Here is a 70,885-nt window from a genome sequence, read left to right on the forward strand (position 1 = left end):
ATAAATTTCTTTTTAAATTGCACATGGAAACCCTATGTTTTGTTTATGAAGATATTATACATGAAATATAAGTATAAAAATAGGACGGAAACACTTTAAATTTATAATTTCACCTGAGAAAAGTTAAGAGGAATGGGAATGGAGAGATGAATAAAATGGACGCCAATGTTTTTATGTATATATATATTTTTTAGATAGTGAGTAAACGAAAAACAATATTTATTTTGTGTGCTATATATTGGTTTGTATTTATCTACATTGTTTAATTCTTTAAAAAATATTTATTTATTTGGTTGCACCAGGTCTTAGTTGTAGTAGGCGGACTCCTTAGTTGTGGTTCCAGTGCTCCTTAGTTACAGCTCCAGGGCTCCTTAGTTTCAGCAAGCTGGCTCCTTAGTTGTGGCATGCAAACTCTTAGTTGCGGAATGCACATGGGATCTAGTTCCCTGACCAGGGATCGAACCCAGGCCGCCTGCATTGGGAGAGCAAAGTCCTAGCCACTGCGCCACCAGGGAAGTAACTACATTGTTTAATTTTTGAAAGGTAATTCATCACGTTAAAAATGAAATTAGCCCATGAGAGAGGGCAAGGGAAGGACTTTATAAAATCCATCAAGTTACTTCCCTGCAGTCCAGTGGTTAAGACTCTGTGTTTCCAATGCAGGGGGTAAGTGTTTGATCAGGGAACTAAGATCCCACATGCTGTGTGGTGCGGTCAAAATAAGTAAATAAATAAAATAAAATCCATCAAGAAGTGTGAAGAGGGACTTCCCTCGTGGTGCAGTGGTTAAGAATCCGGCTGCCAATGCAGGGACATGGGTTCGAGCCCTGGTCCGGGAAGATCCCACATACTGCAGAGCAACTAAGCCAGTGTGCCACAACTACTGAGCCTGGGCTCTATAGCCTGTGAGCCACAACTACTGAAGCCCACTCACCTAGAGCCCTTTCTCCACAACAAGAGAAGCCACTGAAATGAGAAGCCGGCACACTGCAACGAAGAGTAGCCCCCGATCACTGCAACTAAAAAAAAAAAGTGTGAAGAGCTCCAGAAGAATTCCCCTCCTCATGAGCGTAAGCTTCCCCCTTCCTGTGAGGCTGTTTGGCCTTGTTTTTGCCACCCCATATGTGGGTTTTCCTCTGTAGGCTTGCCTCATACGTGGACGTCACGTTTTCTGCTTCTATTAGCCCTGTCTAGATAGTATGGTATCTTCCGAAAAAACCAAAAAAGCCAAACAGAAAAACACAAACGGAAAAGAAAGATAAGAATAATAAAAGAGAGAAAAAGGAAAAAAAAAAAGGAAAAACACAAACCGTTATAAATTAAAAAGGTGACTTAAAGAATATTCACAGTATTGAATTTATCAATGAAACAGTTTTCGATTGTATACTTTTTTACCCCAATGGAACTAGTTAAAGTATCCATCTAAGGCAGTAAGTAAAGCAGTAAGAGGGGCATAATATTTTACTGGCTCCACATCCTCTAGTCAATATAAATTTTTTTAAAAGTACAGTGTCGGGCTTCCCTGGTGGCGCAGCGGCTGAGAGTCCGCCTGCCGATGCAGGGGACACGGGTTCGTGCCCTGGTCCGGGAGGATCCCACATGCCGCGGAGCGGCTGGGCCCGTGAGCCATGGCCGCTGAGCCTGCGCGTCCGGAGCCTGTGCTCCGCAACGGGAGAGGCCACAGCAGTGAGAGGCCCGCATACAGCAAAAAAAAAAAAAAAAAAAAGTACAGTGTCCTCTGACCTGATACTCAAATTCTATTTCCACACCCTGTGAGTAAGAGATATGTACTGAATTGTCTACTTAGCTCATTTTCCCCGGGAACTTTGGCATCTCTAAGCCAGAGCTAATCCTCCTGGCACCAGGCTTGGCCCCAGGATGCCATTATAAACATGGACCCTGAAGCTCCTCAGGGCTTCCTGTGTCTTTTGAGTCTCATATCTTTGTAGCACTCCCATATGTACATATGTAACTAAAATTGTTTTTTTCCTGTTGATCTATCTTTTTATTACAGGGGGTATCTCAGCCAAAAACCTAGAAGGGTTTATGAAAAATTATTTTTCCTCCCCTACACATAGGACCTAAATTCTTAATCCCAGTCCTTCCATCTCTAAATCAGATACCTGTTCCAAAGCCCCAATGTTTCTGTGATATTTCACTATCTGAGTAGGGCAAGAATGTTTTTAGTGTCCCAGTGCTTTTTTTTTTACCCCCCTTGATCTATGCTTTCTCTTTGTCCATTCCAATAGACAACAGGAGAATTGACTCTAAGGCTACAGTGGATTATTATCCCTACTACTATTTATATTTAAAACATTATCTGATTAATTATAGAGGCGAATAGTTAAGATCTAGGATGCCTCAGTTACCAGCGTTAGAATCTATGAAAATACCATCAACATTGAGTATCAGTGCCACCTCCAAACAACCATAGACAATGGTTTCAAGGGAAATATGTAAAGCCATGAGCAGAGTTTGAAGGGATGGAGAACTTTCTTGCTCCAAAGTCCCAGAGACACAGGGGTGAGGGAGTGGCAGAGGCCCCAGGTTGCCAAATAACTTCAAAGGTTGCCTAGGGCCAAAATCGTTCTCCTTGGAATGCTGGTAAATGCAGGCCTAGATAGCTCCAGGCTGGCAATGATGTGAAAGGGAACACGCTTCCAAACACACTTATACACACACTCATTAGAATGCAGCAGAACATGGTTTTATTTCTGTGAACACAATACAACAAAAGTTGGCCGAAGTTCTAAGGCTGAAAATATGGAGACCCGGACCCTTCTTTGCCCTCTTCCCTACTATCTTCCTTCAAAACCTAGAGCTCCAAAGCAGAAAAGAATCCTACATATTTTTTGTCCCAACTCTGGTCTATCCTCATCACCCTAATTTTTCCAATACCCTCCTTTTTCCTTCTATGGGAACCAGGAAAATCAACAAAAGAAAAGAAAAATCAGAAGAGATCGTAAGAGAATTTGTGCCAAGTGAGAGGGAAAATGATGGAAACTTTAAACAATCTTGTCTAAGTGTACAGGAACCAAATGATAAGGAGGGTCGCTCTTCTGAGGGGGGTCACAGGCAACAATGAAGAGCTTGTATTGGGTGCCATCTCGGTAGCGGCAGTCAGGGTACTTCCCCGCAGTGAGACTGCACTGAGTCAGGTTAACAGGCTTTGGACTCTGGTGGCAGTTGTGCCGCCCATTCTTACAGACGATGTGGGGCAAATCACAGACAGCAGCCACGTCCTGGAAGGAGTTGTGCAGAAAGGTGTTTTGAGGCTTACAGTGCTGAGTATAATTATTGACACTGCTCATTGCCTTGTTGCACTGGAGAAGCCTTGGCTGTATATGCTGAATTTCAAACCAGCGAGCCTTGGTGAGATGCTTAGGCAAAGCACAAAGTGGACACACTGACCACCATAGTCCCAGCAGCAATAGGAGAGGAAAGCATCCCAGAAGACCTGGCCCCATCTTTTCTGTGTAAGGAGAGAGAAAATAATGGTAGTAGCAAAAACAATAAGAGCAAAATTATCACTCATAACCATTTAGATTTTTATTCTGCCTTTTAAGATTTCATAGCTCTTTTTTGTTTGTTTGTTTTTAACCATCTTCTTTCTCACTCGAGTCTCACAATTCTAAAGAAACTAAAGCCCAGTGAGGAGGAATTTGAGGTAAGACGATCTTTTCTCTGACTGGTAGATCTCGTTCTTCTCTTTGTCCTGCGCTCATGCGTTTGATGGTCCTCATGTCAGAAACCTTGTCTCTTCCCTCCTGAAATATTTACCCTCCATCTATCTGACCTGGATCTCCCAGCCATCTTCACTGGCCACTCTCCCCAGCCCTGGGGGCTTCTGCTCTTACCAGGTCTCCGCGCTGGGGCTCCCGCTGAGAACAGCAGCAGTAGTTAGTCCCAGGCTCAGAGCTTTCGTCTGTTGTTCTTCTCCCAGGTGTGCAAGGCTGCCTGCGTGTGGCAGGGGAAGGGTCCTGAGCCCTAGGAAAGAGAAGACTGGGGCTTGGAAGATGAACTTGTTGACAGTGTGGATGAGACTCTTAGACTTTCAAACTTGCTGTTTAATGAGTGTCAATAACACTGTAAATGCAGGGAGAGAAAGCTTACTTAAAGAAACAGTGAGACTCAAAACACAGTTTTGAGGAACTGATCACTTCCTGATATGAGTTGGTGCTTCCTCCCTGACTTGAAGCTTCAGTTTTTTGAAGTTTTATGGTTTCATTTCCTTAGGAGAAAATGCACATGAAAATCTGATATAATAACTGCCATGTACTTGGTATGTGAGCTTCAAACATAGACTTGAATGAATTATTCCTTTATGTGTATGTTTATTGGGCCAGATACTGGGCTACTCTGATTCGGGAGCTTGTGATCTAATGAAAGAGACAGTCAGGTAAATGGACCAATGCACAATATATTAACAAATATAAATAGCACTTACAGCTGTGATCAAGGAAACTACAGGTAACTGTGTGGATACAGTAGAGAGGAGGTATTTTTGGAGGGCACAACACCGGCACTGAGTTTTGAAGATTAATTAGAAATTAGGTGAAGAAGATGGTAAGGGCAGCCCAAAGAGGAAACTGTGTGAAGAGACCCATACATATGAAGAAGGGCACATTTAGGGTATTTGCCTCTTAAATCTGTTCTTGCCTTTCCATTGGTGCTGCAATATCCTTATTCAGAACCTTATTGTCTCATAGAGGACTCACATAAAAGTTTCCTACATGGACTCCCTGCCTCTAGTCTCTTTTCCTTCCAATCCATTCTACATATTAATACTTCCAGATTAGTATTTCTTGAGCATAAATATAACAGTGAAACACTCTTGCCCAGTACTTTTAATGGCTCCAATAATCTTTAGGATAAAAAGTATTTCTTTTTATAGCAAAGTTGCAAGATACAAGGTTAATATACGAAAATTGCTTTCTTATATACCAGCAATGAACAACTGGAATTTGAAATAAAAAAAAAAAAAGAAACTAACATTTATATTAGCACCAAATAAAAATGAAATACTTAGGTATAAATCTCATAAAATATGTACAAGATCAATATGAGGAAAACTATAAAACTCTGATGAAATAAATCAAAAGAAGATCTAAATAAATGGAGAGATATTCCATGTTCATGCTGAAGGAAATCAGAATATGTAACCCCCCAAAAATGGCTATTTGACATAAAAATTATTTTGCACTGAAGGCAATTAAGAATCATGAAGTGCAGAAAAAGCTCCCCGCTTTTTGTCCAAAGCCAGAAAATAAATTCTCTTTTTACTGGAGATAGACCCTCAACCTCCCAGAGAGGGCACCAGAGGAATCTGCGAAAGAATCTTGAAACTAACCCTTATCTTTCTAGTTACTTCTTCACCATTTACTAACCATACACCAAACCCCTTTGTCTTGTCTTGTCTCCAATTCTTTACAAATATCTTGTTTCTTGGGCTAAAAGGTACAAAAGCTTCCTGCTCTTTTCACGTATTTGGATTTTTCATTCTCTTGTGAATGCTCCCATGTACATGTAAATATTTAATAAAATTTGTATGCTTTTCTCCTATTGATCTGTCTTTGTCAGTTGAATTTTCAGACCCAGCCAGAGACCCTAAGAGTGTTGAGGAAAACGTTCTTCCCATACAATGACATTATGCACTTGTCAAAACGTGTACAACATGAAGAACGAATCCTAGTGTAAATTGTGGACTTTATTAATACTGGTTCATCAAATATAACAAAAGTACCACAGTAAAATAAGATATTAATAATAAGAAAATTGTGAACAGTGTGGTTAGGAGAGGAGGGAGGGAAGAGAGGCATATGGGAGCTCTTTGTACTTTCAATTTTTCTGTAAATCTAAAATTGCTCTGAACAAAGAAGTCCATCACTTAAAGAAAAAAAAAATTTTAAGATGTCTGTTCACAACATTGTAAAGCAACAATACTCCAATAAAAATTAATAAAAAAGGAGTAAAAAAATAAGTCTTTTTGCCTAGTGCTCATATATCTTATTCTACATCCTATGTATTAGAACAGTCCTCCTTCTCTCTGCAGTTCCACAACTTGATTGTACACCAAACCCACTACAGAGGAAAACAATACCGAGTTACCCACGTCCTTAAGTAGGGGTCTCCTAACCCTGGCCTCACATCAGAATTGCCTATGAAAAGTTTTAAAATGCCAAGATCCTAGGCCTACTGAATCAGGATCTTGGGGATGGACGTCTTTGCATATCTATATTTGATTAACTCCACAGTGATTCTGTTACCCATTCTTTGTAGAGAACCATTTTTCTTGACTGACATTGATTTTCACCCAATGTCCAAGTTCTTAAGACTGGTCTTAGGCTTGATTCTGAGATAAAGTCCTCCTGAGTGCTACTTCCTCCTCAAGGGATATACATAACAACGTATCTTTGAATTCTTGTACAGGAACTAAGGCTCCCACCCAGGTGGAGGATGGTAGCTTCAAGCTGAGCACAAGTTCTGGAGCACCACCCTGTTGCCTCACCACCAACCAATCAGAAGAAAGTCCCACACCCTGCAGCCCTCACCCCAAATTTTGCCTTTAAAAATTCCTCCCTGAAAACCATCAGAGATTTCAGGTCTTTTGAGCATGAGCCACCCCTTTCTCCTTGCTTGGCCCTGCAATAAACCTTTCTCTGCTCCAAACTTTGATGTTTCAGGTTGTTTGACATCACAGTGTATCAGGCACAACAACTTGGGTTTGACAACACGCTGGGCTAAAGAAAGTGAGTATTTCCTGTAGGATAAGCACTAGTATGCATGGCAGAAGGCATGATGAGGATCACAAAGGTTGCAGATAGAGTTTATCCTTTAGGTTTATTTTGTTTGCAAGCAACACAAATTTGAGCTAATTTGAGAGGGAAATTTTTAAGTGATAGTGAAACTGCACAACCCAGGTTGGGACTTGAACCCACTGCCTTTTTTTTAAAAAAAAAATTTATTTATTTATTTTGGCTGCCCTGGGTCTTAGTTGTGGCATGTAGGATCTTTGTCATGGCATGCAGACTCTTAGTTGCAGCATGCATGGAGGATCTAGGTCCTCGACCAGGGATTGAACCCAGGCCCCCTGCATTGGGAACACAGATGAAGTCTTCCCCACTGGACCACGAGGGAAGTCCCATGAACCCACTGTCTTTTAGTTGAGATCACACACTTGGTCTCAGGACTTAATGAAGCTCAGGTTCTTTATGACTCAAGGCAGAAAGAATTCAGTGAGAAAAAAAAGAGATGGGTAAGAAGTGGATTTATTTAGAGAGATACACATTCCAGAGACACAACGTGGTCTGTCTCAAAAGGCGAGAACAGCCTTGGGAGAAACACACTCCACAGACAGAGTGTGGGCCATCTCAGAAGAGGGCAAGAGGCCCCCAGATATGGGGTGGTTAGTTTTTATGGGCTGGGAAATTTCACAGGCTAATGAGTGGGAGGATTATGCCAACCATTTTGGGGAAGAGGTGGAGATTTCTAGGAACTGGGCCACCACCCACTTTTTGACATTTTATGGTTAGCCTTGGAACTGTCATGGCACCTGTAGGTGTGTCATTTAGATGCTAATGTATTACAGTGAGTGTATAATGAGGCTCAAGGTCCACTGGAAGTCAAATCTTCCACTCTCTTGGATCTAGTTGGTTCTAACCAGTTTATGTCATATCCTCAAGGGCTATGTCATTCTTTTAGAGGTTGTGCCCTGTCTGCTTCCCTCCTGTTTCAGTAGTAGTGGGAATAGGGTGGGGATTTATTGGAAAAATCTGGGAGAGATTACAATATGAAAAAATATAGCAGAAGGATCAGTCTTTGGAAATAGCTGGAACCCAAGAAGCTCGGGTGAGCTGCAGAGCTGTGCCAAATGGGCATGAATCCACTTCAAATTTTTTAAAAATCCTTGCATCACTACTTGAGATTTAGACTCTGAGGACAGCGTAGAGAATGAAAAAAAAATCATCTTTTCCTTTTTTCCTTCTCAGTTCTCAGCTAGGGCCTCTATAACAAAAGACAGATTAACAAGAGAAAAACAAACAGAAGTTTATTAGCATGAATATACCACACATACATGGGAGAAGCTCAGGGATGAGTAACTCAAGGAGGTGGCTAGAACTTGGGTTTACTTTCCATCTTCAGCTAAAACAAAGAAGGAAGAGTGTGGAGGAGGCAAATTATGGGAAGGTGACCAGGAAAAGTACAGTAAACAAGGATAGGGTTTGTTATGCAGATTTAAGTCTGTGGCTTCTCCATTGATGAGTTTCTTGTGATTTAGAGTCATCTTTTTCTTCCTGTACAGAGAGGGAAACATGCTTACAAATAGAGATTTCCTTGGTAATTGTAAATTTCCCTTACATAAGGGTAATTTATACTCTGTTTTCAAAGTTTCTCCTTTATCTACTGTTTCTCAAAATAATCCTATGTCGAAGAGGTACATTCTGGTCTCCTATAAGAGACAGTTCAGTTAGCCTACCTTGGGTCTCATTACTATTGTTTGGCTCAGTAGAGGAGATTGGGAAACTTAAAGGACAGCCCCACCAATGTGCACACAAAAAGGGGAAAGATAGTTCCTTAAGGGAAATGAATATGCCTCTTTCCAAACAGGGGAAGTGGATGTGAGAAAGTCTAAGCAACAACACAAGGCTATTATCCTATGTAGACCTGAAACAAATAGACTGCCAGCTATTTCTCCAGCAAAGACAGGTTTATTCAGGATCAGCAGAGAATTGTAATTTGGGGTCTGCAACCATGGCAAGCCATGTGCAAGTCCCTGCACAGCAAGGGAAAGAGACTGCTTTAACAGAGAGGAGAAGAAAATTGGGAGGGCTATAGTAAACAAAGAGTGCATAGCTTTTCATTGGCTGAGTCCTTGCCAGGAAAGAAGACAACTCTTTCTTCTTCCAGTTTGCTTCAGCTATGGTCACAGGGTGTGAGAGCTCCTCCTTCTGGTCTTCCAACTCTAGTTAATTAAGGTTTCTGTTTATTAATTTTTTATAACGAATTGTGCTTAAATTCATTTTCCTCCTATACTGTTTTGAACCATCATCTTATAACCTTTTAATAAAAGCAATTTTTTAAATTTAAATTTATTTATGTTTGGTTGCATTGGGTCTTCGTTGCTGCGTGCAGCTTTCTCTAGTTGCAGCAAGCGGGGCTACTCTTTGTTGTGGTGCACGGGCTTCTCATTGCGGTGGCTTCTCTTGTTGCGGAGCACGGGCTCTAGGTGCGCGGGCTTCAGTAGTTGCGGCACGTGGGCTCAGTAGTTGTGGCTCGCGGGCTCTAGAGGGCAGGCTCAGTAGTTGTGGCATATGGACTTAGTTGCTCCGCGGCGTGTGGGATCTTCCCGGAGCAGGGCTTGAACCTGTGTCCCCTGAATTGGCAGGCAGATTCTTAACCACTGCGCCACCAGGGAAGTCCCTAAAAGCAAATTTTAAAGAGTTTTTTAAAATGAGGTATTTGTGAAAACTTATTGTAGGACAGCGGAAGAGACAACCCTAAAATATGACTCTAGGAGACCAGAATATGCCAGTACATTTTGAAGCAGCATTTATCAAGTGAGAAAAACAACCAGTATTTCCCCACATGTCAAATGATCGTTGATGAAGAACTATTACCCAAAAACTGAGTTTGTCTCTTGGTGGATGTCGAGCCAAAAGATACAACCAAGCCAAAGAGCAGGAGAAGGAAGGATTTATGATTACTTGCAGCAGGTAAGGAGAACACTGGGAATCTTTCCCAAAACAGTCTCCCTGGAACAGCAAAACTGGGGAAGTTTTAAGCTAAGGGTATATGCATATTCATGAAGGGGCTTGAGCAGAGGAGAATTCAGCATAGAACTGGGGAAAGGTTGACAGAGTCCAAGCTTTAGCTGACTGAAGTCAGGAACGTCAACAGCATCATTCTGTCCTCCACCTGGGTGGGGGCCTTAGTTCCTAGAGAACGCAAAGACTTTATCAGATTGTAATGTATGTCCCTTGAGGAGGAACTGAGATTCTGTTTTATTGCTGAACTATTGTTTCTTGACTGCTTTTCCTTTTTTCCTGCATTCCCTTACTTCCCTTAAGATCCTGTGGCCAGGCTTAGACCGCAAAATGGCTTAGGCTAAAATGGCTTCTCTTATGTCAAGAAAACCCTTCCTGGTTCTCTTTCTCCAGGGACCCCCTACCCTATCTGCTTACAGAACTGCTGTTTAACACTAATCTCTTGTGAATTTGGTGGGTAGAGGTCATCATCTCCCAGGTATCTGCTCATTCCCAAGTACACTGAAAAAATGGCAAAGCTGAGGAGCTATGCTTGGAGCACGATGACCAATCTAGATTCACTGGCTACTCGTTGAGGCCCGAGTTCCAGGAAGGTGTTGTTGGGGAGGATTTTTTTTCCTTTTTTCCCTTCTAGGATATTTGGCTCATCTCATAATTCAATGATATAAGACAAACTGACAGGAGAAAACAAACAAAAGTTTAATAACACGTGTAATACATGGCGGAGACCCAGGTAAACTGAGTAACTTGCCAAAATGGCTGGGGCCATCACCTTAAATATCACCTTCGGCTAAAGACAAAAGGAGATGTTGGGGAGGGAAATCTATGGGAGATGACCAGGAAAACACAGGAAACAAGGATAATGTTGTTGTGGTACGCGGGCCTCTCCCGTTGTGCAGCACAGGCTCCAGACGCCCAGGCCCAGCGACCATGGCTCACGGGCTCAGCTGCTTCGCGGCATGTGGGACCGGGGCACGAACCCACGTCCCCTGCATCAGCAGGCGGACTCTCAACCACTGCGCCACCAGGGAAGCCCAAAGATAATGTTGTTTTGCAGACTTATCATTGTCTTGTCCACCACTAAGAGTTTCTAGAGAATGAGTCCCGTCCCCCACCCCCCCACCGCTTCCTGGTACAGCAGGAAGACACCCTTACAAATGGAGATTTCTCTTTTACCTGTAAATGTCTCTTACAAAAGAGTGACTTCTATTTGGTTTTCAGAGCTCCTCTCATATCTGCTGATTCTTAAAAAATAACCAGGCTAAAATAATCCTTATACCAAAGAGACATATTTTAGGGTGGAAAATTCTGTTCCCTTATAGTGTGCAGCTTAATTTAAAGTGTCATCTAATCTAAAATGTTTATACCCTGGTCTTTGTTCTAATTGTTTCAAGGCTTGAGTCATTCAGTGATGCAGGAGGCTGAAGAACACAGGGTCCTTTAATGTTCAGTATCTCTCCTTCGCATACCTGCCCAGGCAAAATTATACGAAGCGAACATTTCTCTTACTCTGTATCTCTATCTCTCATTTAGCAAACAGAATTTCTGTGGACCTTACTTACTTGTGTTTCAACATTTCCTTCTCCAATCTACTTCCTCTTTCCTCCAACAAAATGCAAGTCTTAAGCCCCACTCTTTTTTTTTTTTATTTTAATTTTTGGCTGCGTTGGGTCTTCGTTGCTGTGCGCAGGCTTTCTCTAGTTGTGGTGGCGAGCGGAGGCTACCTTTCACTGCGCTGCGCGGGCTTCTCATTGCGGTCGCTTCTCTTGTTGCAGAGCACGGGCTCTAGGCGCGTGGGCTTCAGTAGTTGCAGCTCGCGGGCTCAGTAGTTGTGGCATGCAGGCCCTAGAGGGCACGGGCTTCAGTAGTTGTGGCTCATGGGCTTAGTGGCTCCGCAGCATGTGGGATCTTCCCGGACCAGGAATCGAACCCGTGTGTCCTGCATTGGCAGGCAGATTCTTAACCACTGTGCCCAGGGAAGTCCCTAAGCCCCACTCTTGATGAGAGTTTCATTTTAAAGTCCTCTAGCCCTACCCTATATCTCTGCCAAGTGAAAACGGTTTTTATCAGATAAACTCATTTGTGTTCATATCTTCTACTTAATGTATTATTCATCAGGAAACATACATACTACCGTAACTCATCTAAAATGCAATAGCCTCCTTACAGACATTCTTAAAGAAATCCAGGGAGAGGAGACAATTGATGGGCACTCGTCATGTTTGTTTTGTCAAAGTCAAAATTAAAATACCAAGTCAAAGGATAGAAAGGAAGAAAATCAGTGTTGACTGAGCACCTGCTACGTGCCAGGAACATGCTACATATTTTGTACCTAATCATCTCTGGCCACACCCATCAATCTGGGTGGGTATGGGAACTCAGCATATCCCCACAATCAATGCCTAGGTCACAACTTTTCCCCAGCTTAGCACATAAACAGTTATACTTTCATCATACACACAAGTCTATTACACATATTAGACACACACATATAATACACTTTAAACCTACATACAGCACAAATCACATTCAAGCGTAAGCTATATAACTCACAGTTATAACACCCGTGCTAATCACACGACACATAAATAAATTTCACACATTGGAATGATAAAATTTATTTAGGGATGGGAAGATCATTCCACTTGCAAAGTTATAAGGAGAGTCAATATCAGGAAAATTCCTGGGTTAGTCAAAAAGAGATGCCATATGAGCTGAATCTTTTCAAAAATGTAGAAGTAAATCAGGTAAATAAGGACAGAAGGGTGTTCCAGGCAGAGAAACAACATAGGCAAAGTTACGATAGTAAGAAACCACGTGAAACATAACTCTCAGTAGTTGCAAAACATTGGCAAATAAATGCAAGGGCTCTTGGTGCAGGGAGGGACCACCACTTGGGAAGCACTGAACGCTAAAACCTGTGGGTGTGGGTCAACTTTCTAGTTGCTGATATCCTCTAACAACTGCATGTCCTCTATGTCATCAACAAACCCATTCATGCCACAATGGAATTCAATGTAGCTGTAGCTCTTGTAATCTTTGTAGTTGTTTTTGCTATTCTTCCGGTAGCACTTGAGTGTTTTGAAGGGATATGGGGCCCATATATATACATTTCTGTAGTGATCTCTCCAGTTCCTGATGCATATATGCTCAATCTTGTGCCATACGGTATAGACGAAGATGTGATAGTTCTCGTCTTTTGAAACACCTCTTTCCCTCATCAGATCACTGCACTTGTACTTGCTGAATTCCCAGTTTGTGCTAGGGTGGTGCTGTTTCACGAATTCCCTCCAGGAAACGTTCTGGCTGTGTACAAGGAGCCCACATAGAGGGAACAGCAGGGCCAAGAGAGGGCCTAGGACCTTTAGAGAGGATGCCATCTCAGTCACCAGGGCCACCTGTCGGGGTACAGGGAAGAGAGAGGAAGCACTGCTGAGCTCTACCTTAAAATTCCTCTCTGCCAACGTAGGCCCTTCAACCAAATTTTATCATTTGGTTCCCAGGCTAGAAGGTGATAACTCTCATTAGATAATTAAGTTTATAAGAACTGAAAATATGTTACAGCCTGAGTGAGATAAGCACAAAGTTGTAAAAAACTGATGAAGTTCATTTTGAGAATTCCAAGTACCTCCTGTCTGCCATCTCTTCCACCTGAACTGAGGAACCAATCACCCTCTAGCTAGCTGTTTTGCAGTCCAGATCGATTCTTTTTTTTTTTTTCAATATTTATTTATTTATTTTGGCTGCACCGGGTCTTAGTTGCTGCATGCGGGATCTTTTAGTTGCAGCATGCAGACTTCTTAGTTGCAGCATGCGGACTTCTTAGTTGCAGCATGCATGTGGGTTATAGTTCCCCGACCAGGAGTCAAACCTGAGCCCCCTGCATTGGGAGCTCGGAGTCCTACCCACTGGACCACAAGGGAGTCCCCAGATCAATTCTCAAAAGAGCATGTGTCCTAAAGAAAATGGTATTTTAAGTCCTATGTCTGTGAGGTGGAAAGTGTTGTTGCCTCTTAAGGGGATACAGAAGATGAATAGAGACTTGGGAGATATTTTTGAAGCAGGAAGGCTTTGGTTCCTTGAAATCTGAGGCTGCAACTACACTGACTCTGCAAGATGGTGCTTACCAGGATCTTGACTTCTTTAAGACACTTCCCCAAAGCCTGTGTGAAACATGTTATCACTTGTGACTACCCACATCCCTTCTCAGAGGCCACTTCCCTAATTATCATCATTATAAACGATCTTGATCTATTGTTAAGAAGGTCATCATAAAGGAACTCCAGTTTTGAAATATTGTTCTAATCAATCAAGTACCAAAATTGAAACTGCCCTCACAACAGCTACTCTGGTCAAAATTAGAGCAGAGAGTTGCTTGAAAAAGTCTTCCCTTTAAACTAGCTCTCTGTCGTCATTTACCATGAGGAGTATACCCGGCCCTGTGGAATTTCTAACCTGATTCTCAACTCTCTGAGTGTGATGTCCTCAGATGGGCTTAATAATAACTCCCTCACAAACCTGTAAGAGGCTAATAAGATACGTGTACTGAGAGCGTATCTGAGAATGTCAAGTACTCCATCAAACAGAGCGCAAGGGGTAGGCACGTTCTCATTTGTGGCACCCTACCCCTGGCTCAAAAGGCCTAAATAGGATGAAGAGAAGACCAGGATTCAAGCTGCTTCAATGTACAGTTGGCCCTCTGTATCTATTTGTTCTGTACCCAGGAATTCAACCAACCACACCATGGATTAAAAATAGTCCCCCCTCAAAAAAAAAATCCAGAAAGTTCTAAAAAGTAAAACTTGAATTTGCTGTGTGCTGCCAACTATTTACATAGCATTTACATTGTATTTACAGTTATTTACATTGTATTAGGTATTATAAGTAATGTAGAGATGATCAAAGCATATAGGAGCATGCGCGTATGTTAGATGCAAATACTACGTACACCATTTTATATAAGGGACTTGAGCAAGCTTGGATTTTGGTATCCTGGGCATGGGGGGGTCCTGGACCAATGCCCCCCATGGATACTAAGGGACAATGGTATTATGCTCAGGAAGATTGGAGAAGAAGTGGGGAGGGATGGAAGAGTGGAGAGAGGCTCCAAGAACTGTTTCAGTGAGATTAACGCTGAGTTGAGTCCAGGTCTTTGGTTCTTACAAGTTGAGTCACTGTCTATTCTTTTTTGTGTGTGTGTGGTACGCGGGCCTCTCCCGTTGCGGAGCACAGGCTCCGGATGCGCAGGCTCAGTGGCCATGGCTCACGTGCCCAGCCGCTTCGCGGCATGTGGGATCTTCCCGGACCAGGGCACAAACCCGTGTCCCCTGCATCGGCAGGCGGACTCTCAACCACTGCGCCACCAGGGAAGCCCGGGTCACTGTCTATTCTTAATTCCACCATCTAGAAGTCCAATCAAGCCCCTTACAGTGTTCCTGGGCCTTTCTCTCTAAGCATCCTCGGCACCAACCCTTCTAAACATAACTCACCCTATTCAGATCCAACACTCCTGCCACTGGCTGTACTAGGGATCAGTTTATGGATCTAAAGAGCAGAGAGTCTGTGTCTTTCCCCTTTTCTTAGAGCCAAGAAGCCTGCAGCAGTGAAGGAAGGAAGGAATAGCAGTGGGAGGTACAGTGTTCCAACTGATTGGCAGTGGGGTGGGGGCGAGGGACAGCCTCACTAAGAGAACCAGTTCCTATAGCTTCTCATCTAGACTCCTTGGGTTCACTGTGAGAATAGCCTGGAGCAAAGGTGTCAAACGCCGAAGACTGACTTGTGGGCATAAAGGAATTGCAAGGCCTTGGGTAACACCAGAGAGGGGTTATCTAGAGTTATCAGGAGACAACCAGAGATCTGGCTCCTAAACTCATTTCCCAACCAACTTCTAGGGGAAATTCCCTGGATGGCTATGTTCCATGGGAACTTCAGTGAGGAAAACCACATCTGTAGTTGTAAACGGTGGGACTTCCATTGAGAGGTGAAAAGTATCTAGTCAAAGGCACAGTTTGCGGATAAAGTGAGATCCTTGAATGTGTTTCCTATGAACGTATTTCTTCAAGGGCTGTTCCTAGCTAAGCCTCCTTGGTTGAATTTCTCACTGGGCCACCTTGTTATCAGAATGCCATAAAGGGTAGCGGAATATGCCACCCCAAAATATGCCTCTGAGGGGAGCAACATTTGCCTCCCCAAAATGTGTCACTTCGGCATGTGGATTATTTTGAGCTGAAAAGAATCACGGCATACAAGACTCAGGAAGAACCATTGACCTCCCGTCTAACTACCTAAAAGAATTATGAACAAAGAATACCATCTGCCATTTCAGTAAACAAAGGATATTGAAACCATCAAGCCAGCAACCACTGCAGCCACCCGCAACGGTGCCCCCTGAGGGGAATTCAGGATGGAGATAAACAGGATACTGGCCCTAGATAGTCAAGGTGCATCTCAAAGGAAAGATTTCAATGAGCCCAGACTCTTGCATCTTCCTATACATAGAAAAGTGCTAAATTCATTAAACTTAAGATGCCTGGTTTTTCTTTAATTAACAGTAACCTTTTGATGTTCCAACTACCTCTTGGGTTTTTTTTTTTGAAAAACTCCTATATATCCTGGCTCCTCCCTAACCTCTTCAAAACAGCCCCTCAAGGCTATCTGAGAGGCTGTCTCCCAAGCTTAGGTCCTCAGTAAGTCCACCAAATAAAACATAATTCTCATCTTTTAGGTTGTGCATTTTTTTCAGTCGACAGAATGTAGGTAGGGGACTTGTTCCAGGAAGACAGTTACACCATGGATAATTATAGTATAATATGAACTAGGTGTGTAGACAGGGAGGAACCTAGCAAAGTCTGTTTGTTAAAATTTCTCTCTGTCCCACTGTCTCTACAAGGCTCAACAAATATTTGTTTACCACCATTTGCTCCTTTCAACTTTGGTGAATTTCCTTCCTTCCGGTAATACTATCCCCAACATCCTCTTTTGTCTTTAGCTGAAAATGGTATTTGAGGTATCAGCTTGGGCCACTGGGGGAGTTTTAGTCAGCTTTCTTGGGTATCTCCCAAGCATACAGGAAATATACATTTTGTTAAGCTTCTGTTTGTTTTTTGTAAAAATAATAATAATAATAAATAGAAATCTCAATTAAATAGAGTCAGGAGACCAGAAGGGGGAGCTCTCATGCTCTATGAGGATAGCAGAGCCAACAGGAAGAAGAGAGATTTCCTCTTCTTTCCTGGCTCAGAAATTAAGAGACTGTCACAACTCAGCCAACAAAAAGCCATGCTCTGTTTACTATAGCCCTCCCAACTTCCTTTTCTCCTCTATAAAATTCTCTCCATTTTTGCTGGAGACTTGCATGTGGCTCACCATGGTTGTAGACCTCAAATTGCAATTCTTTGCTGATCCCAAATAAACCTATTTTTTGCTGGAGAAATAACTGGCAGTCTGTTTGTTTTAGGTCAACATTTTCTCTTGTTAATCTATCTCTTATTACAGGGGGATCTCATCCAGGTCTCAGAACCTAGAAGGATAGAGGGAAAATTCTTTTTCCTGTCCTATAGTCAGAATGCTTAGTTTATATCCAGAACTTGTCTTCAAAGCATGTTCGTAGCAATGCCATCCTGTTTCTTCTCTTGGAATGGGAAATATGTCATCAGGATTAGATGCGGACGTGTTGGTATTTACAGAAACTCTGGTGCACTGTAAACCCTAGCTCATGTCAAGTATTCCTTGAATAACGGGGAATCATGTGCTGATAGTCTAGACGGGGATCGTCTCAGAGGACGCTGTAAATCCAACTACTCTAGTTCTTTGGGTGAAGAGCGGGGGTAAAAAGGCAAGAATTCTGGGCACCTGGGTATGGAGGATTTGAGAGGTGACTCTAAGAAAAGATAAGATGGCCATCATGTGCCCATACATCTTGAGCCCTTCCCAGCAACTTAGTGTTATCTACTGAAGACCTAAATCAAGTAGTGACTCAAGGAATATAGAGGCAGGAGGGAGACACTCCTAGGACTCATGTGTGAAGTGGCAAGCTAAGAAAGCGATCCATTTTATGTCTGCTAATAACTCTTTTTCTGGGAAAAATCCCCAGTTTAAATTCTTCTAGGAACTTAAGTGAGGGGCAGTAGTTTCTCTTGAGTTAACAGGGTCTCCACTGCCATTAGCTCAAAATAATCCACATGCCAAAGTAGCACATCTTGGGGAGGCCTCTTTTGAACCCCTAGGTTTTTTAACAGGTGGCAATACAGTACTGCGTACTTAAAATGTGCTAACAGGGTAAATCCTACGGATTCTCATCATACACACACACGTAAGGGTCACCATGTGAAATGATAGATGTGTTTGGTAGCTTGATTATAGTGATTATCTCAAAATGTATATGTATACCAAATGAAGTTGTACATTTTAAATATAAATAATATATGTCTGCTACAATTCAAATGCTTTCAGCTCAGTCCTTTCTCACATACACACACACGCACACACACACACACACACACACACACACACACTTTCCTTCTTTAGCAGTTAATGTCTTTATACATCTCTGTCCCCCAATTTGCTCCTAAATATTTAAAGGGAGAAGGAAGGGGTATGAGAATTGTCTTGAGAGGAATCATTCTCTCTGGAGCAAATGAGACAAAGTTTTTTGTGTCATGGTCATTGATCTGATGAGCTTTAGTCTTGAGCCAGAGTTTATGAGGATATTAAAGTGCGTGCATGTTTATAAACTAGAGGAGAATTAAAAGAGGATAGGAGGGAAAAAAAATCTCACACACAAGACCATAGTCTTCTCAAATACTTGGAATTGAAGGTACCTTATTTCCTTTATTATAAGCAAGACTTGAAAAATCTTTCAGTCAGGAAGAGTCTTAATGATCAAGTACATTTTAATACTCTGACTTACTAGGGCGACTCAAAAGTTTGGGAAGAGGAAAAGAAAATCCCTTGTATAATTTCTTGATCTTATTAGATCCAAACACAGTAAGGTTGCCGCATTATACAGATAGAGCTCTCATGTTGCCAGTGTCTATTTCCAAATTTTTAATGCTTCCCCCAACAGCTGACATTTGGGAAGAACAGAAACCAGATATTTTCAAAACATTCTTTGTGATGAAGTGGAAAAAGCCCTGGATTAGTAACCGTGTAAACTAGACTTTTGTCTCAGCTTTTCTACTAACCTTTTGGTCTTAGCAAATCTCTTAACTTTGCACTTTTGTATATTGCAACACTAGCATCCCAAGGGTGCTATGGTATTAGAATGAGATAACTTAGATGAAAGCACCTTGAAATTCTTGAAGTGCTAAGTAATGACTAAATTCCAGAGGATGAGATTAGAGACAGCAAAGCTGACCAGTATTATAGAAGGAAGCTTATTACAGAAAAGCTCAGATTCATTATAAGTTTATGTCTCATCTTTCATGCAATGTATTTAACAGAATTGGTTATATAATGAACCAAAAAAAAAAAAAAAGGAAAGAAAGAAGCAGTGGAGACGGAGCCTGGGACAGCTCAAATGCATTACTCATTGTTATTTAAGGAGTAAATTAAAGGCCAGCAGCTGGGCCATAACCCCTGCTGGGTGGCATCTATTTATCAAAGTGCACAGGCACCTCTGGGTTACCTTCACAGGCAATGACAACACGTCTGGTGCTGGCCTTGGCCCGGTATCTGCAGTTGGGAGCCCTGGAACTTCCTGTCTCCCTGCAATCTGTGACCCTCACTACACCCTCATGGCAGTTCATCCGGCCATTCTTGCACTGAATATTGGCGGTTCTGCAGATACTATGAATGTTCCCAAGGTCTTCATGAATGAAAGTGTTGAAGCGCTTGCACTGATGTGAAGTCATCTTCCGTCTTTGCATCATCAAGTTGCAGTAGCCAGCATCGCCTCCTGTCACATCAGGGTCCACGTGTTGCCGCAGGAATCGTTGGTACATGCGATCCTGGCCATAGGAGGGCTGTACCAGCCCCAGCCCCAGCAGGGTCAGCAGCAAGAGCAGGAGTAATGCATGGGTCGTCTGGAGAGCCATCACTACCTTGGAGATGCCTAGAGAGAAACCAAGGGGCAGGCAAAATCATCCCTGATTCAACAGGAAGTGAGCAACCCAAAGCAGAAAGGACAATTTTTGGAGCGTCAGACAGATCCATTTTCTACACATGCAGTCCAAGGGTTAGCCCCAGCTGAACTCCTAGTTTGATATATATGGTTACTACTGTCCTTTGTTTCAAAGAGGCTGCTTCATGATGGTGGATCACCCCGTGTGAGTGATTGAACGGCTGACGAGGGACCTGCACTTTATTCCACCTACAGCCTATCCTTAACGATAATGATTAGGATCAAACATAACTATCATTCTTTTAAACGCCAGCTTCTAAGTTCACAACCACCTTTTGCCTGTGCACAGAAAGATACGAAGCTCTATGTCATATTCCTGTGTCTGATGCCGCATATATGCGATATGGAGTTGGGAAGTGAGGGAAGTGAAGGAGTTGTGGGAAGCAGGATGGCGGGAAGAAATGATGTTCGATTTACCCCTCAACCCCAGGACCACTGGATACAACTTCTGAAGATACACTTGGCACTTGGGTAAGAGCTTCATCACAACAATGTACTTTGGGTTGCTTTTCCCAAATCCAATTTTGCGCAGTTCTGTCTACTTTCTCTCATCCTGCTTCTTTGTGACCAACAACATGGTTTAGCAAGATGACTAGCTACAGAGTAGATTAAACTATTCATCCAAGAGCAAACCCATGACCTCAGCCACAGTAACCAACTGAGTTAACAAGACATGGAAAAACATTATGAACAGAAGTCCCATGTAGACATCAATGGGTGCATCTCAAGATTCTACCTACAACAGAAAATGAAATGATCCCTAAATCCTCCCAACACGTACTTTTGTTTAGAGCTTGCCCCAAAGGCTTTCTCCACTGCACACGTCAAATCTCAGTAAGAACTTCTTTTGATACTGTGATCCCAAAGACCTAGTTCTGCCACACTAACTGTGTGACCTTGGGGAAATGACTTAACCTCTCTCAGTATATTTCCTCACAAGTAGAATAAGCATAATAATAATACCTACTTCTTAGGAATGTTGTGAAGAATAAATGATAAAATCAATGTAAAGTGCTTATCACAATGCCTAGCCTACCGTTAAGTGTTCAGTATATGTCAGCAGTGGCCATTTTTACAATTTCCATTTTTCTTGGTTTCCTTTGTTCCCTCAATCTGATATACTAACAACTAAACTGAATTGCACATATTATTGACACCCTCCCTCTTATTTTGTAGAGAATCTGTATTCCCAAGAGATGAAGGCTCTTTTTAAGCCAAAATATCTCAGCTACTAGAATTTATGCTATGTCCCTGGACAAATGTTTCCTCTCCAAAGTGCATGGAATTTTCTTTCTTTCATGTCACCATTCTTCAAAGGACTTGACATTTGGGGGTGCTTCTTCTCTTTTCCTTGCAAAGTCAACAAAACATAGTGGATTAGGATTTCAATTCTTCAAATGATTGACCTGAGATAAAATGACTTGCCTGTGACTCAACATTTCATTCTAAACAAACTTTGGTTGTGAGAGAACAAGAGATCAAGAGCAAAAACTACTAGGGTTGGCTACTCAGCTGCTAGCTCCATCAGCAGGTCAGGAAGAACCCTATCCCAATGCCACATGATTTCCTGGGAAAGTGTCATTTGTCCTAACACCAGGGCAGGGTATGCAATAATAATGCTCTAAGTAGATGTTTGGAGATGTGAGTTTTCACAACTGTGATGTGATCTATGTAATAATGGTCCATGCCTTTGACTTTCCCCATCAAGACCGTGAGTTGGCAAGAGTCTGTTTGGAAGCCCCTTTGCCTAATATTAGGGAGACAGTCCTGGTTGGAGAACCAGAAAAAAAAAAATCCAAATAGTCTACCAAACTCTGGAAATTTCTCGCTTCCTAAGAGTTTTTTGATTTTATAGTAAGATAAAGTTTCTTTCTTTCTTTTTTTTTTAACACTATACATTTCCAGAACTTTTTTTTTTTTCTGTGTTGAGTCTTTGTTGCTGCACGCGGGCTTTCTCTAGTTGTGGGGAGTGGGGGGCTACTCTTCGTTGCGGTGTGTGGGCTTCTCATTGCGGTGGCTTCTGTTACAGAGCACGGGCTCTAGGTGGTGCACAGGCTTCAGTAGTTGCAGCACGCAGGCTCAGTAGTTGCACCTCGTGGGCTCTAGAGCTCAGGCTCAGTAGTTGTGGCACACGGGCTTCGTTGTTCCGAGGAATGCGGGATCTTCCCAGACCAGGGATTGAATCCGTGTTCCCTGAATTGGCAGGCGCAGTCTTAACCACTGCGCCACCAGGGAAGTCCCAAGACAAATTTTCTAATAAAGGAGGTTTGGAAAACCCTTCTCCCTACTTCAGAAAGAAATGACAATGTTTTCAATTTTGAAATAGATGAATTCAAGGCAGATATATTCATGTGTTGAGTATGTATCCATAACCTTTCATCCTTTCCTCCATAAATTGAGTACTTTTTCATCCTTTCCTCCATAAATTGAGTACTTTTTCATCCTTTTCTCCATAAATTGAGTACTTTCAGTGAGGGTGGGCTCTCTGTGGCACCAGGACACTGGCCTATAACCCAGGTATTGAGGAGCCAGGGCTTTTGGTCCATTTGAGGGCATGTAGGCAGCAGGGGAGGCCACCATGGGGAATACTGTGACCACTATAGTCATTCATAAGATGGCAAAACTAGTGATGCATAACTGTAATTTATTAACTACTTTCTAAATAAAATATCCAGGTATCTGTTGATGAGATTAGGTAACAGGAAGTTAACCACTGAACCAATGGATTAATTAGCATATTTTACAGAGATTGTTAACCTAAGTTTGTATTTACTTAAAAACATCAAGTTGAAGAAGAATAAAGGATAAGCTTGGAATCTTTCTATGACCTCCCCAAGACCTCAGAGTTGCCAGACGTCAGTTGATAAAGTAAAAGATTAAAGAGAAAATAATTATAGTAATCAATTTTTTGATCTTTATATAAAATAACCATGAGAATATCCTGTCAGTGTTCCATTCAAAGCAATATCAAATTACTTCCTGCTTAAGGTAAGAGTGGCTACCCTGAATGGATTTTGGTATTCATGCAGGATTACAAATGTGTGTGTGTGTGTGTGTGTGTGTGTGTGTGTGTGAAAGAGAGAGAGAGTGTAATTAATCTGTTGGTATTTAGTCCTAAACTCTTCTTCCTAGGGCTTAACATTTGTAAAAGTAATACTGGCTTATTAACGGTGGCAGCAAAACAATCTGCTTCTCCTAAAAATTCTGCTTAGTGGCCTTGAGCCCTGGAATTTTCCCAGCAGTCTCGGTAAGATGAATTTAACATCCTTACCTTCACGGAAAGGTAAAGTCCACCTCCTTCATGCCTGATAAAGAACTGACTGATAAGGAAAAAGGCATTTCTATCCCATCCAACCCTCTCAGGGGACAGCTGAATAGAGAAAATGGGGAAAGATCAATAGACCAAGAATCAGTGAGAAGACTTTGATTTTTACTGATTTCAGAGACGTTTTTATTTATTAAGCATATTGTAAAACAGAAAACAAAAAGATCAGCAGCTCATTTTCTGGATTCCTAGCAATGAATGTTGCTACAGTAAGAGGGGGAAATGCAAGGAAAAAAGAGCAGAGCCAGCTCTAGGCTACTGCGCTGGAGTGATAAAGGACTCATCAAAGTGGGTGGGCCAGTCATTTTCACAGCCAATAACAATGACTCTGTACCCGCTTGTGGCTCTGTACTTGCATGGAGGCCGGAGGGACCCTCCTTTATGCTTGCAAGTGGTGATCTGGAAGGAAGACTTGCTTATTCTGAGATTGCCTTGGCCAGGTTTTCCATTCGTATCATTACAGATGCCCTTGATGTCATTCTTGCTGCCATGAATAAAGGTGTTGACCTCTTTGCAGGGATTGGTCAGGTCTCGCCTCCTCATCATGTTTTCACAGTATCTGTCATCCCGGCCCTTTGGTTGGGGATCATAGTGCTGGGTCAGGAAGCGTCTGTATCTGTAGTCTTCCTGAGCCAGGGTCAGTGGGGTCAGACCCAGACCCAGCATGAAGACGAAAAACAGGGGGCTCAGGAACATCACCATCTCTTTCAGCAAAAGCTCCTACCAAGAGAAAAAGGAGATGCCGTAGGGGCACAGAATGGCATTGCCAAATTAGGCTAAAAGGACAGGGAACTTTCCCTCTGACCGGGCGTCATAAATCAGGTATCGTCCGTCACCTAAGCATATCTTTTTCTTTTCCTTTTCCTTTCCTCATTAGTCTCATATGTCTTGTCTATCGATTCCTTTGGAAAGTCTATTTAAAAGTTTCCTGAACACACCTTCCAGCCCCAACCCCTCTTTCCTATCCCTGAAAATTTACATTTCTACCAGTTGTAGCATTACAAAATCCATTCACACTCTTTCATTCATATTAACTAATTTAATAACAAACACTACATAAGCCCCTACTGGGTACCAGTCACCGTGCTAGGTCCTGGAACACAAAGACCATTAAGACACACCAAGTCTTGGACTCCCCAGGTGGCACAGTGGTTAAGAATCCACCTGCCAACACAGGGAACATGGGTTAGATCCCACATGCCACGGAGCAACTAAGCCCGTGCGCCACAACTACTGAAGCCCACGTGCCCACAGCCCGTGCTCCACAACAAGAGAAGCCACCGCCATGAGAAGCCCGTGTACCACAACGAAGAGTAGCCTCCACTCACCTCAACTAGAGAAAAGCCTGTGCGCAGCAACAAAGACCCAACACAGCCAAAAATAAATAAATAAATTTACTTATTTAAAAAATAATAAATGGTATAGTGTCATGGATATTAAATTAATTATTAATTTTTATATTGTGCTTTTCTTGTGTGTAAGTCAATAAACATATTTTTGTAGCCCTTAAAGAGGCCACAGGTTGTAGCACTGAGCCTGTAGTGATGCTAAGCAGCCCTGGGAGTACAGCTGTGGCTCTAGAAAGACAAGAGGATTCGGGGTTCTGCTGGTTACATGTGAAGGCATGTGACAGGGTGAGCGAAATGACCTCTCTTTCTTCCTTTTTTTTTTTTTTAGTGAAGCAAGTAAAGTGTTTATTAGGAGGAAAAAGAGTACAGTACATGTGGATAGACACACAGAAGGGCTCAGAGAGAGAGACAGTCATGCCCTCGTGGTAGTTTGAATCACTTTGATGGGGCATTTCACTACCTTGTCTGTTTTATCATAACTGTAGACAAATTGGGTATACTGCCAAAGAATTACCAAATTATACACTAAGAAATGACCAAATTATACACTAAGTCATTCCTCAATTATGAAATAAAGAAATAGTCACTGAAAAGGTTTCCATGAAGCACATAAGAGTATGATCTGTAATAGCAGCAGCAAAAGTGTGTTCTTGGGAGGTTAGCAAGAAAGTGGTACGTGATTGGAAGAGTCCCACCTAAAAGAATAACAAGTAGTCCTACATGGCGGCTGCTCCACTACAGCTGCTGGGCTGCCATGCTCCCCACGCGCCAAGCTCTTTACATTAACATTGCGCTTTTCAGTCTCCTGGGTGTGTTTTCTCTTTCTAGTTTTTTGGAAGACAAAGCTTTCTTGAATTGTCATCAGTTGAGTCTCTTGCTCTGCTATGGACAAATATTGCCTTCTAATGTCACAGGCAATCGTAGAATGGCAGGCTGTCAAGGTTGGAAGGGTCCTTAAAGGTCCCACAGGGAGCAGAAGCCAGAATCCCAGAGTCCAAAAATCTGGAAGTAGAACCTGAGCTGGTAGTACCCAAAAGAGTCATTAGGTGGCAGTGGTGGATAGGAATGCTGTCTCCCACGCTGTAGAGAAAACAGTGGGTCCTTGTAGGAGGTGCCAGTATTGTACAGGGGATATTGCTGTTCACCGAAGGGGGTGTGAGCTGGCAGGCCTGTCTACAGTTTCTGTCCAAACACTCTATGCTTCAGATATTAAGCCCAAGGACAGGTCACCAGTGTCAAAGCAAAAGTCACAACGCTCAGTATATGCCCACAAGGATATCACAAAATAAAGATTTACCTCTTGTCAGGTTTCATGGGTGCCATTCCAAAACCATTATTCATGGGATCTGAGCGAACAATTACCTGTTTACTTCTCAGTGTTTCCTACCGGTGCATAATCTACAGGAGGGCAGGGCTCATATCATTCACCTTGTATTATACTACCTGCCTCACAGTAGACCCTCAATAATAATTTTTTTAATGACTGACTTCATTTTCTTCTCCAGGCCTAAATTTGTTCATCTATAAAATGAGAGTTGCTACCTCTAAAAGTTTGAAATTCCCTGGTTCTCATAAAGCATAGAGAGCCTTTCTAGTTTCACTAGCAAAAGTCCAGTGACCATGGAATTGTAAAGATAAGTTTGTATAAGTTTAGTTGGTAGCACAAGGCACCAGCTGGAAGAAAGAGATGATAGGATGGTCTGCAGCCCAATCTCACTGGTATGCAACATCCCTGAAGGCTCGGTGTGTAAGTCCAGCCCATACCACTTCTAGTTAAGGCGCTGGACTGACCCTACCTCAGGGCTTGTCACCCTAAAAAGCCACTTGTTTGTTGGGAGGTTGAAGGTCCTCATGTGCCAATCTGCGGAGGTAAAGGAATATCTTTGTTTCTGACTTACAAAATTTGCACATTCGTTCTATAACAACTCAGCTAAAGTTTGCTCAGGCTTATTGTAATCTTGACTCCCTGAGACATCCAGAAACCAAATCCCAGCAAATACACACCACTGGTGAGAGTGGTCACCACTATCTAACATCTGCTCCCCCCACTCATACCTTCCACAAGCATATATGCAATTCTCAATTTCCCAAAAAGAGAGGTAAAAGGGAATTGGAAGAAAACAAATAAGAGATTATTTGTGGTCCAGAAGTGAATCTGCCTAGGCCAAGGGCACAGAGCCTCACACTTGGTCAAGGGTGGTCAGACCCATTTACACATATCCTTCTAGACCCAAGCACATAAGTGTCAGTGGAATTTGTTCCAAATGTTCTTTAGACTAACTTTATCCTCTGTCTCAAACCAATCCCTTGGTCTTTATAAAAATTAACATTCTCTTCCTCTCCCCCCAGGCAATATTTTGTATTCAAGGGATCCACCAAACTTTATGCACCAGGGAATTACCTTGACCTTTAATGATGAGTAACTATGGTCAGTGTACCTTCTTTTGATCTTGGGATGTGTCCCACTTTGCTTTCAAAGAGCACCCAAAACTTTCTTTCTTTTTTTTGGCCGCACTGCACGGCCTGTGGGATCTTAGCTCCCTGACTAGGGATTGAACCCACGCCCTCTGCAGTGAAAGCGCAGAGTCCTAACCACTGGACCACTAGGGAATTCCCCCAAAACTTTCTTAAGGAAAGAAATTATCAGCGAAGGTTATAAGAAAACAGAGCTGGGACTTCACTGGTGGTCCAGTGGCTGACTCTGCGCTCCCAGAGCAGGGGACCTAGGTTCCATCCCTGGTCAGGGAACTAGATTAGATCCCACTTGCCAACTAAGTTTGAAGGCCGCAACTGAAAGATCCTACATGCTGCAACGAAGATCTCAGATCTCATGTGCTGTAGCAGCCAAGACCCGGCGCAGCCAAGACCCGGCGCAGCCAAATAAATAAATATCGAAAAAGAAAAGAAAACAGAGCTAAAAATATATTTTCTGTTTTCTTTTCTTGTTAAGCCACATACAATGCCTATATGGCGGGGGGGGGGGGGGGGGGGGTTCCGGATGCCCTTCAGCAAACAGCTTTCCCAAATCTTTGGGGATTTTATCACAATTTAGGAGTCTCTCCTAAACCTCCACTTGCTCCTAATCGCACTAATTTCCCTTTATCTACATATAGGACAGTGGTCCCCAACCTTTTTGGCACCAGGGACCGGTTTTGAGGAAGACAATTTTTCCACGGACGTGGGTGGGGCGATGGTTCAGGTGGTAAGGCGAGCGGTGGGGAGTGGCGGATGGAGCTTTGCGCGCCCCGTCGCTCACCTGCTGCTCTGCGGCCCAGTTCCTAACAGGCCGCGGACTGCTACCCGTCCACAGCCCAGGGGTTGCGGACCCCTGATATAGAATATTCCCCAAAGAAATCTGTTTTCATTTTAAACTTTGGAATCTAATTCATTTTCTTCTTAATTCATGAGCTTGGGCCCAGAGGCTTTAAAAGGGGGGAAATAGTTTCACTGAAATGGATGGACAGCTAAAAATAGTATATAAACAAACAAGTAAATAAATAAAACAACGGATTACCCAGGTGGAAGAATCTTACAAAAACCTGGAAGTTTCCCTCCAACTGAAGAGAGGTTCCAGCTGTTTGTTCCTGGAGATGGGTTCCAGCTGTGTGAACCTGGAGGCCTGTCTTGGTTCTCATTATATAGTGATCAGATGAACAGGGTGGGGAGACTAGATCTAAAAATCCCCAATTCTGCAGAGACAGGCAAACCAAGGACACTGCTCTTGGACAAACAATGAGAGTCATTCACCTCTTCCCTGGGCATGACCCGGCCAGCTATCAATCCACCTGAATCGATTAGAGATTTGTTCCAGAGGCAAAGTTTGATAAACATGGCCTCTTGTCCCAAAGTTGCTTTTCCTGACATCGTGGTTCTTACTTTTGCCCAGGACAGGACCGAGGTTTCATTGCTGCCATGCAATGATCTGGATCCAGAAGATGTCGTTTCTTGGGCCAGCTCTAAGAACTGCCTCAGAAGAAGCCTGCAGAGTGAGCTGGGGTCTCTCGGCAGGATGCTGCTCCGCTGTGCTTTCTGTTTACCCACATAATTTGGTTTCATGAAAGGGTGCGAAGTAGGTTTCACAGAACCAGGAAAGCACTTCCAGAGAAGGTTATGTGACAGCTGTTAGCACCCTGCCTTTGACCTCAACCTCCCAGCTACTAACCCTTACTAACCCTCGGAAATATCCTTACCATATGTCCTGGGCTTCTCTTTCCTTTCTTCTTTACCCGTCCACAAATGACTAACTGCGCACTCAATCTTCTGTTCCTTGTAACACAGTTGTAAACTTGATTATCTCCACCATCAGTGCAACACTGACATTGCATCCACTCACAAAGTGGATTCGTTGCCTGCATAGAAAGTGGACTGAAGGTCACCAGGATCGCTTATAGATCCTATGGTTTCAAATATCAGGTAGCAGCAGGAGGCCAACTATTTCACAAACCCTCAGCACCCACCTTCACTGATGTTGGATCTAGGACACTGTTATCTTCTTAAAAATCCTCAGCCTTCTATTGTCATCCACCCACCTCCAAGTTTTCAGTCTCCCTGTATTTTAGGTGTCAACTGAAGACAGGCTGCCTACCAGTAAAACAAATGCACTTGAAATCATCATAATAATTATAATAATCAGTGTTACCTTTCACTCTATGAAGCGCTCATATACATGACTACATTTAACCATCACCGAGACTGTGTGAGGTGGGTATTATGTAAGCCAGTTTTTCTCATGAGGAAACTCTGAAATCAAACAGCAGGGGCCCTTGACTGAAACAACCCTTTCTTTTTCTTTTGCTAATAACTTTCTTGCCTCATCCAGCTTCTGACTATAAAAGCCTTCCATGGAAGAGCTCCTCGGAGCACCTCTTATCTACTAGATGAGATGCTGCCCCATTCGTGAATCGTTCAACAAAGTCAATGAGGTCTTCAAATTTACTCCGTTGAATTTTGGGTTTTAACAGAGCAAAGAGCAGCAGCGGGATGTGGGGCTCTACTGCCTCTAACGACGTGCCCAAACACTCACTTGCCTTTTATGGGCAAACACACCGTTTGAGAGGGGCACCTACCGTAAATTAATCACACATCACTTTTTAAACACAAACTGAAGAATTGAGTTTTAAAAAGTTATCAGCCATTACAAACCACACAGCTGGGTTTTGCTTTGTGATTCAATTGATGATCTTTTTCTTTTAGTAGTGAGTTCAGATTTATTAATACAAGTAACATGATTAAAAAAAAAGTTATCAGGACTTCCCTGGCAGTCCAGTGGTTAAGACTCCTCTTTCCAATGCAGGGGGCAAGGGTTCCATCCCTGGTTGGGAAATAAGATCTTACGTGATGCTTCATGCGGCCAAAAAAAAAAAAAAAGACTTATCAAACCAGTCACTTGTTGCGGAGAAGGCTGCCAGACCCATTGCTGACACCCTGATTGCCTCAGCAGTCCTGGACCAGGAAGCAGCAGCCAACTCCCACAGTCTGTGGGGATCAAGATGACTTGATCAACACAACCCCACCCTAGTCTGATAAATCGCCTGAAAGCAGAGATTAGATACTCCACTCCAAAATCGAGCACATACAGTCCCATGGCCTGAAACACCAGTGCAAGCACCAACTCACACAAACAGATCAGCCTCTGATTCTAGAGTTATGCAGTAGTGCTGGGGGGCAGCCTTCAGCCTCTGAACACAGCCGAGTCCTTTCTCTTCCTCTGGGGTTTCACTCGACAACCTTTTCACAACCTGTCCATAGAGCTGACAATGCCAAAAGTCAGCTGGTGAATGGGGAATGATTGCTTTCATTCTAATTGTTTTTCTTTTCACCTTGGCCCAATGAGGTTATGATGAAACAGAATATAAGATTTTGGAAAAAATTAAAAAAGAAAGTTTTACTATTTCATTAAAATGCATCTAAGTGTTTACTCAAAATACTTATAATGAGGAACTACAGTCAACGCTCCACATCCACAGGTTCCCCATCCTCGGATTCAACCAACTATGGATCGAAAATATTTGAAAATAAATTCTAGAAACTTCCAAAAAGCAAAATTTTTAAGTTGCTGTGCCCCAGCAACTAGTTACATAGCACTTACATTGTATTAGGTATTATAAGTAATCTAAAGCATGAAACTTATTTAGTAACAGAAGTAATGGTTAAAAGAGGATGAAGTCCACATGGAAATAAGGGTCACACCTCTACCTCCAGGAATTAGGGGACACTATTGATTGAGGGAGGATGGGGACAAAGTCCAGCTGACCCACCTCTATTTCCAAACAAAGACAAACATTAAACATTCCATTTTCAACAAACCCTTGTTCTGTGCCCATTCGCTCTTTCCCAGGTATTTCAATGTGTTTGGAGAATAGCTGTTTACAGAGATTGTTCTTTGCGCAAAAAAAGATTAAATAAAAACTAAAGAGAGATTTCACTGGCCTGCTGTGGTCCACTTTCTTGGCCAACTACTTTAATTTATGAATCACACTGGCAAATGCTTACAACAGTAACTCGGCAAACCCCTTAGTTTTGACTGCTTATAAGCTCACATCTGCTCTTTCAACAAAGCCAGAGCCATTCCTCTTTTCCTAGAATGATTTTCCCCAGCCTCTCTGCCAAACTATAGTTTTTCTCCATATTACTGGAGTACCTTCTTTCCTATAAGAGTCATGTTACCAACATCCTACAGTCGGAATTAGAAGAGGGACCTCAGAGACTATCTATCAACCCCTCATTTTACAGATGAGGAACCAGGAACGAAAAAAGAACATGTATCGCCCAGTGAATATTTGCAGTTCCAGGGACTAGAAGCTTCCCACTGCACCACACAGCATTCACAGTCCACACTAGTAATTTCTAGGAAATCAAAGATCATTTTAAAGGTGCCAATGAAAAGTTGCTGTTTAAGAGAAAACTACTTTGGATATTTCCATATATTCCCCAAATATTTTAACACCCCCATTATCTGTTAAAAAGTTACTTGAAATATAAAATGTCTTATCCTTCTGCACTAACTAGTTAGTAGCTGTGTAGTTCAGTGGCTCTTTGAATACCTCTGGCTGCTTCTGGGAAGTTAGCCATGTGCTATTCAGATAATTATGTCACTTGGGTTTCTAGTGATTACATTTATGACTTGATTGTGAGGTTCCCAATGACACAGGAAAGGTCTTGGCTCTGTTGGGGAAGAGGACATTTTCTTCCACCCCTCCAGGTTCTTCTGGCTGGTTTAAGAATCAAATTGACATGAGACAGATTGACAGGAGAAAATCAAACAGATGTTTAAAATCATGGACACATTAGAGAGACCCAGGAAAACTGAGTAACTCGCCAAAATGGCAGAAGCCTCTCTTTAAATACCATCCTCCCCTCAAGGCAAAAAAGGATGTTGAGGGTGGGGAGAGTCAGTTATGTTAGGGTACCAGGAAAAGCGCAGTACAAAGTAGGGTTGTGATGCAAACTTAAGTCTTTGTCTTCTCCAGCAGGCAAGAGTTTGTAGATATTTGGTCATCCTCTTCCAGGTACAGCGAAGGAGACACTCTTACAAATGGAGATTTCCCTTATAAATGTAAATGTTTCTTACTACAAAAAGTTAACTCCTACTAGGCTTTCTGGATTTTCCCCTTGTCTGCTGTTTCTTAGGAAATAACCAGGTTAAAATAATATGCTACAGAGATAGTTTGGGGTGGCAAATTCTGCTCCCCTACAGCTCACTTGAGATTTCCCCAGGCCCCAGAATGCTGCTGAAACTGTTTTTACCATCCTGCCTAAATAAGCCCTGTGCTGTTACCATTTGATGTGCTGTCACAGAGTAAGAAAGCTGAGGATCCCAAGGTTCCACTAAGAAAGCTTAGAGAAGAGGTTGGTGGCAATGTCTCAAAGAACGTCTCAACACTGGCTGAAGGTGGGTTAAGGGTGAGGAGATAGAGGAGTAAACAGAAAACGAAAACACGAGCTCCCACGTGTCAGTTGCGGTCGCAAAAACGGGACAAGACCTGTTTCATAAATCTGGCGATCATCCTGGGTACCAAGAAAAAGAATCCTTAGTTTTGAGGAAGTGTAGGCCTCCCCGGATTTCCTTCGGTTCACCAATTCTGGGGTCCCACTTAGAGCCTACGTTCGAGGCAACAGGCATTTCACGCTGGCATCTCCACTCAGCTGCGGAAAATAAGCATCGGAGTCGGAATGGGGAATCTCTGACTCTACAAGAACTGGACTTTTACCTTCCTTCCTATTCCTCAGTGTGGGACTCGAGGGACATTGTTCCAGCTAATGATTAAGAACTCTCCAGACAATAGGGGCTGCTTAGACAATGGGTGAATTTCCAGGATGTCCGGCCCCCTTCCGAGAAGGAGGGAGATAACAAAATGTAAAAAAGGTGTCTGTCAAAGACCAATCAGGCAGCTGGGGAGAAGGAGGGAGATAACAAAATGTAAAAAAGGTGTCTGTCAAAGACCAATCAGGCAGCTGGGGACAAGTTCCCTCTCTGGTCCGAGCCTAAGCCGGGACCGATCAGCAGGAGAACACAACCAAATCTATAATTTACATACGGGGAAGTGGGAACCTATAAAACTGACATATTCGCGCCCAAAAGGGTTCCTTCTTCGACCTCCTGCGTGAGGACCAAGGAACCCCGGTGCACCGGCCTTCAATAAACCTCTTGCGTTTTGCATCGACTTCCGACTCTTGTTGTTTCCTGGGCGAGTCGAAACTCCTAGGAGACCGCGCAGGTCTAACATCAGCTCCTCCAGTCCGGTGCCGCAAACGCCTCCCCACCGAGCCCCACACTGCCTCTGCTAAGAGGCGACTCCCCCGACTCAAACGCCCCTGATGAAACTACTAAAAAGGAGGCGGGGGGGGGAGATGGAGGAAAAGGAGCTGGAGGAGGAGAAGTGTGAACCCACCTCGGCCTCAGAACAAGTCTGCAGAAACAGGCAAAACGGTGGAAAGAGACGTGTTTGCTTCTCACCCGCTTCTTCCTCCCTGTGAGGACGATGGGGAGCCGGTAGCAAAGAGGAGAGGAGCGTCGGCGTGCGAGCCTTTTTGTAGTTGAGGCCCCGCCCGGTTTCTCCGAGAAGGCGCCTTCCTCCAGGACCCGCCTCCGCCGCAGGCATCAGAGCAGCCCCCGCCCCAGGCGGAGGGGGTGGGTCCCCACCTGGGCTGGGAGCGAGCCTGGAGATCCGAGGCCGACGCTCAGGGGCCGTGAGGACACGGCCTGTGGGGTCTGCAGATGGCGGGACCCTGGCCCCTGCTCCCTGCTCGCGGGAGCGAGGTTACCCCTCCCAGGCGTCCGCTGGCGAGAGTCCAGGAAGCCAGGCAGTTTGGCCCCGCACAGATAATCTTTTTGTAGAACAGTTCTCTTTTGTAGAACAGTTCAGAACGCTGGAAAGTTTGTATAGAACTGAGATTTTTTCAGCGGTTGGAAGGGGGAAGGAAAAGTTTCAATCACTAGGGCTCGTCCGGGATTTGAACCCGGGACCTCTCGCACCCAAAGCGAGAATCATACCCCTAGACCAACGAGCCACGCTGACGAGGGTTTCTGTACTTTTCCTCTGAACCTTACTTCTCCGTCAGCAATTGGCTGCCAGGCTGCTCTGGAGTTTTACCTTATGTTGTGACATTTACCTTTCGCTTTGCTTAGCTCTTCCGTCTTGAAGAAGTCTCACGTCTGACTCCAGCCTCGCTAATTCTCCTCGATCCTTGTCCTGGACGCCTCCAGACGCCGGATGGGGTGAGAAGAGGCAGCTTTTCAGACGTCAGGCCACCTGTCGGTGCTCCCGCAAGCCCCGCCGGGAGGAGTCTAGCCTTGAGCTCCAGCGTGGGGGGAGCCTGGAGGGAGCCTGGAGAGAACCGAGTTGGAGCCTGAGGGCCCGAGCTGGGGTCGATTGCAACATTGTAGGGTCCTGAGCCCCAGGACAGACGCACAGGATGTGTATCTGCCGGGCTGCTACTGCTTCGCGCGAGTATAAAATCCTAGGGGCAGGACTGATGGGCATCAACATACGGGGAGCCAGTATTTTGATCTGTTGGAGGTGAACCAGTCTGGAGCGTGTTCGTAAAGTCCAGACCCCTGCAGTTTCCCAGAATGAGAATCAAATGTTCCATCTCTCTACCTCTGCTTAAATTGTTTCCTCAGTCTGGAATTCTCTCTCCCAGTCTCATCCCAATTCACGTCAAATCCTGTTCCTCCTTCCGGCTCCAGCTCAAAATGATTTTTGTGGAACTATAAAAATCTATAAACAGCTGAATAATTTAAAAGGGCCTCCCCCTGAATGAACGTATGTGTATAGAGTGAATAAAGGTCTCAGGGGTTTGTCCCGCAAATTAAGAGTCCCAAAATTAAGAGTCCCAAGGGCCGCCGGATATATATTCTGTACCAGCGAGTGGTCTTGGATCTCCAAACTTTGGACCTCAGGCAGCAACCTAAGTTCAGCTAGAACATCCAACCCAGAACTTCCTTAGTTGGTTGGAAGAGTTAGTGCACACTCCCTTTTTAACTGAGAACCGTGCCCAACAAGTCCAACTTTTCAAGAGGTGATTCTCGAAGTTCATACAACCATGCTGAGTTTATCTTTGGAACGGGGTAAGGTCTGGAGAAAATGACCCCAGAAGAGGGAAAACGACGTAAGAAACAGGAGAGCAACGTCTCTCTCGATGGGTGGTTGCAACCCCCAAAACATCAACTCTTCCTTCAAGCCGGAGTTGAACCAGCGACCTAAGGATAACCATATTGTTTTACACTACAGTCCTCCGCTCTACCAGCTGAGCTATCGAAGGAAATAGGAAAACGGCGTTCCTACTATTCTATATTGAGGACATTGATAAGCAGAGGTTCGTGCATAATGGCCCACTAGTTGCCGGTGCATGGACACCACTTAGCAGCCAGCTTAGGAGAAAGTCCTACATCCGCGGTTCTGCAGACAACCCCTCTAGAACTGGATTCTCTTGCTTCAGGTACGGGCTTCCAAGCAGGACCAGAGAGTGGGCTCTTCACCGGCACACCTAGAGCCTGTGCATCCCGAGGCCACCCCGGACCGTGGCGATCTGCTCGCCCCCGGGCTGTTCTCTTCACGTAGGGCGCTGCCCGGGGCCTCCCTGGCATGATGTGTGTCTAAAGTGGGAGAGGACACCCGGGCATCGGAGAACTAAGGGCTGAGGTGGTGGAACATACAATTCTGATCGCGCAGCTGCGAGCCAGAGAGAAGGGCGGGCCTCGGAGCTCTGGCCTGGGCCTTTCTTTTCCACACTTCCTGCGCTCGCCTCCAAATCCAGGAGCGTTTGCACATGCGAGCTGCTTCTCTCTTCCGCTTACACGTCCACAGAGTAGGGGAGGCAGGGGTATATAATACATATGGCTAAACCCAATGCTGCTACGAGAATCGACTTGGAGAAACTATTTTAAGGTTTTTCAAAGAGGAAGCCACAGTTTCTTTGAGTCAATAACAAATTTAGTGACCCAAGTCCCGACGCTAATTTTCCCGCTGAGATACTTAAATGTTCGAAAATCCACTGAAACATGAAAACTTGTCGGACCCCCAAATCAGGACAGCTGACGCCGGCTCTTCCCCTGTGGGGAGGGGACCTTGCTCTGGGCTCTAAATCTGCCCAGAGCGGGTGCTGAGGGCTCGATCCCAACTCTTTCCCCACAGCCCTTAGGCCCCGCTCCGGCTCCGGCCGCCCTCAGGGCTCTTGCTGCAGGTCCGCACAGCCAGGTCGTCCGCGGAGGCTGGCAGCGCTCCCCGCAGTTTGTAATGGACTCCGCCACAATCTAGGCAGCGAAGCAGCACTTGCGCATTAGCACTGGAAACTGAGAGGAAGCGGTTCCGCTCGGGTGTTTATTTGGCACATCTGAACACTGGCGAGAAGATATGAGCTGAATTTTCACAGGGGTTAAAGTAACGAGAGAGAGGTGAGTGGCTGGTGAGGAAGATTTGAAAATAATAAGTACACACGAGGCCCCAGCGAGATTTGAACTCGCGACCCCTGGTTTACAAGACCAGTGCTCTAACCCCTGAGCTATAGGGCCCTCACACATAACGCTTATTTCCCTTTCCCAGCTGGGCCTTTATTAGAGTGTCTGTAGGTAGCGGGCGACCAAAACCTGAACGTCGTTTCGATCTATTTCCCAACTACTGGAACTCAGTTTGTAGACTCTTACTGGGGACAGAGCAATATGGGGGGCGGTGACAGGACCTACCACTATTTTAAATTGCAGAAATCTGCCCAACGCAACACAGTCTGATGCAATGAAAGCTTTCCCCCTCTCTGCCCTCTGCAGATTGTGAAAATTAAGATATCTCACATGAAACCCAGACATCCGCACTTGGTTTTCTCCTTGATTTGGACATCCACCGATCGGCCTGCCTCAAGTTCGTTAGACTAGGGACCTCTTTACAGCTCGAGTAGCAGCGCCAGAGCAGCCATTCGTTAATTCTCTGTTTAATTCTTCCCTTCATTCAATAAACACTGAGCTCCAATTCTGTGTTAGGCTCTGCACTTAGGAACGAGGCATCCAGATATGGTCTTTACTTTGAAGTCACTGGCATAGTCTTGTGGTATAAAAGAAAGTTAGTTTTCATGAAAGAGAACAACAAAAAGTAGCTGTGCCCGGTGTGAGGGGCGGTGGACAGTGTCAAGGTTCACAAAACTACAGAGTGAGCCATCACAGAGGCAGGCCTGCAGGAGGGGATGGGACTCGAGCTGCGCTTTGAAGAAAGGTTAAGACATACAAGTTTGGGGGCGGTGTGATCCCTGGTAGAGAAAAATTTATGAGCAAAGTTGGAGAGAAAGACCTAGGCATTTAAAGGGCCAAGGCAGACACTGGGGCAGATGCCGGCCCTGGTGGAAGTGAGGGAATGTAAGACAAGTTAGCAGGAGACTGTGAAATTTCTGGAATGAAGTTACACCATTTTACAAATTGAACATGGAAACTCACAAGGCTTGGAGATGCAGAATGAATTGAAGGGAAGAGAAACCAGAGTCAAGGGGACACCAGAGATTGGCCATGGTGCAGATCCTCAAACATAAAATGCAGGAGAGTAATAGTTACAGGACTGGAAAGGAAGGAAGGAATGAGAGAGACACAGGCAAGGGAGATTCTGCTGAAGTTAGATATGAATGAAGAAGAAATGAGACAACAAAGAGGAAAGAGTCAGGGAGGATTCTCAAATATCATACCTTGAAGAAACAAGATGATACTGAAAAGAAATCTAAGGGAGAGATGTGTATCTCGAGAAGGCAGAGGGGGGAGAAGTGCTCAGATTCAGGTAGGCTGAATCTGAAGTGTGGTTGGAGGATATAGGAGTTTATGATAGCCAGAATACTCTTCTATCTAGAGTTCTGTAGATTGATAGGTCAAGGTTAGATCAAATTACCTAAGTCATTTATTGAGTCAGAGCCTCTAAGAGTTCTGTGCTCTTGAAAGAAGAGAGTACAAAGAGAAAACAGCAGAACCTGAGCTTTCTGAATAGCCCTGTTGCAGGCGTTTGTCATACTAGTGAGTGTCCAACACTTTTTAAACATTTTCCTTACTTTTTGTAATTGGACATATTATAAGTAAGTCTGTCCTAGAAAAGTTGCTTTCCCATCTGGCAGCTGAGAGTGAGCATGTTACCTAGGTCTACCAATCAGATGCATCCAGGGAAGATTTCAGTTTAGAAGTGTAAACCAGGAGTAAATAATCCCACAGGGAAATCGCATACTTTTCGAATGGTGAAGGTGTCAGATTCTTGGGTAGACAGACACATACTAACACTATAGATTTCTTAAATCTATAGATTGCTGTCTTTCTTCTGTTCTGGAAAATTCTTAGCCATTATCTTTTTTTTTTTTTTTTAACTTTCTGATTAGTTTTATTTGTATCATTCGTTTTTTTTTTAACATCTTTATTGGGGTATAATTGCTTTACAATGGTGTGTTAGTTTCTGCTTTATAACAAAGTGAATCAGTCATACATAAACATATGTTCCCATATGTCTTCCCTCTTGCGTCTCCCTCCCTCCCACCCTCCCTATCCCACCCCTCCAGGCTGTCACAAAGCACCGAGCCAATATCCCTGTGCCATGCGGCTACTTCCCACTAGCTATCTACCTTACTACGTTTGTTAGTGTGTATATGCCCATGACTCTCTCTCGCCCTGTCACAGCTCACCCTTCCCCCTCCCCATAACCTCAAGTCCGTTCTCTAGGAGGTCTGCGTCTTTATTCCTGCCTTACCCCTAGGTTCTTCATGACATTTTTTTTTCTTAAATTCCATATATATGTGTTAGCATACGGTATTTGTCTTTTTCTTTCTGACTTATTTCACTCTGTATGACAGACTCTAGGTCTATCCACCTCATTACAAATAGCTCAATTTCGTTTCTTTTTATGGCTGAGTAATATTCCATTGTATATATGTGCCACATCTTCTTTATCCATTCATCCGATGATGGGCACTTAGGTTGTTTCCATCTCCGGGCTATTGTAAATAGAGCTGCAATGAACATTTTGGTACATGACTCTTTTTGAATTTTGGTTTTCTCAGGGTATATGCCCAGTAGTGGGATTGCTGGGTCATATGGTAGTTCTATTTGTAGTTTTTTAAGGAACCTCCATACTGTTCTCCATAGTGGCTGAACCAATTCACATTCCCACCAGCAGTGCAAGAGTGTTCCCTTTTCTCCACACCCTTTCCAGCATTTATTGTTTCTAGATTTTTTGATGATGGCCATTCTGACTGGTGTGAGATGATATCTCATTGTAGTTTTGATTTGCATTTCTCTAATGATTAATGATGTTGAGCATTCTTTCATATGTTTGTTGGCAGTCTGTATATCTTCTTTGGAGAAATGTCTATTTAGGTCTTCTGCCCATTTTTGGATTGGGTTGTTTGTTTTTTTGTTATTGAGCTGCATGAGCTGGTTGTAAATTTTGGAGATTAATCCTTTGTCGGTTGCTTCATGCCATTATCTTTTTAAATGTTGTTTTTCTCTGTTTTTTCTTTCTCCATTCATGAAACTGGAATTAAACATATATTAGACCTTCACACCCTGTCCTCCATTTCTTTTAACCTCTCTTCTGTATTTTCTGTCTTTCTTTCTCTCCAAGTTGCATTGTGGATTACATGTTCTTACTCATAATCCACTAATTTTCTCTACAGCTGTGTTTAATCAGCTGTTAAAGCTACCCACTGAGTAAACTGTAATTATAAATTGTAATTTTCAATTCTAGAAGTTCTATTTGCTTCTTTTTCAAAACTACTAAGTCAAATTTTGTGATTTCCCATTCCTCACAGATACCTGCCACTTAAAAAAAATCTCTTTAAACATAGTAATTATAATTTTTAATATCTATAACTGATAATCCTATATTATGCTATCTGTTGCTTTAGTTGATTCGTACTCATGTCACATTGTTTCCATGTGTAACTGGTCATCTTTGAATGTGTACTGCTCAATATCTTTGCAAAATTATACGCAGTGAATTTTTGAGGTCAAGTTGAAGCTGTCTTCCTGGAAAATATATATATATATGGCTTTTGTTTCTCACATGTACCTGGACCATTATCAGCCCAAGAGGACCCTGAAAAAAGTTCATGGCCAGGCATTCCCTGGGCCTCCAAGATGATGTAAGCCCAAGCTGCAAATCAGACCTGTGATCACCAGGAAAAGACGAGGAAAAGCTGACAGCTCATCCTTTCTGTTTTCTCTTGCTAAGCTTAGATGATTTCTGCTGAGCTCCACAACAATTAAGTGGAAGGTTAACTTCTTGTTCATCCTTATCTTGTGAGAATATCTCTTTGGGGTTCCAACTTAATATTTGGCAGAGTGCCTTACTAGAATTTCCACTTTTGGTGGGAGCTGGATCTTGACATCTGTCCCTCTTTTTTCTCCCACCCAAAGATGCTGCCAAACCTATAGCCCAATTTTGCAGTAATTAGCAAATGTCTTAAGAGCTACAAAGGTTAATGCTCTCAGATTCCATCTTTCCTTTAGATTCTGACCTATTAGTTGCTTGTTATCATATCAGTACTTTGATGCTTTTACGAAGATTTGGTAAAATCTTATCCAATATTTTTATCATTTTTCCTCAAGGAGGTTGGTACAAATTAATTAGCCCACAATTACTAGAAAGGAAATTAGAGTGGTAGGAGTTATAAAATCAATCATATTCTACCACATGGGCTGAGAAGCAGAGAAAGCGTTACTATAGAAAGAGCATAAGGGAGAGAATGCCAAAGAACAAAAAAGAGAGTGGTGACAGTGAGAAAGGAAGCCTGGATACCTTCTAAGTCCCTAGCTATGGCCCACTTCAGAGGCCTCACTGTATTCCCACTTGGAATCTATGAGACTTCCCTGAATTCTTAAAGAAATCCTCCCTTTTTGTTTTAGCAAAAATTATCTTCAACTTAAAAGACTCCTAACTAACACTGAAGGTGTTAGTATGTGTCTCTCTACCTCACTGCTTTTATCTTCCAATATTTGGATCAACATTTATCAAATGGCCGTTATATATTGGCAACAGGTTGCCCTGTACAGATCTTTGCTCCAGTCAACTTGGCCCACTTATAATTCCCCAGATATAACTCACACCTTTTCCAGTTGTGATCATTTGCTTATTATTTCTTCAACTAGAATGATTTCCCATTTCTCCATACTTAGCAAACACTACTTATCCTGGAAAAACCATCTCAATGTTCTAATTCACAATGCCTTTGCTTTTTACCAAATAGATTTCATCTCTTTTCCCCTCTGAAACCCATGAACCATTTTTTGTCCTTGCTATTCCTTCCCCTACACTCCCTCTCTCAAGATTTTGAATAGGACACATGTAATGGAAGTGTCCCCCAGCACTCAGAAGTAAGCATCCAGACTGACACTACCCATTCAACTACACTCAGTCAATCATGAAATTATTGTCTTCCGTCCCATATTTCTTCATCTTATATGAAATATTGTCAAAAGGATGCACATTTTAATTTTTTTAATCTTCCAGAATTACTTCTGAGTTGTGGTTTTCTGTCTATTTCTATGTCCATCTTTTGGAAAATGCTACAAAAGATACAAAGAAAGAACTGAATGAGATGGAAAAGAAAAAGGGAAGGAGACTGTACTGCACTTTGGCTTTAGATGGCTTTGTTTTGCTTTTAGAATTGTGTGTATTAGTACATCATCTGCAGTTTATACATTATACAGCTCCTTTAGGGGAAGGTTGTATGGATTATACTTCTGGGTCTCCAAAATACCTAGCAAAGTGACCACCAGCACATACCAGGGCATTAATAAATACTAGAAATGGAGAGCTAACAAATACACAGATATGTGCAGAGAGTGAAGGAAATTATTACCCTCAGAAATCTAGAATACAACAGACTCTTATAGTTTCCTCTTCCTGAAATTCTTGGTAAAACAAGCACTGAAAATCTCTAAGGGACTTCTAGCTGTCACCCAATTTAAGCATAAATTCCAGGAAACTAGTCTGAATTCAGGTGCCAGTTCTCATATTTATGTGGTCACTGAATGGTGTACCTGACACCAGCACAGAGATGAATGTCTCACCTACCCAACACACACAGAGTATCCTTATAGAAAAAGGAGAAGTTACCTAAGAATAAACATATGGTTACCTACTGAGACTGAGAATCTCTAAGATAATGTTCATAAAAAAACACTGGGTAGAAACAGTTTAACATGGCATGTGCGTTTAGCCCTGCTGGGGCAGATTTCCTCTGAAAAATCTCTGACCTCCTTTTTCAGGCCAATTCATGATTTCAGACCCTCAAGCAGACACACTTTCTAGTGAGAGAAGCCCCACTTAAGAAACTTATCTTATGCAACAGGACAACCTTTGTTTTCTAAACATCTGTTCAGTGGAAAGTGTTTTGTGTTCATGGATTGGAAGAATTAATAGCGTTAAAATATCCAAACTACACAAAGTGATCTACAGATTCAGTGCAATCTTTATCAAAATCCCAATTGCAGGGCTTCCCTGGTGGTGCAGTGGTTGAGAGTCCGCCTGCCGATGCAGGGGACACCGGTTCGTGCCCCGCTCCGGGAAGATCCCACATGCCGCGGAGCGGCTGGGCCCGTGAGCCATGGCCGCTGAGCATGCGCGTCCGGAGCCTGTGCTCAGCAACGGGAGAGGCCACAACAGTGAGAGGCCCGCGTACAGCTAAAAAAAAAAAAAAAAAATTAAAAAAAAAAAAATCCCAATTGCATTCTCTACAAAAATAGAAAACAATCCTAAAATTCATATGGGACCACAAAAGTCACTGATGAGCCAAAGCAATTTTTTTTTTTTTTTAGTAAATATCAGTGTTTATTTACAGTTCTTACAAGGACTGGATTTATTCTCTTTGATCTCTTTGTCTTCTTTGAACACTTGACTAGCCAAAGCAATCTTAAGCAAGAAAAACAAAGTTGGAGACATCATACTTTCTGATTTCAAAATGTATTACAAAGCTACAGTAATTAAAATAGTAACATACTACCATAAAATAGACATAGATCAAAGGAACATAATATAGAGCCCAGAAATAAGTTTTCATATATATATTCAACTGATCTTTGGCAAGGGTGCCAAGAACACACAATAGGGAAAGGATAGCCTCTTTAAGAAATGGTGTTGGGAAAATTGGATATCCACATGCAAAAGAATAAAATTGGACCATTATCTCATATCTTATATAGAAATCAACTCAAAATGAATTAGAGACTTAAGTGTTAGACCTAAAACTATAAAACTACTAGAAGAAAACATAGGGGAAAAACTTCTCAACATTGGTTTAAGCAATGCTTTTCTGATAATGACACCAAAACCACAGGCAACAAAAGCAAAAATAGACAAGTGGGATTATGTCAGACTAAAAAGTTTCTGTTCATCAAATGAAACAATCAATAGAGTGAATATTTTTTACCAAATAGGGGAAAACATTAGCAAACCATATATCTGATAAGGGATTAATACCTAAAATATATTTTTTAAAAAATCATATAACTCAATAGCAAAAAAACAAATGACCAATTAAGAAATGGGTAAAGGACCTGAGTAGACAGTTCTTAAAACAAGGCATACAAATGTCCAACAGATATAGGAAAAGGTACTAACATTACTAATCATCAAGGTAATGCAAATCAAAACCACAATGAGATATCACCTCACACCTGCTATAATGGATTTTATCAAAAAGACAAAAGATAGCAACTGTTGGTGAGGATGTGGACAAAAGAAAACCATTGTGCACTTTGGTTGGAATGTTAATTGGTAGAGCTATTATGGAAAGAGTATGGAGGATACTAAAAAAAATTAAAAATATAACTACCTTATGATCCTGTAATTCCACTTCTGGGTTTATATCCCAAGGAAATGAGATCAGTATCTCAAACAGACATCTGAACTCCTATGTTTATTGCAGAATTATTCACAGTAGCCAAGATATGGAAACAATCTAAATGTTGATGGATGAATGGATAGAGAAAATATGGTATACATATATACAATAAAGTAATATTCAACCTTTAAAAAGAAGGAAATTCTGCCATCTGCAATACGTTTCTTGCATTGTAAGTTTTCTGCATTGTCTGGGATATGATTAAAATGTTAATTTCAGGTAGACTAATAAAAATGATGCATTTAGTAAATTTAAGGTTAAGAACTTAAAGAATGATAACTAAAAGTAAAACAAAATGGAGGAGATAAATGGAATGATAAAAGTGCTTGTTTAATACAAAGAAAGTCAGAAAAGGACAATGATGATTTATTTAAGATTATTTAAAAAATCAAAATGGAGTAACTATGTTTCAGACATCCAAAATGGAGCCAGGTACCCATTGTGGATGTGGTTTCAGAAACGTTCCCAAATCACTGAGAACTTGAATTTTCTGAACTTCAAGGACATTACCAGTCATTTTCAAAACAACATCTGGCACGGTATTTGTTTTTCTCTTTCTGACTTACTTCACTCTGTATGACAGACTCTAGGTGCATCCACATCTCTACAAATGACCCAGTTTTGTTCCTTGTTATGGCTGAGTAATATTCCATTATATGTATATGTATATATTTATATATACCACATCTTCTTTATCCATTCATCTGTCGATTTAACTCATATATGTGGAATCTAGAAAAATGGTACAGATGAACCTATTTGCAGGGCAAGAATAGAGATGCAGACCTAGAGAATGGATGTGTGAACACGAGGGGGAAGGGGAGAGTGGGATGAATTGGGAGATTAGGTTTGACATAAATACACTACCATGTGTAAAGTAGATAGCTAGTGGGAACCTGCTGTATAGCACAAGGAGCTCAGCTCGGTGCTCTGTGATGACCTAGATGGGTGGGAAGAGGGGGGAGGTCCAAGCGGCAGGGGTTATATGTATACATATAGCTGATTCACTTAATTGTACAGCAGAAACTAACACAACATTGTAAAGCAATTATACTCCAATAAAAAATATATATATATATCTGCTAGCCGCTGCTAGCTACAACCTTGTAGTTTCAAAATGTCCCCCACCCATGTCACAACTATGTTATCATTTCAAATCCCAATCAATCCTTGCTTAATAAGCATGCTTACTTCTAATTCTTGACAAATAATTTATGTAACCGCACAGTTTTTTGCTGTTGTAAGCTTCCCTCATTTTGTAATGCAATGGAACGCAATTCAAGTGCTTCCTTGAATTTATGCTTCCTGGGCTGCAGTCCTAACAAACCCCAAATAAAAGCATTTATTTTCTGTCTCAACCAGGTCTCTGTTCCTGGATTTCTCGGTTAACAAGGAATAAAGAAACAAAGAACAGATAAGAGGGATCTTACTGTGATGACACAAATGTTTTAAACCTTGATTATTGTGATGGTGGTACAACTTGATAAATTTACCAAAATAATCATTGAATTATACACTTACAAAGATGAATTTAAGGTATGTAAATCATACCTCAATAGTTATTTTTTTAAGTGTTGATGGGAATAATAGAAAGCAAATAGCAATTGGTAGACTCAATCTCCTCTGTATCAGGAATTACAATTAATGTAAATGTTACAAATATTGTAGTTAAAAGCAAAAATTGTTAGATTGAGTAGAAATGAGACCTAACTCTATGCTGTTTATAGAAAACACATTTTAAATGTAAAGACAAGTGTTGACAGAAATAATCAATAAACAATGAACAATAGAAAGAGAAAAGAGTTTTATTTGTTCCAAACCAAGGACTGTACCCTAGGAGACACAGATTCAAGAAGCAATTGAACTGTGTTCCACCAACCTATAAAATGGAGGCTTACATAGGCAAAAAGTGCAAAGTTATGTAAGTTGATTGTCAAGATTTAGGTATGGAGCTGGCAAGAAGTAAGGGTGTTTGTTAAGCAAGGATTGGCTGGGGTCCAAAATATTTGCATAGTTACAAGAGGAAACCTAAACCACAGTCATTCCATTTTGATTTTACAATACATTATTTTCTTTAATGGCTAAAGCAGATGTACAATGCATGTTTGACAGGTCATAAGACAAGCTGTTCTAGTTAGTGTAAAGTTCAAGCCAAATTATGTATAAGCCAGAATGACTTGTGATGATGCAAATGTTTTAAACATTTATATATGGAAATTTATGAAAAGTTTGAGTTTATGAATTCAAATATATGAAACTTTCTTCCATCATACAGATAGGCTGGAAGGAAAAAAATGGAAAAGACATACCATTGAAAACTCTTTAAAGGAAAAAGAATGATGTAGTTATATCAATATCAGACAACAGATTCTTTAAGGTGAGAAGTACTATATGAGATATTGAGGAATATTTTATTATAAAAGTGTCAATTATATACAATATTCCTTGTGGTACATCCATACAATGGACTATTATTCAGCACTGAGACCTATAGCATGAGCTAACAAGCCATGAAAAGAAATGTAAGAACTGTTATGGACTGAATAACTATGTTTCCGCCAGATTCATATGTTGAAGCCCTAACCCCCAATGTGATGGTATTTGGAGATGGTCTTTTGGGGGTAAGTAGGGTTAGATGGGGCCATCAGGATGGGGCCCTCAAGCTGGGAGCAGTGTCCTTATAAGAAGAGATATCAGAGGGCTTGCTTTCTCTTTCTCTCTCCTTCTCTGCCATGTGAGGACAGAGTGCTTGCCTGCAAGCCAGACGATAGCTTACATCAGAATTCGACAATCCTAGCACCCTGATCCTGGACTTTCAGCCTCCAGAACTGTAAGTAAATATATTTCTGTTGTTCAAGTCACCCAGTCTATGGTATTTTGTATGGTAGCCTGAGCTGACTAAGACAAAAAACTGAAATGCATATTACTAAATGAAAGAAGCCCTTCTGAAATGTTACATATTGTATGATTCCAACTATTTGATGCTCTGAAAAAGGCAAAACTATGAACGAAACAAAAAGATCACTGGTTGCCAGGGGTTGGGGTGAGGGAGGGGTGAATAGGCAGAGCACAGAGGATTTTTAGGGCAGTGAAACTATTCTATTTGATACAGTAGATACATGTCATACATTTGTTAGAATCCATAGAATTTGTAACACCAAGGGTGATCCCTATTGTAAACTGTGGTTTGGGGGTGATAATGATGTATCAGTGTGATTCATTGATTGTAACATATGTACCATTCTGTACCACTCAAGTGTGGGATGCTGAAGATGGAGGAGTCTGTGCATGTGTGAGGGCAGGAGGTATATGGGAACTCTATGCACTTTCTACTCAATTTTTCTGTGAACTTAAAACTGCCCTGAAAAGAAATTCTATTTAAACTCTCCACAATATCCTTGAATTTTTATGTATCTAATAACATGTCTTCAAAGGTAAGAAACAAAAGTTGACATAACTGAGAGAAGAAATAGAAAAATACACAATCATCATTGGATATTTGAACAATCCTCTCTCAGTAAGTATTAAACAAGTAGACAAAATATTCAGTGAGGACTTCGAAGGTTTTATGAACACAGTAACCAATATCTGGTACTGGGAGGTAACTGGATAGATTCCTAACAAAAACGAACTTTGAATAACGTTTACTATGCATATGCCAACTACAAACTGGCATTTGCCATCTGCCTCTGCAAGGATTAAGTCACTAGCCACTGCAGTCCCTGACCTTCAACACACCCTGAAAGGGGTTCAGGGTGGAGATCAGGAATGAGGCAATGTGTGCTCTGGGAAAAACTGGCAAAACAGACCTTTCAGATAGTTAGATATTTTCAGGAGAAGATTTTATGAGCCCAAATTCTTGCATCTTCTTACATCTAGAAAAGCACTAAAATCATTAACAGAGACATCTGCTCCTTGCCAAAATGTGTGCTTGACTGCATGTACCCCCTTCACTAAAATCACATACAATACTGAGTTCCTTCCTACCTCTTCAGAGCTGTTCCTCAGAGCTGTCTGAGATGCTGTCTCCCAGGCTATAGTCCTCATTTTGCCCCCAATAAAACTCACTCACAACTCTCACATTATACATGTTTTTTCAGTCGACACATACTTCAATCACTCAGTTGATAGAATGAAGGACTGTAGGATGCATATCCTGGTAGACATCCTTAGGTCTCTAAGGTTCAAAGGAGAATGCAAGTATTTTGCACACTACTGACAAGGATGTGAACTCTACCTTGTCTAAGTCCGTAAAATGGACATGATAAAAAATACACTTGGACATAGAAGATCAAGGGTAGATGAGATTCCATTTTCTTAGGCCGAGATCTTGCAGGTGCATTGTTCATGGACCTCAGACTTCCTAGGCTTCAAGTCTCTAAAGTTCTTTCACAGATGAGAAAGACCTGTGGTATCAAGTTTCCAGGGTGACCTCAGTTGATTAATTTGGATATGTGCAAAGTTTTCCATGTGGCCTAGGAGAGGGTAAGGGTGCAAACATTTCTCCTAGTTTCTCCTGCACGCTCATCTGTCTTTATGCCATGCCCAGTAAGACAAATACACGTGGTCAGAGACTTCAGAAGATAGCATCATTTGATTCCACTTTTGCGTAGTTCATCTGAGACCTTTAGCATTTCTAGTCCTGGGCATCCTTGGGTCCACATTCTATTCATGCCTTTTTTTTTTGCGGTACACGGGCCTCTCACTATTGTGGCCTCTCCCGTTGCGGAGCACAGGCTCCGGACGCACAGGCTCAGCGGCCATGGCTCACGGGCCCAGCCGCTCCGCGGCACGTGGGATCTTTCCAGACAGGGGAACGAACCCGTGTCCCCTGCATCGGCAGGCGTACTCTCAACCACTGCGCCACCAGGGAAGCCCTATGCATGTCTTAAGGGTCATAAAGTGACCGGTACTGTTCACCAGTATTGGAAGGACCTTATCCTTGTCCTTAACAGTAGTCTTTACTATTTTGCCAGGCTTTTCCCTCTCATTTATATCCAAGGCCTCTCATTTTTCCCCCACTGCCACCATATTGAGCATACATCTCTTCCCTGCACACTGCTTTCAAGAAGTCTGCACATCTTTGACTCCTTCAGCTTGCCTTCCTCATTTCTGTTACAATTCCAAAATAAAAAACTGATCTCTGCTGCAGTGGTTTTCGAAGCATGGTCCCTGGATCAGTAGCAACAGCAGCACCTCACAACCTGTTAGAAATATAAATTCTTAGGCCCTTGGTCTTCTAAATCAGAAATTCCAAGAGTTGAGTCTAGCAATCTGTCTTTTTAATAAGCCCTCCAGGTGATTGTGATGCATGCTAACATTTGAGGGCCACTGCTCTACCACTGGTGAGATGCCCCTCTCCAGTGATCTCTTTCCACACCAGCAGGGAGCTCCAGCCCCAATATGTCTACCTCTGTTACCCTTGAAACTACGTTGAGGTTCTTTTACAGAGATCCCACAGAGAATCTGAGTTAGCAGTCTTCCTGCAATCCCTGTTCCCTTCACTTTTATGTTGAAATTTATGGGATTTCAGGAAGAGATCTCTATCTCTATGCCCAAATTTCCCCCTTTTTATAAAGACACCAGTCGTATTGGATTAGAGCCCACACTAATGACCTCATTTTAATTTGATTACTTCTGTAAATACCTTATTTCCAAATAAGGTCACATATTGGGGCACTGGGAATTAGGACTTCTATATATCCTTCTGGAGGGACACAATTCCACCCAAAACAAAGACCATAGAATTTTACTGGAGGCTCTGGGAAAATCCCCTTTATGTGTCCTGGGAACCTTCAACACCACCAAGGGAAGGGATTAATTTTCCCTTCTCTTGGGCGAATTAAGAAACAATGACAATTGTCTATTCTTAAGGAAGTAAGCCAGGTCTGGGTGCTTCTTCTCTGACATAGACTGCATATTTGCAAGAGAGAGGGAAGCACAGAGCATATACAACCTCCCCGTTTAAGGCTCTTGGTGGAATTTGCCCCCCAAATAGCTTTAATTTTATCAAATGAAGGATGTGATCGGATATCACCAGGGAACCACAATTTCTACCCTTAGAAGGCAGAAAATTGGCCCAAGCATCCCCCAATCCCATTGCCCAGCCTTTTGCTCAGTCACCTGTTAGAATTCCAAAATACAAAACCGATCTCTGCTGCAATGGTTTTTATTGCCCGCCCCCCCACCCCCAAGTCTAGGCAGTAGTTGTGAAATAATTCTCAGCTACTGCCACAAAGTAGCAAAAGAGACATAGCATCGTGGTCTTCTGTAACTTCCACTTCGTTGTAATTAAAAGCAGCAAGAATTCCTTTTCACATAGGGAACATGGAAACTCAAGTTTGGTGGATCCTAGACAGATGCTCAAACATTTGGAGAACTGATGTGTGGCTCCTCTTCTCCGTGTCAAGAGGCGTGACAGTGTAATTCTCTCGCCTATTCTGGCCCCGTTCCCAGGCTCCCCTCCGGAGGCCGGCAGCCTTGGGCTTCTAGGTAGGATGAGGAGCGGGAGCGTGAGAGTTGTCAGGAATCCTGGGCACCTTGCGTACCAGTCTGGGCTCAGAATCCGGCCTCAGTCCCTATGGAAGGACGTCTCAGTCCGTCTCCTTCCGCAGTCGCCAGTAGTAATAGCCTCCACAGGGCTACAACTGCGCAGGGGAAACAGGACCTCTCTGGGAGACGCAGAAATGGGAGACACAGAGATACAAAAGGGACTAGAGGCTCCCGGGAAGCAGGAACCGATCCGACCTAAAAAACAGCCTCCCTTCCCGCAGGCTGAACTGGGGAGGAAGACTGCAGACTCTGCTTGGGCTGGCACTAGGGAGCGGGCATTGATCGGCGTCGGCTATTTGCGCTTTCGGCCAAGAGAAGAAAAAGGGAACTAGGAAACAAGCTTTTTTTTTTTCCCCAGTCGTTTAACGCACGCACTGTGCATGACTTCTGGAGACTTCTCTCCCGGCTTCAGAACCGAAAAGTATCAAAGTCAAAATTTAGCAAAGAATTGAAGTCGCGGCGCGCGGGGTGGTGACAGGGAAAGACAGTTTGCTCTTTGTTATTCCACCACCGCGATCCCCAAGTGATCTGGAGTCTAAATCAAGGAGTTCATTCGTCCTTTCAACAGTTTTTGAGCGCTTACTGGACGCCAGGCGGAAGCTGACGTGACCCGCCTTCGCAAAGATGTTACATTCTAGATCCCAAGTGCTGTGCTTTGGGAGGGGATACTTGGTTTTGAAGGTCTTTCTCTTTTAGCTCCTGGAGTGAGAAGAGCTGTTTGGGTTGGGTGAATGCAGGTTCGAGTCCTAGTAGAGCTGAGAAGAACTTTCTTAGTGTCCCTTGGTGATACCTAGAATCATGGTTTCGGGTCAGGGAGTTGAGAACAACGCGGGAAAAAAAAAGGGCAGAAATGTATAACTAGTAAGTGTACAGAATTATACGGTATACGCTTGGTAGCGTGGCCGAGCGGTCTAAGGCGCTGGATTTAGGCTCCAGTCTCTCTGGAGGCGTGGGTTCGAATCCCACCGCTGCCAAGGTTTTCTTTCTTAACCACAAGCGATCACTGCCCGTGTCCTCACTACAGGAGCGGATAAGGACTTGCCAAAGGTGTTGCATTTAAGCTGGGGCGTTCAAGTTGAGGAGAGGTGGAAAGCCTTGAAACCAGCGGGGTGGAGTGGGGTTAGGCTCCCGGAAGCAGGAACCGATCCAATCTAAACGACAGCCGCCCTCCCTGCAGGCTGAATTGGAGAGTAAGACTCTGCAGACTCCGGGGTGGGGCACGGAGGGGAGCGGGGAGCGAAGTAAGACTTTGTCTCATCATTTTCTCTTAAGTGTTAACACGGCAAAATTCGGGCAGATGCAAAGTGTCCCTGTGCAGTTTCTGCTGCTGACTGCCTCTGGAACCCCTATAGTTTCCTACGGGATGTTCTCTATTTTTCCACTGGTCTCCCCGCTACAACAGCACCCCCCACTCACCCACCCACCCTTTCTCTTTCCGTCTCTCCCTCCAGGTAAAGGTGGTAAAGTCAAGCCAGTAAAGGACGATGGGTTAAGCAGAAAGCGAATCATCGAGGGAGGCAACTGCTCACCAGCTCAGGGAAGTGATTCAATTCCCAGGCTTGAGCCAGCCAAGGAAGAGTACCCTGACCGCCCCCCCCACCCCCAGCCCGCAAGGTATCCTAGGATGGGTTCAAAGTCAGAATTTGAGCTCTTTAGAGAAAATTCTCACTTTCTGACCTTTGGACAATGACTTTCCTGCCCCATGTGCACTGCCTTTGGTACCCAAAGGGTGCACTGGGCACGGTTTGGCAGTCATTGCCCCCAGGTCTGAATCCAGGCATTGTCCCTTCCTCAAGCCTTTGAGAAGGAGTCGTCGGTTCATTTCAGTAGGTGGTGATAGTCCTGACTGGCCCACGCCCTAAAGGAGGCAAGAGATAAATTTGTCCTTGTGACTTATTAGTCAGCCTCTACCATAGTGACATTTTGGATAATTCTTTGTAGTGGAGGCCTGTCATATGTATTATAGAATGTCTAGCAGCATCCCTGGCCTTTACCCACTAGACACCAGTAGTACTGTCCCAGTTTTGACAAACGAAAATGTCTCCAGACATTGTCAAATGTCCCCTACGAGGCAAAATCCTCCCTAAAGACCTGAGGGTGCAACTACAGTATTATCTCCCAGTGTTTGGTTTGTCTTCTCAATCTCTTCACAGTGTCTTTTGAAGGGCAGGGGTTCTTAATTTTAGGAAGTACAATTAATCACTGTACTTAATTTTTCTTTGATGGGTCATGCTTTAATGTTGCATCTAAGAAATCTTCCCCCAACACACGTTGACAAAGATTTTATTCTAAATATTGTATAGTTTTGATTTTTCATCCATTTTGAGTTAAGTTTTCATTCAGTGTGAAGTAGGGATCAAAATTGTGGGTTCTTTTAAAGCATCATTTGTTGAAAAGACTACTTTTCTCTACTGACTTGCCTTTGAAATTTTGTCAAAAATTAGTTGATAATACATGTGTGGTTCTACCTCTGCACTCCTGTTCCATAGATCTATTTTTGTATCTTAATGCCAATACTACCGTCTTGATTGTAGCAGATTTCTAAGTCTTGAGGCCAGGCGCAGTGAGTCCTCCAACTTTGTTCTTCTTTTGTTGTCTGGAGCATGCTATGTCTTTGGATTTTCATATGAATTTTGGAATCAGCTGGTCATTTTCTGGGAAAAAAACCTGTTGTTATTTTGATTTGGATTACATTGAAACCATAAATCAATTTAGGGATAATTGATATCTTAACAGTATTGTCTTCTCATTCACAAACACAAAATGTTTCTCCTTGTATTTAGGTTTTCTTTCATTTCTCTCAGCATTTTTTTTTCAGTGTACAAGTGTACACGTTTTAATGCTAAGTATTTCATATTTAATGATACTATAGTAAATTGGATTGCTTTTTTTTTTTTTTTTTTTTTTGTGGTACGCGGGCCTCTTACTGCTGTGGCCTCTCCCGTTGCAGACCACAGGCTCCGGACGCGCAGGCTCAGCGCCCATGGCTCACAGGCCCAGCCGCTCCATGGCATGTGGGACCTTCCCGGACCGGGGCACGAACCCGTGTCCCCTGCATCGGCAGGCGGACTCTCAACCACTGCGCCACCAGGGAAGCCCCTGGATTGCTTTTTAAAAGAATCCAAAATCGATTTCTTTTTTAAAAAAATAAATTTATTTATTTTATTTACTTATTTTTGGCTGTGTTGGGTCTTGTTGCTGCGTGTGGGCTTTCTCTAGTTGTGGCGAGTAGGGGCTACTCTTCTTTGCAGTGTGCGGACTTCTCATTGTGGTGGCTTCTCTTGTTGTGGAGCATGGGCTCTAGACACACGGATTTCAGTAGTTGTGGCACGCAGGCTCAGTAGTAGTGGCTTGCGGGCTCTAGACCGCAGGCTCAGTAGTTGTGGCACACGGGCTTAGTTTTCCACAGCATGTGGGATCTTCATGGATCAGGATTTGGACCCATGTCCCCTGCATTGGCAGGTGGATTACGTAACCATTGCGCCACCAGGGAAGCCCCAAAATTGATTTCTGATTGTTCATTGCTAGATACTATATATATATGTGTGTGTGTATATATATATATATATACACACACACATATATATGGTATACACTCTCTATATATGTATATATAGTATAAACAGTAATATATACAATTAATTTCAATATTAATCTTGTATTCTACAGCTTTTCTAGATTCAATTAGTAGTTATAGCTTTCTGTAGATCCCATAGGATTTTTACATAGGCTTTCATGTCTTTTTTTCACTTTTCCAATTGAATTTTATTCCAGAACATTTTAAACCCAGTACATTTCCCCACTGCTAACAGCTCCATCCTCCATCAACCCGTAGACGAAAGAACTGAAGCTACTGCTCAGCTGTGAGTGTGCTGTCAGCTACAGATTTTCAAGGAATATAGAACAAAGTCCTGGAGCCAGGCCAGCAGCGGTCAGTGACTCAGCCAGCTCCCAGAACTGTGGTCCTGAGTTCGCAGGTGTGCGCCTTCAGTAGTGTCTCTCCCTTCCTGGCCCTGCCGCTTTGCTCAGACTGACTGGAAATCCATGCAGCACAGGAACAGTGAGAGCCCGGAACCCCGCACGTTGTCCTCAGAGGTCCGTGCCCCACATGCTAGAAGAGTTCTGTCTAGGCCAAAGCCACACAACCCGAGGGCAAGTTCAGGTGTTATCCAGAAGAGTCCAACACTAATCCTTAAAGAAAAAAACAGCTGCTCTCACTGACCTTGCTACCGAAAACTCGGCCTCTGTACACCGGTGCCGAATCAAATCTTGGAGACAGAGTATTGGGTGAAGTAGAGAAGGATAGCTTTATCACTTTGCCAGGCAAAGGGGGACACAGTGGGCTCCTGTCCTTGAAAACTATGTGTCCTGACCCGGGAGGATTGGAGGAGAAGTTTTACAGCAACTGTTCAAGGGTGGGGTCTCTGACAAGGTCAGGGGTGAGCAGGGCCTGCGCTCCCTTCATCTTGTCTCAGGTGGTCGGTCCCCTAATCTGGATGAGCTCCTCTGGTCCTTTAATCTGGCTTCAGGTGGTTTCCTGGCAACAGTTAATTAGCAACTGTTTGAATCTGCCCTTTGGAACTCAGGGAAGGTCCTGGAGGCTGGAGTCTTGCCTACAAGAAACAGGGGACGAAAAAGGCCTCCGTGCCCGGGAGCCCCACAGGGCCTCACTCGGTTTCACCCTCGGCTCACTATGTACCAGGCGCTGTGCCAAGCACTTAGTACTTCATCTTCGAAACAGCCTCGTGAGGTCGTTGTGTCATTATCCCCACTTTACAGATGAGGGAAGAGACTCAAGAATGAAGTCACATACTTGCCTAAGTCTCAGAGCTCTTAAGATGGGGCTCAGGTTCTGTGTGACCTGAGCTCTTCGTTACCTCATACCCCAAAACTGCCCCTTAGGAAAGAGGGGTAGGGGATGAATTCTGACAGAGAACACTTTTAGAAATTTGGAGAAAACCCAGCCACTGCAGTGATTGGGGGCACCCACCTGAGTGCAGGCAAAACTGCACAGCTGTTAATGCCTGGCCCAGCCCCAGTAGACGGGCACTCTGCTCCCCTACAGACCTGTGGCCTTGCTTTCAATAAGCAAAGGTCATCGTGGGCAATTCTGCACAGGGGTCCCAGAATTCAAATTGCTGTCTTGTTTCTCAGGCGTTTGCTTAAGAGAGCCTAGTGCTGGGTGCGCAGGAGGAATGCCTGATTCAGGTCAAAATAAATATGCCAGTCTCCACCCAAAGCTTATCTGCTCTCACTCCTCCCAGAATAGGGCCTGGTGACTTCTGGTGGCATCATGGGAGGATCCAGCTTCCCATGAGCCTGTAGGCTCTGCTATTCCATTGTAGCCTAGCAGTTCCTACAATGGCTACAGCCAGAGTTCCAGTTCTGAGAGAAAGGGATAAAATGACCCTTGAGTGGCCTTAACTCTATAGCTTCAGAGCATATTTATTCTCTGGAAAATGACTCTGAAGGAAGAGGCAGACGGGGACAACAGGATGAGAACTTTACCCCAGGTCACTGAGTGGAGATAAGAAGACTCTTAGATATTGCCACCCCTACCCACCTCCCCAGGGAGGGAGACATTTAGAGTGACAGCCTGGGACCATCTGTTGGTACATTCCCTACTCCTGCTGGCTCTAGCAGCTAGCCCACGGGACATTTTCATCATATCTGTAAAGTGCCGTTAGCAAAGCCACAGGATTTGGGGAGAAAGGGCTGTCAACAGCCCTGGAGCGCAGAGGGCTGTGCTGTGGGCAGAGGGAGCTGAGTACAGATAGATGGCCCCAACTCTTTAGACCCTGGGGGCAGCTGGCAGCATCCTGCCCCAGCCACTCTCCTGGTCTCCTCTCCCCAAGGGAGCCTCTCCTTCCTCACTCCCTTCTGCCTTGCGCCTCCTCCGTTCCTCTGCTGGTGCCCTGGACCAGGTCCTCAGGCCAGTACTGGTCCTCCATACACTGTTCCATGTCCGTGCTGCTCTCAGGCTCTTTGTCCTCAGGGTGGGTCCGGAAGCTGCTGGCCTCCTGCTGTTCCCACTGCACCTCCACCAGCTGGTAGAGCTGTTAGCCCAAGTTCCTGTGCCCAACGATGAACAGTGAGACCAAACAAACCAAAATGTCACAGTTTGGAGCAGAGAAAGGTTTTTTTATCTTAATTAAAAAAAAAAATTTTTTTTTACATCTTTATTGGAGTATAATTGCTTTACAATGGTGTGTTAGTTTCTGCTTTATAACAAAGTGAATCAGTTACACATATACATATGTTCCCATATCTCTTCCCTCTTGCATCTCCCTCCCTCCCTCCCTATCCCACCCCTCTAGGTGGTCACAAAGCACCGAGCTGATCTCCCTGTGCTATGCGGTTGCTTCCCACTAGCTATCTATTTTACCTTTGGTAGTGTATATATGTCCATGCCTCTCTCTCACTTTGTCACAGCTTACCCTTCCCCCTCCCCGTATCCTCAAGTCCATTCTCTAGTACGTCTTACTCCTAGGTTCTTCATGACATCTTTTCTTTTCTTAAATTCCATATATATGTGTTACCATAACGTATTTGTCTTTCTCTTTCTGACTTACTTCACTCTGTATGATAGACTCTAGGTCCATCCACCTCATTACAAATAGCTCAATTTTGTTTCTTTTTATGGCTGAGTAACATTCCATTGTATATATGTGCCACATCTTCTTTATCCATTCATCCAATGATGGACACTTAGGTTGTTTCCATCTCCGGGCTATTGTAAATAGAGCTGCAATGAACATTTTAGTATATGACTCTTTTTGAATTATGGTTTTCTCAGGGTATATGCCCAGTAGTGGGATTGCTGGATCATATGGTAGTTCTATTTGTAGTTTTTTAAGGAACCTCCATACTGTTCTCCATAGTGGCTGAACCAATTCACATTCCCACCAGCAGTGCAAGAGTGTTCCCTTTTCTCCACACCCTCTCCAGCATTTATTGTTTCTAGATTTTTTGATGATGGCCATTCTGACTGGTGTGAGATGATATCTCATTGTAGTTTTGATTTGCATTTCTCTAATGATTAGTGACGTTGAGCATCCTTTCATGTGTTTGTTGACAGTCAGTATATCTTCTTTGGAGAAATGTCTATTTAGGTCTTCTGCCCATTTTTGGATTGGGTTGTTTGTTTTTTTGTTATTGAGCTGCATGAGCTGGTTGTAAATTTTGGAGATTAATCCTTTGTCAGTTGCTTCATTTGCAAATATTTTCTCCCATTCTGAGGGTTGTCTTTTGGTCTTGTTTATGGTTTCCTTTGCTGTGCAAAATCTTTGCAGTTTCATTAGGTCCCATTTGTTTATTTTTGTTTTTATTTCCATTTCCCTAGGAGGTGGGTCAAAAAGGATCTTGCTGTGATTTATGTCATAGAGTGTTCTGCCTATGTTTTCCTCTAAGAGTTTGATAGTTTCTGGCCTTACATTTAAGTCTTTAATCCATTTTGAGCTTATTTTTGTGTATGGTGTTAGTGAGTGATCTAATCTCATACTTTTACATGTACCTGTCCAGTTTTCCCAGCACCACTTATTGAAGAGGCTGTCCTTTCTCCACTGTATATTCCTGCCTCCTTTATCAAAGATAAGGTGACCATATGTGCGTGGGTTTATTGCAGGGCCACGCAAGGAGACAGGTGGTTCAGGCCCCCAAACCCTGAGCTCCCCGAAGGGTTTCGGCAAAGCATTTTTAAAGGCCAGGTGAAGGAGGGGGGGTCCGCAGGGTATGTGATCAGCTCATGCACAGTTCTCTGATTGGCTGATGGTGAGGTAACAGGGTGGTGTCACAGGGGTTAACACTATCAGTCCTTAGGCTCCAGGAGGCCTGGGGCTGTGTGCTCATGGTCATCAAGTAGTTAACATCTTCCATTTGGTGGGGGGTTTTCACTTCTGTAAACCAACTCTGGAAATGTGCATCAAATACTGTTATCTAGGTACTTCAGAGAGGAGCTAAAGCAGAGGATGAGGGGAAGGGCCTGTCCCGGGAAGGCCCCATAGGGTCCTGCTCAGTCACAGAGCTCCATGGCTGTCCTGGCATCTTCCACTGAGGAGTGCCCCTGCTGGCCCACCTGGATTTTCTTGTGCAGTAGTTGCAGGGTCAGGTCCTTAAGAGAGACCTGGGTCTGGGTGTTGAGGCTGGACTAGCTGAGGAGGTTGGAGACATAAGTGGTATCCGGAGTTTGGCCCCGAGGGTAGACGTACTTGAGGAAAGACCTGGAAGCCATTGTGCAGCACGTGCCTCCCAGCACCTTGCCCTTCAGGAGCTTCAGGATCTCTTTCTGGGCCACCTGGAAAGAGATAGCCTTGCACACGTGCTGCCCAGTGATGGCGCTCCAGAGACTGCAGTAGTCCATGATGGGCATCTCAGTCCAGACGTACTTGCTGAAGAGGACCTCGCCGTGCTAACTCTCCACAGAGCAGCGGGCCAGCTCACTCACCCACGTTCGGGGTTCTGTGCCCACCATCTCACAGTCGATAGCCACATACTTGCTGGGCAAGGGCCCAGCAGATTCCCTGGGTGTGGGCTTTCTGTTGCATGGGGCACCTCCAGATTCAGCCCTTGGACACACTCCCTCATACTGCTGGTGGCTTCCTTGCCTGGTGGTGCCTCCAACAGCGTGGGTGGTGGGGAGGACCCCGGCTCTGGGGATGTGCTCAGCAGCCCCTGCTCCTTCAGCAAGGCCTTCTGGGCCATGAACCGCTGGTGCTGTCTGCTCTTCCTCTTGTGTTTCTGCCAAAGCACAATCTTGCCATTCGGGCTGGCCAGGGAAGGGCACAGACACTGGGCAGACTCAGGAGATTCCCGGCATACCATCCCAATCAGCTCACCATTGAGGGAAAGGGAGGCCTGGGAGGTAATCTACCATCGGGGCAGCACCCTGAAACTCCGCGAATCCCCTCACGCTCCTACGTGCTGTCCAGGCAGCCAGGCAGCTCCCACATGCCCCAGGCTTTCATGTTTTCTTGGAAAAGAATTTCAGCTTTACTTCTTTGTTTAAATACAGATGCTGGATGCCTTCTATTTCAATTTTTTTTTTAATTTATTTATTGGGCAAAAATCTCTAGTACAATGTTGAATACAAGTGATGAAAACAGATGTCCTTGTTTGCTTCTTATCTTACAGGGGAAACATTCAGTCTTTTATCATTAAGTTGATGTTGGTTGGAAGTTTTTCATAGATGTCCTTTATCATATTGAAGAAGTTCCCTTCTTTTCCTTATTTGCTGAGGGTTTGTGTGAAGAATGAATGTATACTTTGTCAAATGCTTTGTCTGCGTCTTTTGGTAAGATCCTATGATTTTTCTTTTTTTAATCTGTTACTATGATGACTTACATTAACTGACTTTGAATATTAAACCAACTTTGCTTTTCAGGGATAAAGCTCACTTTACTTTTTTTTTTTTTTTTTTTTTTTGCCTCTCCCATTGCGGAGCACAGGCTCCGGATGTGCAGGGTCAGCGGCCATGGCTCACAGGCCTAGCTGCTCCGCGACATGTGGGATCTTCCCGGACCGGGGCACGAACCTCTGTGCCCTGCATCGGCAGGCGGACTCTCAACCACTGCGCCACTAGGGAAGCCCCCACTTTACTTTAATCTTGATGTATTATTATTTTATATACCATTGATTCAACTTGCTAAAGTATTGCTAAGTTCCTTTGCTACTATGTTCTTGAGACATATTGGTCTGTAGTTTTCTTTTTTATGTAGTGTCTTTGGTTTTGATGCCAAAAACATGCTGGCCTCATAGAAAGAGTTGGGAATTATTACCTCCCCTTTAATTTTTCTGGAAGAAGTTGTGTATAAATGGCATTATTTCTCCCTGAAATGTTTGTTAAAATTCACCAGTGAAGTTTTCTTGGTCTGATAAATACATCGGAGAGTATAAAAAGGGCAACAGCTAGGGCCCCATGGGGACTTCACATCTTAGCTCCTGCCTGGTGCACCAACCTTTGAGTTACAGCGTCTCCTTATTGTATTCTTCTAAGAGAGACACATTTTGTTGATCGACAGCCAACAAAACTGGCAGAAGGAAGAAGTAGGAGATACTTGTCCCTAGGTTCAGGTGGTTGCAACTCGCTCTCCGGGGGCTATCACACCAGAAGACAAGTCCCCGGACGAAGCAGGAACACAGTCTGTGTGAATGCCGCCTGCGCAGCTAAGTCTGGACAAAGCCCCCGATACACCGCGCCGCCACCCCCTCACACGTGATTTGTCCTGTACAACAGGGGTCCCCAGCCCCCAGCTGTAGACGGGTCCGCGGCCTGTTAGGACCCGGGCCGCACAGCAGGAGGTGAACCGCGGGCGAGGAAAGCTTCATCTGTGCATCCCCATTATCGCCTGAAGCGTCCCCCAAACCCCCGCCGTGGAAAAATTGTCTTTCCCGAAGCCGGTCCCTGGTGCCAGAAAGGTTGGGGACCGCTGAGGCACAGTACCCACTTCAACCTCTATGTCTCTCCTAACCTAGCAAATCTCCAGTGTTGGTGCAGATGGCTCTGAGACTGGTGCCAGCCCCTCCTCCAAGGTTCCCCGCCCCCGAACATTCTCCCCAGTTCCTGGGCAGCAGCTTTGGGAAGAGCGCAATGGCTCCGGGAGCAACATCTCTGTCTCATCTCTTCTATACGCCGTGTCAAAGGTCAAAGAGAAGCCAGTACTTTTAGACTATGTTGATTAGGACAGCCTCTGACGATTAAATGAACGATTTAGGATCCGAGCAAATACATTTCATTACAATCGGTGAGCCAATTGTAGTACTTTATTAATAATTAAATCCAGGGATACATAAGTTTCATCCTAGCAAAATTTCTTTGATTGCCATTAAAGATTTCTTCAAAACTGGAGAGTAAAAGAAACTTGCAGCAAAAGCCCAAGAGAATCTGAGCATACATAATTAAAAACACATCCAGGATAACTATTCTTAAACCTCTGGACCTCTCCCTTTATTTTCCCACTGGCTTCTCTCAGCCTGCACTTCAGATAATATCTATTGCCCTATACACTGCTCTCATTGCACCCAGAAAGTGTTAGTTCCACCTGAAAGAGCAATGACTGCCGAAACTAGGTGAATCAGGAACAAATGCACTGCAAATTCTGACATAGAGATATAGAAGTAGAAATATAGAGAGACAGAAAAAAAAAAAAAGAGACAAAAAGCAAGAGAAAGAGACAGAGAGAAACAAAGAAGGAAAGAGTGGAAAAAAGTTTCAGAGAAAAATCAGACCAAAAAGTCAAAAAAGAGAGCCAGACACCCTGAGAGATAGAAAGTGAGAAACAGACACAGATGTACAAGAAGGGGAAAAGTTTGAGAGAAAAGCACAGGCTTAGGGATCAGAAATACACCTGGTAGCAGGAAGGAGGTGGGGAAAACAAAGCAGGCTGAAGGAAGGGAACTGAAGGGTGCAGGGAGTGGAAGATGGATGCTGGAGAAACAGCTACTGAAAAAAATTCTGCTCTGTGGGCAGAAAAGGGGATCCAAGTTCGTAGGATGGCCGCAGAGGGCCAGGCCGATGGGTACCTATGGGCGTGGTGTCATCGTCGACCCCCACCGCCTTCCCTCCACCCCTGGCCTGCCTGGCCCAACATCCCGACATCCCTTCTCCATCACATCCCAGGAAGCCTCACTGCGCATAAAAGTAAGACTAGGTCTACATGGGCACCTCGGCCCCGGTCTTGAGTAAGTGGCGAGGTGACGGGGGTACAGAACCGGGGCCGAGGGCTGGGGTGGGATGGGTAGGGTGGGGGGAGGCGCTTAGAGGCTGTGCTCCTCCTCAAGGGATCTTCTGTGACCCTGTGGGCTGCGTTCTTCTGCTCTCCATCCTCCGCAACCAACCCACGCATCTTCTGTTCTCCATGCCCCCAACCAACCCACGCATCCGTTTGCCCGACGTCCCCTTCCCCCTCACTCTCTTGCCGGCTTTCTGGCCTGGGATGGGCGTCATCTCCCCACTCCGTGTAGAAAGGGACAGGGCGGGGTGGGGGGGGGGTAGAGGAAATGAGTCAACAGGTGACTGTCCAGTCCCAGGCATTCTGAAAATTGCCGCCCCAGGATGCCTGACAACCACGGAGCCAGCATATGCACCGCTCCTTGCCTAGGGGCCTTCCAGCCAACCAAAAGCATGTTGTACCTGGGGCCATTCAACGCGTTGGCCTCTTGTCATTTCTGCGAAAAGGAAGGACTCAGCACTTACCAGTGTGGACCCTTCGATAGCTCAGCTGGTAGAGCGGAGGACTGTAGACCTGATACATGTGGATGTCCTTGGGTCGCTGGTTCGATTCCGGCTCGAAGGATGTGCCCATGATGCTTTTGCCCCATCATGAAGCCCACCACTGCCTAGTGCAGCCTTGCCTCTACCCTGCAAATTGGCCCTTCCCCTTGCACTACAAGAGCATCCTCATTCTCACAGGAGAAAACCGACAAAGCCCTCCTGGAGCCACTTGTCCCTTTCCCAAAATCCAGAGACACATGCTTCTCAACCAAAGACACCCTTAGCAGACTGCCCCCACCAACCAGCCCCTTCAACCTCCCAAGCCCTTAACACTTTTATTCTCGCACCTCTCCCCAGGGAGAGCAGCGCTCCCTCTGCCACCACCACTTTGCTCAACGTGGACAGATCCGACAAACATGTGGCCACACAGGAGCTGCCCACCGCGAGCCCTGGAGGCCGACCAGCACACGGGCCATCACATGGGTCACGGGCAACCAAGGCATTCTTCTTGAAAACGCTCCCACTCAATTTCCCTTTCCTACTCTGCCTAGTCCTACGTTAGTCCATGGCCTCTCTCTTCTGTCTAGCCCAACCGCAGTCTCTGTGTATCTCTGTCCATCCCTCTCTCCAACTGTCTCTCTCTCTCTCCCTCATTCTCGAACTCGTTCTCTCTTTCTGTGTCTCTCTTGAATGATCATAAATATATAAACTTAGGGAGACAGAAACCCTTCATTTGCTTTATATACTGTGGGACAGGACTGCCACCCTGAGATTTGCCAAGCCATTGCCAATTGTGCGCCTGCGCCAAGAGCCTCTGGCATTGGCAGGAGCAAAAGACACCAGGGCTCTCAGGACAGGGGAGGAGGCTTGACGTCACGATGAAAACTTCAGAGGCCCCATTCAGGTCTCCTGTCAGTCAGAGAACAAGGCCGAGGCCACAGGAAAACTTCCAGTTCCTCGAAATTTCACACCTGTTCTTGCTGCCGTAGGAAGGTTTGAGTTCCTTCTGCAAGAGCAACGATTGCTCACACTCTGTACAATTGTGGGAAAAACCCCTGTACCAATTCCCCTGCTACTTCTGATGGAGAGACAGAGAAATAGAGACTGAGATAAAGATAGAGACAGAGAGAGACCGAGGGAGAGCGACTGCAAGGGAGAGGGGGAGATGGGGAGAGGAAGGGAGTTTGTGAGCAAAAGGAAAGGCTGAGACCTGAGAAAGAGACCTGAGAGTAGGAAAAGGCCGGGGGTGGGGGGCAGATAACGGTGGCTGAAGGCAGGGAGCAGAAGGGGCCCGGGACTGGGGCTTGGTGGCCGGATGTGTGATCCTGGAGGGGCACAACAACTGTCCTCCTGACACAGGCCACTGGCCCGTGCCTTCTGACCAGCTGGCTGAATTAAGTGCTGGGCCGCTGAGGCTACAGCCTTCCACACCCTCCTCCCTCCACCGCCACTGAGCCGGGTTTCAGGGATGGTGCTGGTTGGGAGAGGGTTGTCAGGGCATGTGGGTGCAGAGAGGAAAGCCAAGGAGTGGCCCTTGCCCTTTTCTCTCCTGTGGGAGGGAAACTCCCGAAGGCTGGAGATACAGTTGGAAAGCACTGTCAGAGGAACGGTGATGGGAGCGTGGCTCTCTGCAGGCCCTGGGGCCCAGCCGCTGCCCTCCCCTGACCCTTGCGGCCACGAGCTCCTTTTTTGGTTCGGGTTCTGCCTCTGCATCCAGACTGCGTTTCCCGCATATCTTCATCTCCAGGTCTCCTCTGCAGCAGCAATCTTCCCTGCTGCCCCCCTGCTGACCAAGAGGAGCTGAGCCTGGGGCTGTGGAGTTTCCAGGGTCCAGGGGGCAGTGCCACTGCTTTCCCACAGGAGCCCTTCAGGAGGAACCTACTGCTCTGTGGCCACAAAGATTCCCCAGCCTCGAATGTCACCATCTGCAGAGACCAGTGGACAGGGACCAAAGACAGATTCTAAGGCTTCCATTGGATGTGCCCATGCCCTCCACCCGCCATGGAAATTGGAGGTTCCCAGGTTTGGGGGAACTAGCTTTGGTGTTTGGGGGATATAACAGGGGTGGAGGGTGTGCCCGTGGTTGGGAGGTGGACTCTGGAGACTTAGACACACCCCGGTGAGCCCCGGCACGGCCACCTCCTCCTGTCTGGGGCCTCACAGCGGGCAGTAGGGGACCTCCGCAGACATGGCCCTCATCCTCGCAGGTGCAGACCTGCTGGTCTCCCGATCAGGGGTGGCGACACAGGCATCGGAGGGCAGGTGACTTGGGTGTGGCTTGCCGTACTTCTGTGCGACCTGAGCTGGGTGGGTGAGCGAGTGGTGTCAGGTGGCGGGCACGCACCAGATGGGATCTGAAACGTTTGTCAAAGACGCGGAGTGAGGGCGAGAGGTCCGACCTGGACAACGGTGTGCTCTGCCTGTCCAGGAAGCCCACAGAATCTTGAGCTGCTTCAGGGAGCACCTGCCTCTGCCGGAGGAATCCGGGTCTGTGGACAGAGAATGCGAGCCAAGTCCCCAGACAGGTCTGGCCCGACATCCTTTCTCCATCACTTCCCAGGTGCCCTCACTGCGCGGAAAAGTAAAACTAGGTTTAGGTGGGCACCACGGCCCCTGTCTGGAGTGAGTGGCAAGCTGAGGGAGGTACAGAACTGGGAGCGGGATTTGGGGTGGATGGAGGGCATGGGGGGAGGCACTTAGAGGCGGTGCTCCTCTTTGAGGAACGGTGAGGCTCCAGTTCCTTGGTCTCCACCATTCCTGCAAAAAAAGGACCCAGTGCTTGTCAGTGGAGGTATGGGTGTGCACCCTTCGATAGCTCAGCTGGTAGAGCGGAGGACTGTAGACTTGATGACATGTGGACATCCTTAGGTCGCTGGTTCGATTCCGGCTCGAAGGAAGTGCTTTAATCATTTTTGCCCCATCATGAGGGCCACGCCCTCTGCTTCTGCCCTGCAAATTGGCCCTTCCCCTTGCACTACAAGAGCATCCTCATTCTAACCGGACAAAGCCAACAAAGTCCTTCCAGAACCACTTACCCCTTCTTCCTGAAGTCCACAGACATATGCCCCTCAGTCCACAACATCCCCTTGCTCCTGCCTTAGCAGACTGCCCCCACCAGCCAGCCCGTCAGCCTCCCAAGCCCTTAACACTTTTATTCTCGCACCTCTCCGCAGGGAGAGCAGCGCTCCCTCTGCCACCACCACTTTGCTCAACGTGGACAGATCCGACAAACATGTGGCCATACAGGAGCTGCCCACCGCGAGCCCTGGAGCCCAACAAGCACACGGGCCATCACATGGGTCACGGACAACCAAGGCATTCTTCTTGAAAACCCTCCCACTCAATTTCCCTTTCCTACTTTGCCTAGTCCTACGATGGTCCATGGTCTCTCTCTTCTGTCTAGCCCAACAACTGCAGTCTCTGTGTATCTCCATCCATCTCTCTCTCCAACTTCGTCTCTCCCTCTCTCTCATCCTCGAGAGAGGGACAGAAGGTTCCCAGGTTTGGGGGAACTAGCTTTGGTGTTTGGGGGATATAACAGGGGGGGAGGGTGTGCCCGTGGTTGAGAGGTGGACTCTGGTGACTTGGACACACCCCGGTGAGCCCCGGCACGGCCACCTCCTCCTGTCTGGGGCCTCACAGCGGGCAGTAGGGGACCTCCGCAGACATGGCCCTCATCCTCGCAGGTGCAGACCTGCTGGTCTCCCGATCAGGGGTGGCGACACAGGCATCGGAGGGCAGGTGACTTGGGTGTGGCTTGCCGTACTTCTGTGCGACCTGAGCTGGGTGGGTGAGCGAGTGGTGTCAGGTGGTGGGCACGCACCAGATGGGATCTGAAACGTTTGTCAAAGACGAGGAGCGAGGGCGAGAGGTCCGACCTGGACAACGGTGTGCTCTGCCTGTCCAGGAAGCCCACAGAATCTTGAGCTGCTTCAGGGAGCACCCGCCTCTGCCAGAGGACTGCCAGAGGACTCCGGGTCTGTGGGCAGAGAACGCGAGCCACGTCCCCAGACGGGTCGCAGCGGGCCAGACGGCTGGGTACCTATGGGGACATCCTTTCTCCCTCACTTCCAGGAAGTCTCACTGCGCAGAAAAACGAGCCCAGCTCACGGTGGGCAACAGGGTCGGGTCGAGATTAAATGCGGGGATGATGACGCCCCAGCACCAGGGGGCGTGTATGTGATTGGGTGGGGCGGGGGGGGGGGCGAGCTCAGAAACTCCTCGAGGGCCCTTCAGCGACCCTGCCTGCCTGGTGGTGCATTCTTCTCTCCTGCTTCCCTCCGCAAGCCCGCCCCCACCCGACCCACTCATCCGTTTGGGTTTCACCAACGCCCCCCTCCCTTCACCCTCTTACTGGCTTTCTGGCCACCGAGGGCTGTCGTCCTGGTGTCTCCCTGTAGAAAGAGTCCAGGGGAGAGAAAATGAGTCAACAGGTGGCGGCCCAGGCCCAGGCGTTCTGAAAATCGCCTCCCCGGGATGCCCGGCCACCACGGATCCCCGGCGTGTGCACGGCTCCCTGCCAAGGGGCTTCCAACTAACCTAGGGCATATTGCACCCGGGGCCTTCCAGAGCCTTGGCCTCTGTCGTTTCCAGGAAAAACGAAGGACCCAGCGCTTGCCACTGTGCACCCTTCGATAGCTCAGCTGGTAGAGCGGAGGACTGTAGGCCTGACACACGTGGACATCCTTAGGTCGCTGGTTCGATTCCGGCTCGAAGGAAGTGCTCTGTTGCTTTTGCCCCGTCATGAAGGCCGCCACCACCCCCTGGCGCCCAGCCCTGCAAATTGGCCCTTGCAGCAAGTCAGCAGCTGAACTCAGCCAGGAAAACCCTTCCGGAGTCACCCTCACAGCCACCTGTGGGCTGTTGCCAAGGAACACACCTACTTCTTGAAATATATTGACCCATGCCCTTCAACGCAAGACGGTCCAGCCCCCATTGCTCCTGCTTTAGTGGGTAGCCGCAATTAGCCAGCCCCGACCCCCCACCTGCAAAGCCCTTTATACTTTTATTTACCCACAGCTCTTGCTTTTGCTCCTTCTGCCCAGGACAGCACTGTCTCTATCTGATACCACAGCTTCTCTAATCATGGACAGATCCCTGTCAAACAGGTTGCCCCAGAGGAGCTGTTTACTGCAAGCCCTGTATGTCTGCAACCATACCGGCCACTAGGCGGGCCACGGATAACTCTGGCATGTATCTGTGAAACTTTTCATGTCGTTTTATGTATATGTCTGTTTTCCTCAATGTTTTTTTCTTTTTCTGTTGGTACTTTTAATTTTATCTGAGAACTATAATTTTTAGAAACCCAGCTATGTAGTAGACTACCATGGTTGCCTTCTTAGCATGGTATTTGTAGGGATTTACCTTTTGAGAATGTATTTGCTAATCTTCACTGCCTTTTAAATGACATTTAAGCCGAAATATGCAGCCTTTTGGTCCCTGTAGTTTAATGGGTAATTATTACTCCCAGTGTCTTATTTAGGTGGTCTGTCCATCTGATCTCTGGATTTTTTTTCTGCTAAGAATCCTCAGGTTTATTTGTCTTGTTAATATTTCCCGGCACTCATGTAAATTTTTTGCTATTTTATGAGCAATGATATCTCCTAGTCTGCTTATATTATTTAGCTCAGACAGGTGATCTATATGAAGACTCTATTGCTCTGTATCCACAAAGAGACCCCAGCCTTGAATGTCACCATATGCAGAAATTAACATAGTGAGACCAGTGATGGAATTGGGCCTTCTTGGACATCCTGTAATTCTACCTCTTACACCATTATGTATTTACTAAGAATGTGTTCTTAGAATTATGAATGAAGGCATGTACACATCAATAAGGGGACTAGTAAGTCCTGCATCCTCTTAGCTCATCAACCCCGGTCGTGTTGACTCAATAGAATTGCCACTCTTTAGGATTGGTATTCAGGTATGTTTTGTTCACAAACCATTTAATAAGCACGTAATACGTACCATGTATTGTGCTTGTGCCAGGGATGTAGAGGTTAAAATATAGGTCTTGCCCTAAAATATTTCTGACTGTAGGTTACCCAGAGATGGAAGCAGACAGTTATAATACAATGTGCTGAAAACTACAAATGAGGTAGATAGAATATTCCATGTAAATCTAAAACTAAAATCAATCTTAGGAAGTTTTAATTCAGGCTGGGGTGGAGGGCAAAATAGAAAATATGGAAGATCTCATGGCAGAGGCAATGCACTGTAGTCAGCTCAGTTTTAGAAGAGGAGTAGTAGATCTGTGATCAGGTGAGCAGAGAGGATCCAGAACAATTAGAAAAGAAACAGAAACCTGAAGAGTGTTGATTTTTTTGTGTAACTATATATGGTGTCACTAGAGCATACAGAGAAATCCAGGACTAGCAGGAAATGAAGATACAAATAATTGTGCATGGAATTTTAACTTATCTCATCATATCCCTGATTTCCAGTTGCTGCTCACCCCAGAAGAAAGGGAACGATTTCTCAACATCCCTTGTGAGTCTTTTTGGAGAAGACACCGTGGCTTTTTAACATGATATGTTTATTATTTTTCCAGAATGACTAGCAGAAGAAAGGTTCATAATGTCCTTGTACTTCCACGATCACCTCCATTGCATCCATTCCCACACCTACTGTCATTTTCTCTACACATACATTTTGCAACTACCTGGCTTAGATCAGCTGACAGAGAAGGCAGAGATATCGCTGATGCCAGGAGAGAAAAATCTTACGTTGTGTAAGGGTTTACCTCCTTTCCAGATTTGTCCGGAATGGGGAATTGGGAAATTTCCATTCAGGAGCTCTTGAAATTTTCTACTCTCTTTCTCAGACCTCAACATCACTTCTGTTTACCACCAAGGTAGCCTTTCTCAGAAAGTCTTGCCTCTATGATGCCTGGATCAATAAAACCCTCTATGCAGGCGGTACTCAGTAATAATTAAACAGTTATACATAGGCTATACATGAAAATGTTTACCTTTCAATAGTGAGATTATGAAACCAAAATATTTTCACTCTCCTCCATCTCTACACTCATGCTAATACAAGTAATCAAGAAGTATGTGGTCCAAGATGGGTAAAATGACATTTGCATGTAAAATCCATAAGCAAGAAACATAAAACCTGGCTTCAAATGGAACAGTTTTTCAATCAGTAGTGGGTAAGGGAATGTGGATAAATATCACAGTCTTTTCAAGATGGAGGATGAGAAGTGTAATCCTTTCAAGGATTTTGCCTGCCAGTCCCATATTGTACACAGACTGAAATGTCTTGGGGCATTTTGTGGCAAAGTCCCTTTATTTAAATATCAGAGTATGCTCAAGCCAAAATCATTAAGTACATTGTAGGTAAATAAAACTCTCTGAAAGAGGGGAGTGTGGGGTCCTTGAGGTTGGTAGCCACAAGATACAACAAGGTTACTCATCTTCCTCAGGATCAGAAGGCACCCCCTTTATTTTTACAAGGCAGAAGAACAGCGTCTGAGAAGCCACACCTGGGATGAAAGCCTAAAAAACAAGCAGTATCTTACTAGGCAAGCTCCTTGTTTTCCCATTGTTGCAACTTCACTGTCTCTCACTGTATGCCAGGTAATAGGGCAGGAATCCAAGTCACAAAGAGGGCAAATGAGTTCCTGCCTCTAGGCCCTGCAGCACAACCCATTCTCAACCGGGGGTCAACACTGCCCAAGAAGATGGGAAGTGCTGCTCTTTTTACTGGTGGCTTTTTCTTCCTATCATCTTAGTATTTTACTAAAAATATTGGAGCCTCAGAAAGGATCACATTTGAAGTAACCAGCTTAATCAGTTCAATGCCCCCCATTCCCACCTCCACCCAAACGCTTTGATTCAGTCAAAATGTGCCACGTTTCCTGGGTTTACGAACACTGGACGGTAACAAGATGCTCATTCTGCTTTGATCCCTCTGCCTCCCCTTTTATCAAATTCCTTCTCATTCTCTCTTACTCATTTCGGGATCATCTTTTATCATAATCTTTTCCTAGCTCCTCAAGTCTCAATTTTGTCCTCTTCCTCTTTGTCTCTTTGGTACTCCTTAATTACTTTCACCTTTCTGCCTATCATGCTATGCTGATATTATAATTTAATATCCTCTTTCGGAGTGAGCTCCTTGAAATCTGGGGAAATCTCATATTTATTTTGGTACCAACAGCACCTTGCTTTTCACAGTACCTTGCACAGGACAGACATCTAGCGCATG

General features: G+C 44.4%; 4 protein-coding genes and 1 pseudogene across 7 annotated transcripts; all 5 read right to left on the reverse strand.

Annotated features, from left to right (window-relative positions):
• Positions 1-2,621: 2,621 nt before the first annotated feature.
• RNASE6 (ribonuclease A family member 6) lies at positions 2,622-4,034 on the reverse strand. The gene is made up of 2 exons (XM_079914941.1): positions 3,858-4,034; positions 2,622-3,472 (listed from the first exon to the last, which is right to left on the reverse strand). Exon 2 carries the CDS (start codon positions 3,465-3,467, stop codon positions 3,006-3,008), a length of 462 nt encoding a protein of 153 aa, XP_079771067.1. The 5' UTR covers positions 3,468-3,472; positions 3,858-4,034; the 3' UTR covers positions 2,622-3,005.
• An 8,669-nt stretch (positions 4,035-12,703) lies between these two features.
• On the reverse strand, positions 12,704-13,144 carry EDDM3B (epididymal protein 3B; the record flags this gene model as incomplete). Its single annotated transcript, XM_079913583.1, has 1 exon — positions 12,704-13,144. The coding sequence occupies one exon, from the start codon at positions 13,142-13,144 to the stop codon at positions 12,704-12,706; it is 441 nt and encodes a 146-aa protein (XP_079769709.1).
• A 5,427-nt stretch (positions 13,145-18,571) lies between these two features.
• On the reverse strand, positions 18,572-33,563 carry RNASE4 (ribonuclease A family member 4). 2 transcript variants are annotated; one of them, XM_079913437.1, is made up of 2 exons: positions 33,450-33,563; positions 18,572-19,815 (listed from the first exon to the last, which is right to left on the reverse strand). In XM_079913437.1, the coding sequence occupies exon 2, from the start codon at positions 19,796-19,798 to the stop codon at positions 19,355-19,357; it is 444 nt and encodes a 147-aa protein (XP_079769563.1). In that variant the 5' UTR covers positions 19,799-19,815; positions 33,450-33,563; the 3' UTR covers positions 18,572-19,354. The 2 variants fall into 2 exon arrangements, with proteins under 2 accessions (XP_079769563.1, XP_079769564.1); XM_079913438.1 differs by lacking the exon at positions 33,450-33,563 and adding an exon at positions 28,749-28,844.
• ANG (angiogenin) lies at positions 23,331-34,600 on the reverse strand. 2 transcript variants are annotated; one of them, XM_079913436.1, is made up of 3 exons: positions 29,016-29,339; positions 28,749-28,907; positions 23,331-23,929 (listed from the first exon to the last, which is right to left on the reverse strand). In XM_079913436.1, the coding sequence occupies exons 2-3, from the start codon at positions 28,881-28,883 to the stop codon at positions 23,465-23,467; spliced, it is 600 nt and encodes a 199-aa protein (XP_079769562.1). In that variant the 5' UTR covers positions 28,884-28,907; positions 29,016-29,339; the 3' UTR covers positions 23,331-23,464. The 2 variants fall into 2 exon arrangements, with proteins under 2 accessions (XP_079769562.1, XP_079769561.1); XM_079913435.1 differs by lacking the exons at positions 28,749-28,907; positions 29,016-29,339 and adding an exon at positions 33,450-34,600.
• Positions 34,601-56,336: 21,736 nt separating this feature from the next.
• On the reverse strand, positions 56,337-59,286 carry LOC307182566 (apoptosis-enhancing nuclease-like; annotated as a pseudogene). The gene is made up of 2 exons: positions 58,490-59,286; positions 56,337-56,522 (listed from the first exon to the last, which is right to left on the reverse strand). The product of its transcript is annotated as an apoptosis-enhancing nuclease-like (transcript).
• Positions 59,287-70,885: the final 11,599 nt, after the last annotated feature.

Source organism: Stenella coeruleoalba (genome assembly GCF_951394435.1).
Source record: "Stenella coeruleoalba genome assembly, chromosome: 2".
In the NCBI taxonomy this organism is placed as follows: Eukaryota; Metazoa; Chordata; class Mammalia; order Artiodactyla; family Delphinidae; genus Stenella; species Stenella coeruleoalba.

What these genes read in the sequence shown, in the direction of transcription:
- RNASE4 (XM_079913437.1), bottom strand. Translation starts at nt 19,798, where the DNA reads ATGGCTCTCCAGACGACCCATGCATTACTCCTGCTCTTGCTGCTGACC.
- RNASE6 (XM_079914941.1), bottom strand. Translation starts at nt 3,467, where the DNA reads ATGGGGCCAGGTCTTCTGGGATGCTTTCCTCTCCTATTGCTGCTGGGA.
- ANG (XM_079913435.1), bottom strand. Translation starts at nt 33,659, where the DNA reads ATGCCTGCGGCGGAGGCGGGTCCTGGAGGAAGGCGCCTTCTCGGAGAA. An exon ending in AGACTTGTTCTGAGGCCGAG is followed by an intron (nt 23,930 to 33,449) that starts GTGGGTTCACAC and finishes TTCTCTTGGTAG; the next exon opens with GAGCTTTTGCTGAAAGAGAT.